The sequence below is a fragment of the Callionymus lyra genome, chromosome 3 (genome assembly GCF_982586985.1).
Source record: "Callionymus lyra chromosome 3, fCalLyr1.hap1.1, whole genome shotgun sequence".
Taxonomy (NCBI): Eukaryota; Metazoa; Chordata; class Actinopteri; order Syngnathiformes; family Callionymidae; genus Callionymus; species Callionymus lyra.
In genome coordinates this window covers 35,946,276-36,003,948 of record NC_141820.1, presented here as the reverse complement: position 1 = coordinate 36,003,948, position 57,673 = coordinate 35,946,276, and the positions used below count along the sequence as shown (strand labels likewise).

The 57,673-nt window shown below is 39.8% G+C and overlaps 4 protein-coding genes, 1 long non-coding RNA gene and 2 other non-coding genes across 13 annotated transcripts; 1 reads left to right on the top strand and 6 right to left on the bottom strand.

The window, feature by feature from the left end:
- Positions 1-6,838: 6,838 nt before the first annotated feature.
- LOC148084632 (small conductance calcium-activated potassium channel protein 2-like) lies at positions 6,839-17,148 on the top strand. Of its 2 annotated transcripts, XM_087785989.1 has the most exons (9): positions 6,839-7,654; positions 10,422-10,517; positions 11,294-11,581; positions 13,546-13,667; positions 13,731-13,872; positions 13,997-14,107; positions 15,693-15,820; positions 16,702-16,771; positions 16,881-17,148. In XM_087785989.1, the coding sequence occupies exons 1-9, from the start codon at positions 6,839-6,841 to the stop codon at positions 17,109-17,111; spliced, it is 2,004 nt and encodes a 667-aa protein (XP_087642115.1). In that variant the 3' UTR covers positions 17,112-17,148. The 2 variants fall into 2 exon arrangements, with proteins under 2 accessions (XP_087642115.1, XP_087642114.1); XM_087785988.1 differs by having other exon boundaries at positions 13,546-13,872.
- LOC148084630 (uncharacterized) lies at positions 16,516-19,204 on the bottom strand. Its single transcript, XR_015710769.1, has 4 exons — positions 19,159-19,204; positions 18,136-18,191; positions 16,837-16,955; positions 16,516-16,764 (listed from the first exon to the last, which is right to left on the bottom strand). It is a non-coding gene; the product is annotated as an uncharacterized LOC148084630 (long non-coding RNA).
- On the bottom strand, positions 18,238-18,365 carry LOC148084631 (small nucleolar RNA SNORA35). The gene has a single exon (XR_015710817.1). It is a non-coding gene; the product is annotated as a small nucleolar RNA SNORA35 (small nucleolar RNA).
- A 1,383-nt stretch (positions 19,205-20,587) lies between the features above and the next one.
- rps27.1 (ribosomal protein S27, isoform 1) lies at positions 20,588-23,143 on the bottom strand. Its single transcript, XM_087787750.1, has 4 exons — positions 23,076-23,143; positions 22,503-22,611; positions 22,324-22,434; positions 20,588-20,801 (listed from the first exon to the last, which is right to left on the bottom strand). The coding sequence occupies exons 1-4, from the start codon at positions 23,079-23,081 to the stop codon at positions 20,773-20,775; spliced, it is 255 nt and encodes an 84-aa protein (XP_087643876.1). The 5' UTR covers positions 23,082-23,143; the 3' UTR covers positions 20,588-20,772.
- On the bottom strand, positions 20,848-20,976 carry LOC148084629 (small nucleolar RNA SNORA35). Its single transcript, XR_015710818.1, has one exon. It is a non-coding gene; the product is annotated as a small nucleolar RNA SNORA35 (small nucleolar RNA).
- Positions 23,144-24,024: 881 nt separating the features above from the next.
- lrrc71 (leucine rich repeat containing 71) lies at positions 24,025-29,506 on the bottom strand. Of its 6 annotated transcripts, none has more exons than XM_087787744.1 (17): positions 29,400-29,506; positions 28,199-28,237; positions 28,055-28,117; positions 27,881-27,985; positions 27,675-27,750; positions 27,532-27,606; positions 27,407-27,475; positions 27,189-27,348; positions 26,244-26,327; positions 26,080-26,154; positions 25,917-26,027; positions 25,792-25,855; positions 25,652-25,710; positions 24,629-24,655; positions 24,426-24,543; positions 24,267-24,355; positions 24,025-24,204 (listed from the first exon to the last, which is right to left on the bottom strand). In XM_087787744.1, the coding sequence occupies exons 1-17, from the start codon at positions 29,467-29,469 to the stop codon at positions 24,100-24,102; spliced, it is 1,389 nt and encodes a 462-aa protein (XP_087643870.1). In that variant the 5' UTR covers positions 29,470-29,506; the 3' UTR covers positions 24,025-24,099. The 6 variants fall into 6 exon arrangements, with proteins under 6 accessions (XP_087643870.1, XP_087643875.1, XP_087643872.1 ...); XM_087787749.1 differs by having other exon boundaries at positions 24,267-24,305; XM_087787746.1 differs by having other exon boundaries at positions 24,426-24,540.
- Positions 29,507-29,780: 274 nt separating this feature from the next.
- ash1l (ASH1 like histone lysine methyltransferase) lies at positions 29,781-57,456 on the bottom strand. The gene is made up of 27 exons (XM_087787743.1): positions 57,211-57,456; positions 56,520-56,609; positions 51,083-51,821; positions 45,200-49,523; positions 43,324-43,981; positions 42,711-42,887; positions 42,460-42,554; positions 42,279-42,352; positions 42,161-42,206; positions 41,951-42,059; positions 41,419-41,625; positions 41,203-41,349; positions 38,254-38,362; positions 38,012-38,161; positions 37,752-37,819; positions 37,515-37,681; positions 37,162-37,314; positions 37,034-37,088; positions 36,598-36,730; positions 35,588-35,848; positions 34,806-34,892; positions 34,630-34,720; positions 34,009-34,147; positions 33,763-33,935; positions 32,762-32,928; positions 32,273-32,693; positions 29,781-31,909 (listed from the first exon to the last, which is right to left on the bottom strand). The coding sequence occupies exons 3-27, from the start codon at positions 51,650-51,652 to the stop codon at positions 31,818-31,820; spliced, it is 8,673 nt and encodes a 2,890-aa protein (XP_087643869.1). The 5' UTR covers positions 51,653-51,821; positions 56,520-56,609; positions 57,211-57,456; the 3' UTR covers positions 29,781-31,817.
- Between the last annotated feature and the right edge of the window lie 217 nt (positions 57,457-57,673).

Genomic DNA, 57,673 nt, shown 5'->3' with positions numbered 1-57,673 from the left:
TATTTTATCTGCTTGTATCCGCAACCTTGTCTGTGTCACCCGCCAGAGCTCATGGCACAAATTTGAGGGTAAAAAACTGAGGCGCGACACTTCTTGTTTGGTCTGTTTTACTGTTTGTCCACTCTTGCCGCTGAGACACATCATAAATGTTACACATGAGTAACTCGCCGGAGGTGGTTGTGTGATGCACTGCTGGCCTGGAAACAAGTGTGCATGTGCGTGTGTGTGTGTGTGTGTGTGTGTGTGTGTGTGTGTGTGTGTGTGTGTGTGTGTGTGTGTGTGTGTGTGTGTGTGTGTGTGTGTGTGTGTGTGTGTGTGTGTCAGCAGGAGGGGTGGGCCCTGAATCTGCTGGTAGAGTCCAGTTTAATTGTGAAAGTGCTGGGCTCTGCAGGAGGGCAGCAGCACTGTGCATAGTTAAACTCTACTCCTCATTTGTCCTCGCAAAATGCTGATGCAAGGGCAGATGCAGCGAGAACCCAGGATTCAGAGAGAGAGGAGCTGGAAGTTGGACTGTATAATAGATTACCCCATTACTTCCACTGCCCTTCGGAATTACCTCTCTCCCAAGCATCCTGTCAGACACCAGAGCATTCCCTGGGCTCAGATTCATGCTCGGCTGAGCACAGGGGATGGGAAGTGGCCCTTGGAGGCGGAGAGAAGGATGGCTAAGTCACCCCTAAAGGGAGAGGAATCTGCAGCTGGAATTGAGGAGACGTTCATGCATCATCTCACAAGGAGCTTCCCATTGCTGCTGCCTCCTCTTTACGGCTTAAATCTGTGCAAATGTTGCCTCAAATTAATCTTCAAGCTCCCAGAGCTTAAATTAAAAGGCTTCTCGAGCAGTGAAGTGACACACACCGCAACTGGAGACAGACTCCAGCCTCCCGTGATGTCATAAAAACACAGATTGGACGCACTGAGGCGTGGCTGACATCTGGCGGTGTGTTCTCAAACTACACACTGGAGCTTATGTTGGGGAGACTGAAGGAGACTTGAGAGATAATGAGGAAGACATGGAGCTCGATGCAGGAAATAAGATGAAGCCTAAGGACGATATTAAGTCAAGTCAAATACTTTTATATTACTAATGAAGTGACGTTTATTTGTAGAAAATAAAACCAGTGCATGATGGGAATATCAATAAAAATACATAGAGATGATTTACAAAAATAACTCAGATATAAACAAACACAAACGTATTTGTAGTTATTATTGCTGGTTAATTATTCCTTACGGGAATCGGCAGAAGAAAATAAAGCTAAATATATGGAGGTAAAAAAAAAGCTAATATTTCTCCATGCCAAGAGGTAAAACAAATGTGCCCAAAAATATTGACACCAAGATTGGTCAGTGTCATCTTGAGTTTATGTGTTGCTATTGCAGGACCTTTACCAAGGCCACAACTGTTACAATTGTTGCTTTGGACCGAGTCAATCAAGTCCATGTTAATGTACGATTATATTGATATAGTGACCTATGAAGAAATGTTGTCAACAGAAAAACCTAATCAATATCATTCATTCATTCAGTCATTCAACCGCTTTGTCCTGGGAGCCTATCCCAGAATCATAGGGTGAGAGGCAGGGGACACCCTGGACAGGATGCCGGTCTGTCGCAGGGCACACAAAGACAGACAACCATTCACACATGCTCTCCTACCAACAGGCAATTTCCCAAAATTCTCAATCAACCTCTGTATGTTTTTGGACTGTGGGAGGAGTGCCCAGAGTGCCCGGAGTAAACCAAACAGAAAAGTTGCCTTGGTCTGGAATTGAACCAGCAACCTTCTTGCTGTGATGCGCTAACCACTGCGCCACCGTGAACCCCCTAATCAATATCTTTTTTTTTCAAAACATTTTATTACCCTGGAAAATGGTGCTAAACTTATTCTGCTTTAACTTAAATGTGTGGCAAAAACATAAAAAAGTATCTTTAACAAGAGGGTGTCTGAAATATTATACCCTAAGTGCTGATAATAACACCTCAAGTGAAGTTAAACAAAGACTTTAAGTGGATTTACAGGGGCGTAAGAAAATATGGATATCATAACATGGATAACAATATGTCGCAACGTTTTTTTTTCATGATACTGCATTGATATTTAATAGCGCTGTATCGATATTTGAAAGAAAATAATGTATTTGCGGTGACGTCACGCACCGGTGCCAGTAAAGCAGCAGCTCTGCTGCATTGAAGATGTGAGAGGAGGTGTGGAGGAGGAGAAATCACTCTACAAGAGTCAACACCAGTAACTTTATTAAACATCTAGAGAAGCAACAAGTCAAAGAAAATGAGGGATCAAAGAAACAAGAAAGACGAAACAAAACGAAACAATGAACTTCCAGTCGACAGCATGAAAGTCAACAATAACAAAGGTTGTTGTTAGTGTGTGAATGTTGACTTCATCATTGGTATCTTCCTAAATTCCAAATTGAAAAAGAAAGGATACTCCAGGCTCCATGAGCTTTTAAAGCTCATGTTTGGACTCATTTTGGATTTAAAACAAAGTTTAAAGTTAACATTTTTTGTTAATATTTTGAGAAGCACTTTCCTACAAGCACTTTCACATTTGATTAGAGAAAATTGATTTTCTGTAAAAGCCAGAAAAAAAAGTGTTTATTTAAAAGAAGCAATATATCGTTGTTCATACAGTAGCACAATGGATTGTAATCGCAGTATATCAAATCGTCACAGATGTATCGTGATACATATCGTCTCGCCAGACTCTTACGAATACACAGACCTACATATTTATATTGGATTTAATCCCAACAATTAAAACACAATAACATAATGAGACTCCTGTTATGAGAAACACTTGGAGACGTTTTTTTGTTCACAACTTCCATAACCTTTTGGGACATAACTTCAACTGTGTTTAAGATGTTAGCCCTTGTGTAGTTAAGTTGGTCACTTGTCCTCCAGATCCTTTCCTTAGATCCTAGATTGTATGTAGAGAATCCAGTCTAGTCTGGATCCTCAAGCCTCTGGTGAGGTGTTTCAGGCCAGAGGTCAAAGAGCCTTTTTTCCCGTATGTTCCACTATAAGATACTGTAAAGGGATTTATTTTCTTTGCTTGGACTGGTGTCTTCTCTTTGAGCAACACTTTGAAAAGTGACTGATGTTGCTGTAGCAGCAGCTACAAACTCAGCGCTGAGAAGAATGGATGACCTCACAGTGTTTGAAGGCCACGTTTCTCTGCGACGGTAGAACTTATTGAATGTCAGCGGATTCAAGTTGCAGACGGAACCTTCTTTTCATCTGATGTGATTGAGCCCTCAATACAGTCCCGGTCACAGCTCGACGGCCTCTGCTAAAGACTCAATATCAGGTCTGACACTGCAGCCATTAGCCCGGCGAGCTGCTCCACTGTGTGTTTTTAATTACTCTGCTGATTGGATTACGAGCTCCGTCACGCTGACACGTCACCTCCACTTAACGCAGCCATTGACATATTGGGCAAGAGCATCTACTTGTGCGTGACATCTGATTCGTCAGAGAGTCTCTTTTCCTAAGGTGAGCAGACAAAGTTCCTCCCGAAGAGCTGGAGCCTTCATCAACAGCTCGGTACTGAAGCCAATAAAAATGTTTGGTGTGAAATATTTACCGAAGAGGCTGGGAAGGACATTGATTATTTATTTTTTGCTGAGCGAGCAGATTGTGGAGTGTGTAATTTTGCTTTCTAAATAAAGTTTTTGATGGAGCTTTAAAGTTTGTTCAGGAACTCAGTGATACTTCCATGTTTCAGTGTCAGTACTAAGAATCCTTGTGTACTCTTGGACCAGACCATCAAACTAAACCACACAAGGGGCCGACTTATACACAGTCATGAAAAATACAATATAGAACCTACTAAACCTGACTGATATTGCTCTCTAATCAACTTCCATTTTCTTTTACGTTCTTATCGTAAGGCTGACATTAATAACCTCTGTTCCTTAGTTTATCCGTAACATTTGCATCTTCATAGATCACTATATAAACTAGACCTATATAGACTAAACCTGACTCCCTCACATGTTTCAAATGTTGAAGTCTTCCTCTACAAGATTTGATGTTTTAAAGGTCATTTAGACCAGAGAATATCGTCTATGCAGGAAGTCAGTGGGGAATAGATAAAGTCCGTCATTTACAAAATAAAAGACTCTTTGAAGTTGATTTAAGAGGCTGTAAGAACATAGACATAAAAAACTTCATAACTGGCATGAGTTCCGTCCAGATTCTTTCCTTAGTTTCACTGCCAGCAAAAGATGGACTGACGCACAAAAGAAAGTATCTGTTCCACAAAAACATTCTCCACATAATGCAGGAATAAATTAAAATCCTGTCGCACTTGTCAAAGACTCAAAAGAGTTAGCGTTTACCAGCCACAGCAATTAGTGGACATGATATCTCAGAGTTTAATTCGGCTGTCTAAGCTGCCAGCATATGACGCGTGGTTGAAGTGACTAATTGAAGCAGTCTGGCTGCCCGCCACACGGCAGAGATGAGCCACGGGCAACCACCTGGATTTATAAGCATCTGGCCCGGAGCTGCGATTAATTTGAAGCCTTGCAGATTCTGCTGGCTATTAATGACAACATAATTTAGGGACAGCACTCCCGCACTGCAGAGTCAGTTTGTCACTCGTGTCACTGTTGTGCTGTTTTAAAACTCAGATCTGTATCAACATCCACTTAGGACTGCAAGGGATCCCAAAAATAAACTCCAGACAAAAGCATCTGGCCTGGAGGATGAACATATTTCATCTGTTATCATGATGTTAAAATCAACCAGATATGTTTCTCTGCAGCAGCACCGCCTCCGTCTTTCTCTCCATCTTTAAAAACATGTCTTCAGATTAGATTATGCTCATCTTAATCCTGCTACTATCCGTAGGCAGCCCGCCCTCTCTTTGCTCCTCAGGCCTTTCCATTTGGTGGCCGCTCTATTATCTGTAAACCCATCTGTCACAGGGATTGGAATAAATAAATGATGCCAAATGTCATTGTTATGACTTTAGTGCTTAATACGTCTCCAGCCGTGATGCATATTGTTTGGTAATATATTTCATATTTCATAATCTCTTGAGTATTAGGCCTCTGATGATTAATCCGTATTCAGCGGCCACGCTTTTGAAGATTACACTCTCCTTTTCCATATTAAAGAAGTTGTTCAACAAACAAAGAGTGATTTGGCAAAACCGTAATTAACTGCTTGATTGTCATAGAAGAAGAAAATATTTTCTCCATCCAACATCAACAACTTCTGTGCCTTCATTAAGCCTTCAGCAGCTTAAAGATGTCCTGATGTTGGACGACCGTTAAGCAGGAAGCGCTGCCAAATAAGGGAATAAACGTCTGTAACGGATAGTCGTGATTATTCACCTCCGATGTTGTCACACCGGTTCGCAACCTCTTGCGGTGCCACCGGGTGGGGCAGGGAGATGCTTAGGCAGCTAATGGATCTGAGGAAAGTTCAAGCAGACACAAGAGAGCATTATTATGACCACATGATCCATGACAGCAGGGCGGCTTAGGTGGTCCGGCTGGGTTTCTGATCGTGAGGACACATTTGTTTGATAAAGAAGAAGTTGACGGAGGAAAGTTGATCGTACAGAAGGTAAGATCTTTGATATCGACTTGCATGGACATTCAACTGATGTAAACCTTTTACCTACCAAAAGTGAAAAGTTAGTCGGGATAGTTGTTTTTATTCAAAGTTTAAAGGTATTCACAATGACCCAAACACCATGGGCGACCAGAAATGTATGTAAAGCAAGGATGTTGATCACTAAATTACTTACTTACTTACTTACTAACTTCGTAATGAGTTATCATGACTTTGACCTTCATCACTGCCATCAATGTGGATTTAAAACAAATACAGACTGTGTCTATTGTGTACTCCAGTTATCAAAAGAAACTTAATTTTAAAAAATGATGTGTGTCTGATGTCAAAATTGACCTTTCACTGATGGTGAATTCAAGTCAAGATGATTTGGTGATACGTGATGTTTGACTTTTGCTGTTACTTCATGGTCTGATTCTAAAGAGTTTGTGTATTAGTCATTTCACTTAATTACAAGTTTTGACTTAAACCAACGGTGTTGACATGTCAAGAGTGACAGGCAGTAATAATCAATCAAGAAGATTTTAGAGTATACAAAAAGCTATATTCAACAATATTTTCCTTTTTGTACTGCCCGGTAACAAATCCCTCGGGGATTGAGGACCACACAACTATCAAAGATGCAACTAAAAAATGTTTTTGACAACAACAAAAATAAAACAGTACAAACATAAATGCCTTCGTAAGGGACGTAGAGAAAACATTTCTATCTATTTTGAACATGTAGTGATTTAATGTCATTATTCAAAGTTTTTCAATGTTAAAGAAAATTTTACGATTTTTACGATAAAATATAGACTTTAAAATAAAGAAATAAAAACTTAATTAAAAATTAATTTTCAAACAGTAGGTTAAGCAGCAAGTAGAGTGTAGTTTGTGTTAATATATAAAATCCATGATATGAGTTTCACAATGTGAAGTATTAATGACCAGCAGCAAAATAAAAGTCCCGTAATGCTTTGAGCTCTTTGATGATTAGCATTTTAATATAAGTTTAAATCAGGATTCTACTGATTGAACATTTTTACATCACCTCTTAGTTCCTCTCCAATCAGATCCCGATACTATGATAGGATTTGGTCTTTATCTTCACGAGTGGAAATGTTCAGGAGCCACTTGATGATGAATGTCGTGGAAAATAAACGTAACTGCAGGTCTTTGGATGAGTTGTTTGGCAGAGTAATCAGAACTTTTACTCACATTTATCTGCCCCTCTGACCCTTCAGACATGGATCACTCTGCCTCTATGAACTTCTCAGTGGTGGATGAAGGTGAAGTTGAAGACATGCGTTCGCTCCTCCCACAAAGGATGGCGCGCCCAGGACCGGCCTGCTCTCCTCAACGCGGCAGGCTTCACACAATGCAGACATCCACCGACCACACCGTATGGCTGGAGAGAACCCAGGCCATGGCCACAACACCCCTGTACAATGGCCACCTTTACATCGCACCCTCCTCCAACCGCAGAGCAGACAAAGCTCGAGCCAAAGAAAAGAAGTGCGACAGGAAGCAAGGTGCTTGTAAACAAAGCTCTGCACGCCACCGTCAGTGTAAAACCAAGCACCCTGACAGAGTCACGGAGAGAGTCAGCTCCTTCACAGACGTCCAAAGGTCTCCCTGTACGTCCCCGACCAAGTGCAGGTGTCACTCAGAGCTGGAGAAGATGGGTCGGCAGAAGCCGGTCAACATGGAGATGCATGACAGACACAGCCTCCCTGAGATTATCATCACCAACAAGGACGACGAGGACGAGTCCCACATTGACGCACATCGCGACCACAGTCTCTCCAAGACCAGGGGCCACCTGCCAGGGTTGGAGTGCTCGGTGTCGGTGGGCAGCAGTCACGAGCCAGTGGAGAGTCCAGAGGAGGACGAGAAAGACAAGGAGTACCGGAAGACCCACAACATCGGGGCCAGGCTGGTCCAAAGGAGAGCTCTGTTCATCAGGAGGCAGCAGCTCAACGACTGCGCCGTGTCTGTGGGACTCTTTGGAGTGTTGATGATGGTGATGGAGACGGAGCTTTCTTGGAGCGTCTACAGCAAGGTCAGATCTACCCGAGCTAAGCTGACATTTTTAACTTGATCCAAGTTTAATAATGAATCAGAAACATCGATTTAATTTTACCCTCACACCCTCACACTCATGTTTAGCTACTGTTGCACCTCATAGTTAGCAACAACAATTAATCCCAACCAACCAGACACTTGCTCACTTATTTACCTTAGTAAACAAACAAACTCCTACAGAAGCACCAGTGAATCTGAATATACTATTAAATAACTCACAAACATATAACTCACAAACAACAAACTAGTTCGATTTATATTCCTGCTTGAGTATACTTTTTTAAAATTTTGCTTTGTAATTCTGAAACATTATGTAAGATATATACCACTATATAAGAGAAAAACTATGAAAATTACAATGAGTGAACATACTGATTAAAAATTGTTTTGAGCAGAACCAGTCTCGCTGGTGTTTGTAGCAGTTCAGCTGGTATCTCACGTTTTCGTCCACAGCCACGCCTTACTTCTTCTGGTGCCCAGGTGAGGGCTTTGATAGTTAGGCACACGGTTTGGCCATAACATCCCAAGTAGACGGATGGTTGACTTGCCCACAAAACCCCTGTAGCCGACTTCCACTGGGCACGCCTAGGCTTTCCCTCCGCGTTGCTCAGCATCAGCTATCAGCTCGGTGTAGTTAAGGCTCTAGTGCTCGAAAGTCTCCTCAAGTGCTGAATCCAAAGGGACAATAAGCCTAATGATGTACACATTGTGGAGTGATTAGGACCAGAACATGGAAGACAGGATGGAAAGCAGAGGTTAGGTTAAGATCTGCCGCCAGCGTCCAGTCACAAGCTCCTTCGTCATGGCTAATGTCTGAGGTACATTGGATCTTGGCTCCCTTTGCGCCATCTCTCATGAAGTCTATGGCAGTTGGACGCTTGAACGATGGAGAAGGCAGGGCATTGATCTGTACCTGTCTGGTCTCAAAGGTAGCTGCTAGGCACTTAAGGACATGGTTATGCCTTCCGGCCTTTTGAAAGGGTTGTCTTGCAGCCAACCAAGATGTGCTTGAGGTTTGTTAGAGATGGACAGGAGGGGTACGTGGGATTTATTGCGTACCTCTGGTTGAGTATAGAGGGAGAAGACAGGACGCCATTTGTGGCACGTAAAATGAAGCTTCTTTCATGTCCTAGGTCCTTCCATGAACATTTACTTCTCTCAACGCCCTCCTACACCATTCATTTGTACTTGTTTAGCCTGTGAGACAGCGTTTGCACACCTTGTTGCATGCTTGTGACGAAGCACCTCTGCCCTCAGCCCAACCTTACTTTGAAGCACTTGAACTTCTGGAAACATAAGGTTAAGGATGTTTCTGCCATATTGTTGCTGACTCATCTTGTGAGTCCCAGAAACTTTTTTTGGCAAATTAGCTCACCAACCTCTCCAGTTCCCCTACTTTTGAGATCGAGAACTCAACTAGGAGCCTAAACTGAAGGCACCACAGCTTCAGCCTGCCAGGGAGCATGGTCTTGTAAATTCTCCCAAGGCCATCGACAGTTAATCCAGGATCTTAATCCCTGGAGAAATTGTCATTTCAGGTATCCTCCTAGTCATCTCATTGTCTGTGTCGTTCCATTGTCAGTAGCTGTGTAGCCTGTCTGTCAATCGTCATCCTCTGCTGCTCTCGCTGACTCTAACAGGGTTTTCTGAGCGTTTTGTAGCCAGGAATAGGTGAGACCTTAAAGCTAGTCTTGCAATTCCTCCTGCCACAGGGAGATAGCCTCGGGCAGGCCCGGTGGCGTCTTTCCAGGCGGTCAGCAGGTCTTTCCCTAGTTGTCAGCTGCTCTCCTCACAGCACTCAGTCTGTGAATCCAGATCATCAGTTATGTTTAGGACTAGATCAAGCATGAGATGAACATTCAAATATAGCGACGATGACAGGCAATGATTGAGTGGGATGGGGACGGTGGTTTCAAAGATACATCTGCATTCATTCTTTGGTTCTAGACGATAAGCATAATCTCTGCTTGTTGATGTGTGTTAATAGCAGACACGACTACAAACAGTGTCAAATATAGAGGATCTTCTAAAACCTAGTCGCACTTTCCATGTGTTTCATACGTTGCATAGTAGACAGTTTTGTGTTCTCACGTACAATAGATTTTAGTGTTGTGTTAACAGTTCAGATCTTTCTGTTGACTTGGTCTGGTGAGACCTGACATGTTGAGCTTGTGTTTCTGTCTGAGAAAGAAAGACAGTTTTGTTAAGGGTGAAGCTGTGAAGGTCTGAACAAGATCATGTTTGTATATAAGATGGATGGTTTTATCAAAATCAAGTAGATTTATGTTAATGTTGATATGTTGACACAAGATGTCAGTGTTTAGGACCAGATTATGTACAGATATTATGGATTTAAACAATTCACTTACAGTAAAACTGACGTTGAAGGAATTTGAGTGTTTGTTGACGGAGGACAAGCGCAGAGATTATTAAGATTAATTGTGATACACGTGTGTGTTACAATCCTGGTCTTCATCTAATCTGTGCTGCCTTCAAATATGTTTGATATGAAAACTAAACAACCAAGAATCTCATCATAGGTTTTACGTGAAACATTTGATTTTGAAAACAACAGACGTCCATCAACATCCTTGTCAGTCATTAAATCCAGCAAATGGCTTCTTTAAATGTATGTGGGATTAGATAATGACAGATTTACACCAGGAGCCTTGTGTGGACACATGACCTTCAACTGACATTGTTGTGTGTGTGTGTCTGTTTGCATGTGTGTGTTTCTTCTACAGAGTTCGCTCTACTCTCTGGCACTCAAAAGCATCATCAGTTTGTCCACTGCCATCCTCCTGGGCTTCATCATTGCGTACCACTGCTGTGAAGTTAAGGTACACATCTTGTCGTCAGTCGTGGTTTACTTTTATTTTGGCAGCTGCAGTCACTTCAACTCAATCCAACAGTTAATAACCACCAGTCACTCCTTTTTACTTTGAACGCAATTATAATTACCAACAAAACTTTTTTCTAATCAGTCCTTAAATAAAGCTATTTTCACACAGTCAACACTATCTGGTGCCCAAGACTGGAACTGCAGAGCTTAAAGGGAAACTAATGTGTTGATTTGAGTGTCTCTTAAATAGTCGAGTCAAGTCAAGGTTTATTTATAGAGCACATTTAAAAACAACCAAGGTTGACCAAAGTGCTGTCCAGAGCTATGTCAAATACTAACACTAATAAACAATACAAGTAGAAATAGATCTTGGACCTCTATTGTTCTCATCAGTATGTGTCTGTTTGTACAAAACTCTCTTTTCATTGAAATATTTATATTAGAAAATGTACTTAAGCCCCGCCCACTGAAACGCATTTTTCTGAAGATCAACTCTTGTGTATTATAACCATACCCACTCTCCTGTGATTGGTCAAACATTGAGGTCTGTCACCACACGTCATTAATCCTGTGAGTCTCCAACTCCATGGACTTGTTGTATAAACAAAGTGGCTGGAGGAGGAGTGAAGACTATTTTTACGTCATTATGGTCTCCGCTCTCATAACCTCTCATTCGTCGAGATTTCAGACTAATACATTTCACACTTATTAAGTACATTTAAAAAATATTACTCAAATGTGAACCACATGTTCTCATCCATCTATCTGTTGTAGTTGTATGTACATGACATTGGCGCCGAGGACTGGCGAATCGCGATGACATCAGAGCGTCTGGCGTTGATATTGTTGGAGCTGGCTGTGTCGGCAATACATCCGTATCCCGTGGGTCTGTTGGAGTACTTCAAGAAGTCCGACTCTAAGCAACTTATCACGGAGACGGAGCTGGAGATCGTCCTGGCGCTGCCCATGTTCCTCAGGCTGTACCTGCTGGGCCGAGCCATGATGCTGCACAGCCGCCTCTTCACCGACACAGCCTCCCGCAGCATCGGGGCGCTGAACAAGGTCAGATCAGGAGGTTGGGTCTTTAGATCACTCATCAATTTATGATCATGTTAAAGGCAGAAATTGGGGGATTATCTGATCAATAAAAAAACACCCGTAAGACTCCAAGAACCAGTATATTCAGGGTTTTTTTCTGTTTGTGCAGCCCAGTGAAAAATGTTTCACAAACCAGTTCAAGGCCTTGTATTTGGGGACAACTATAATTAAATTCAATTATATTTCAATTGGGAAAATATATATATATATATATATATATTTTATTTTTTTTTATTGAAATCCAAAAGATTAAGAAAAAGATTATTAAAAAGATTACTAAAGAAAAAATATAAAAGAAATAGTAGGTAGAAAATTTGCAAACATTTTACATTTAAGATGCCTGAGGCATTAGCAGAGGCAGACAATCTCTATTCTAATTTCATGCACAAGCGTGTGTTGTTCTCTGGCTCAGGCCACACGAATATATGAACCCTTCATGTCAGCCGGTTACACATTTCTGCACATCACACTGTTTGTCAGTGACCTTCTCCATGGCAACGATCCAACGGGACTCAGATAATTCCTTGAATCATCTTTTTTCCATGGCAACGTTTTCATTAGCAAAGTGAGTTTTTCCAAATGGCAGGTTGACAGAAGGAAGTGAATGTAGCCCACCTGCGTCATGCTGTCACGTCCCCTCTCTTCCTCCATCTCTTGTCCACAGCTGACCACGTCCCTCCCGATAATCCCTTCCCTTATTACTGCTATTTAGAAGTGGACAGATTGACCTTTGCCTCGCTGCAGCGGTGCCAAAACGCTGGTCCATGTTTCAGTCAGATTGAAAACAAGTCTTATCTCAGCTTTATATAACCTGGTAGGTGCTAAAACAAAACTAAACTAAAACAGTCTGGCTGACCGGAGCTGCCCACAATAAGGCTTGAGCTACCTGAGCAACATCAGGTCTGAGTTCAGATTTCAAAAATGGAATTAGATATGTCGAAAGAACATTAGAACCACATTTAGAATTGGATTTCCTGTATATTAGTGATTCATTTTTTCTTTCTTCTACAACTGGACTGAGCTGGCTGATGGGCAGCAGCAGAGAGAAGCCATTCAAGCCATGAACAAATCTTTTAAAATCATCCTCTATCAACACTCAGTCATCTAGATCAATTCTTAAACCTTAATCTACTCCTACTCTTAATGCACTTTTCTCCAAAAGTACAAAGACAGAGGTTGATCATTGAAATTATAATAAAATATAAAAAACTATGGAAAATAGAACAATGTGAATATATCATAATATCAACATTTGTTACATTTTCATTATGTGAACTCGATTTTATTTTATATGAATCAATAAATGTGTGCTGGAGGTGCATCATTCTAAATAAATAATTAAAAAGGCTCTTTTATTTTAGGGAAAAGAAAAAAATTGTCAAAATTATGTAAAAATGATGTTTGTGAATATCTGCTTTAGGAAACAAGATTTAAATGAATCAATGTCAGCGACAAGATATGTTTAAATAAAAATACTATTATACGAGTAAAAACATTGCAATTGCAAAAAAAAACAAAAAAAAACACAAAACTCTAAAGTAAATTCAGAATAAATGAGTGAAAAGAAATCTTTTAATTGTTGATTGATTGATTGAACAAATGAGAGAAATGTTTACAGTGAACAATAGTTCCAGGATAGGGTGAAAACACATCTATTGCAAAACAAATTTAAAACCGTGAAAGACAAAATGTGAGACATTTGTTTAAAGAAAATTATTTTGTTGATTTACTGAACAAATAAGAGTAAAGTGTAGAGCGAAGTATAGTTTAGCTTGCAAAGTCATGCAAAACTGTGAGGCACAGCAATGGAATCTGGAGGTTGCCAGGTTTGGACTTAAATTCAAACTATATTAAGACTAGACTTTATGAACATGTGTACTGTGGCCAGTGACTGTGAGCATAGACCTGACCTGTCCTTGGCCCCTCAGATCCACTTCAACACCAGGTTCGTGGGTAAGACTCTGATGACCACGTACCCAGGCACGGTGCTGATGATGTTCAGTGTCTCCCTGTGGATCGTAGCGGCCTGGGGTTTACATGTGTGTGAGAGGTACGTCCAGATACCTCGGAGCACAATCGAGTTCACTGATACTCTTCTGGTCTGGTCCTGCAGACACCACAACTACAGAGACCTGAGCAGCAACTACATGGAGGCTCTGTGGATGGTCTCAGTCACCTTTCTGTCCATTGGCTATGGAGACGTGGTCCCTCACACCTACTGTGGCCGCAGCATCTGCCTGCTCACTGGGATCATGGTACCCAGTATCAGTCATTCTTCAAGACCATAGACCATCATCTAGACCTGTACAGCCCACTTAGAAGAGCAGAACCTAAAACTGAACTTGTGTTGTGTTTTTTTGTGTGTCGTGGCTCGTGCAGGGAGCTGGCTGCACTGTTCTGGTCGTGGCAGTCGTGGCCAGGAAGTTGGAGTTGACTCGAGCAGAGAAGCATGTACACAACTTCATGATGGACTCACACATCTCCAAGAGGGTAAAGTATCCAAACATTGTCATGTTTTTTGAAAAGATTTAAAGTATTTTTTGGACTATAATGTGAACCGGATTATAAAGCATGGTGTGGCTTTGTAGTTTACCAATGTTTTGACAGATTTTTGAGCGCTGTGTTGTATATACAATTAGTTCAAGGCCAGTAAGTAGAACTAGAATGAATACAAAAGGTGTACCAAATTATAAAGGGCACAGTTTTTGATGTTATATATATATATATGAATATATATTGAATTAGAAGTGTGCCTTACTGTATTTTCCGGAAAACATGTTGATTTTGTTGTTTCTTCATCATACCTGCAACAGTACTGTAAAACTAGGAGACAATTTTCAATCTATGACTCAATGTATTGTGAGAGGTGTCAGAGTGAGCCATGGTGTTTGCTGATGATATAGTGAATTGTAGCAAGAGTAAAGTTTAATTGGAGAAGGAGTAGGGTGGAGGTTCAGGACCAGAGGAGAGAAATCCTTTCAGGCTGTTACTCCTAAGCTTTGGAATGATCTTCCTCTCTCTCTGTGTTTGATGGATCTACTGACTCCTTCAAGAAACATCTTAAGACATTTTTGTTTGTACAGGGTTTTTTCCTAATTATCTTGGGGCTGCTATGTTTGTCTCTATTTTGTCTTGACCTTTGTTTGTACTTTTAACTGTGTATTGTTTTGTTGTTTAAAAGCTTTGTGACCCTGTGAAAGTCTGTGAAAGGTGCTTTACAAATAATGATACTTACTTACTTACTTACTTACTTACTATATTAGCATCCATGCTAGTGATAAAAAGTATTGGTACTTATGCTAGCAATAAAATATGTGGACAACTATGGTAGCAATCAAAATGATACCCTCCATGCTAGAAAGTAAACATGTTAGCATCCATGTTGGCATAAGAAATTAACAACCGTGCTACTAATGAAACTGTGTTTTTCAGTGACTATATAACATTTCATAGTTTGATGTTTTATACTGTTTCACTATAGATGACACAGGAGTGCAGTTTTAGTTACAAGGTCAAACTCCAGGATAACAGACAGATACAGGGGTGACAAATGTGAACAAAAAAAACTAAAGGTTATATCATTCAAAAATGAGAATACATCTCTTCAAGCAGTTCAACACTTTTTCAGTATTAAGAAATGAGTGATGATGATAAAAATGGTTTTCCATTAACTATTGTTAGTGTTATTCAAAATGTTTTATTTTGAGTAGTCGACATTTATTTTACATTTGTGGTTGAATACAATTTTTTAGAATGGAGCCAATGAGCCGCAATAATCCTTCTCAAGGGCCGCAAATTGCCCCTGGGCCGGCCTTTAGAAATGGAATACTATTTGTCTGTTGTTGTTTTTTTAAACAGTGTAGAAGAAAGTTCTGAAATGAATCCTCATTCTGACTTACAGTCTGTATCATAAACACTGTTGATACAAAGGCTCAACTGAGCGTCCTTGGCAGCTCATGGAGACTCAGAGTAGAGCAGCTGTTTAATGTTTAATTTCCAAGATCTTTGCTCGCTGTGTCAACGTTTCAAAGCTGATGATGCAGCAGATTCATGACGTGATTCTGTGTCCTATTAGATTAAAATCGCAGCAGCGAATGTACTGAGAGAGACCTGGCTCATCTACAAACACACCAAACTGTCCCGGGAGAGGGATCACACCCGAGTCCGGATGCACCAGAGGAAGCTGCTGCTGGCCATCCACCAGTAAGAATCCCCCGTGCTCTGGTCCTCAATCCTGTTCCTATTGACTGTCTGCTCTAGTCAGCAGTCTTTGCCCAAAATGTGTTTAGAATTTTCAGTGAGTGGTGGAAGGATGTAACCTGTTTTCATCAATTCGTCCGGGCTGGATGGTCTCAGTTAGTTTCTTATATTAAGATTTTGTCGTCAAAAGGGACCAAAATACTCAACAAGACTGAGGCCATATTTTGGGACACTTCAATTTCGTTTTTTTTATCGTAATAATTGTTCACAACAGTAGGAGCAGCAACAACTACTCAGTTGCAGTGCACATTGTCAAGTGAACCAACGTCATTACGACAAATGCGTGCGCACTGTCACCACCAGGCATGTCCCCTAAAAGAGTAATACATTAGGTGCGACACAAGATTCATCTGGAGCAAAAGGACTAGTTACCAGACTACCCTACACAGATCTACCCAAACTGCTTGGTGGAAACAAGACAGAATCTGAGCTGATCAAGTACTGTTTTTGTGTCTGCTGTGGTAACTCTGATTTCCTCCCACAGTCCAGAAAATATACAGGTTTACTCATCCTGAAACCTGAACACAAGTTCCATTGATCCTAAAGTGAAGTGGTCACATAATAATAATTACATTTTAATAAATAAATAAGATAAACAAACAAGAATCATGACTTTACAAAGTGTTCTAGTAGTGAATCTACATCAGTGTTTATTGGGGATGTACCAAGGCCTCAAACTGACACGTTGAAAAAATGTATTGTACACATTTGAATGAATGGTGTCAAAGGTCACTATCATGGAACAAGTCAATCACAGCCGACAACAGCTATGAAAACCTTGAGTCCGGAACCATCAGCAGGTCAGTGACGGTGTGTGTGTTCAGACTGCGGCGGGTGAAGATGGAGAAGAGGATTCTGGCCGATCAGGGAAACACACTCGTGGATCTCTGCAAGGTGAGAGAGGCAAGTGTATGCAGCATTTCATACCTGACCTGCAAACATGGGAGTGGAAATCTTACATTCTTTGTGTGTCTCCGTCACGCACGCACTTGACTGCGGACAGATGCAGAGCCTGATGTACGACGTGCTGTCAGAGGTGCAGGGCTGCAGGGGGGAGCTGGACTGTCACATCCATGTCCTGGAGAAACATGTGGAGGAACTGAGGGAGGGTTTCAGGAGTCTTATGCCTCTGCTGTCTAACACACTGTCCACACAGAACTCTTCCATCAGACACCTGCTCAGGGAGAGGGAGGTGAAGGCCGAGACAGCAGGGGGCGGTAGTGGGAACGGCTAGAGAAAATACTTGTACTGTTTTTACATGTCAGGTGAGACCGAAGACAAAATTAAAATATTAGTGTTTGGATAGAAACATTGCTTGTCATTTATACATCAATTGCTATGAAGATATAGATTTGACTTAAATTGTAGGACGTGAGTAAAGCTCTACAATTGGACTGCAAAATATTGTGGTTCCGTAAAATGAAGTCAATGAAGCCAAAGTTGTCTTTGGTTAAAAAAAATTTAGAAAAAAATAAAGTCAGACGTTGATGCGAGTTGATTTTTTTTAATAGAAAAACGCACTTATTAAAAATTGTAAAAAGTTTACTTATATTTAACCGACATTTCGGTCACGGCGCGTCCTCTAGTGGTGAAATGTGTTAATGCGGTTTCAGCGTTATATAAAAGATGCGCATCAATCTGAACACTTCATAACTTGACGGTGAGAAGTTTGTAATTGAACTGTGAAGATTGAATTTGGATTAGAACATTAAACAAATGCAGTTAAAATACAAGTTTGTTGCACTTTGTGAAATATGGAAAGCAACACATGTTCGAAAGAATCACAAATTACCCCCTGTATGGATGAACCAAAATTAACGTTTAAAAAAAGCTCGTCAAGATCTTTATTCACGAAAAGAGTTAGGAGCGTCAGGTCTGTCAAATGCATGGGCAAGCTCACTGGTCAAAGATTCTAGGTAGGATAAACGCATGGCACGAGCGAGCTTAGCAAAGCAACATTATGCATTTCAATTATCAAGGTTGCCTTTTCCAACTGCCCAGAAATCAGAGACAGGTTTCAGAGCAAGTTTGATTTGCCGAGTTAGAAATGTCATGGATGGGCTTTTCAAAAAGCTCACCAAGAGACCAGATAAGAATGAAACAAGATTATAATCAGAAGATATCAAAAAAGTTTATTGCTGTGAATAATTAAACATACAAAAAACAGTTTATTTACAAACAAAAACAAAGAAATTGTAAAAACGCAGCAAAGTTAGCAGCAGGGTGGCACCCCAGCATCTAGAGCAGAAGCCGCTTACATCTACCAGTCCATCCCGTCCTCTTCAGCTCCGAGGAAAACTAGTGCCGCCCCCTCCTGAAAGACAGAACAGTTTTAGATGTACGTCCACATGAGGGTGAAAACTTGTTCTCAGCTTTCGAAAGGGTGGCGTCATTGTTTAACGCAACCCTTCTGCAAGCTGAGGTTGTTCTGGCACTGGCTTGAAGCTGGAGACCACAGTACAGGAAATCCAGCCACTTTGCAGTGCGACATCTTCACATGATCAGAGGGATACTTGCTAGAGGAACGGTTCAACTTTTAAGAATAATTTCATTATTTACACATAATTGAACAACTCATATTTAAACATTTTCCATGTCTTCTTAATACCCACTTAAGCTCTTGTGGGACAGACCCCTGATCCCTAAAATCCATGGATTCTTGACACAAATAAGATGAAATATCTGAATTAAAACTTCTTCTTTTTTTTTAAAACACTAAAATATTTACAAATGCCATTATATTAGTCTTGTTCATGCCGCCTTTCATGAAAGTGAATAGCATCCAAACTACGGTTTAATCATTTTGCGGATTTTATCCCGTCTAACAAGACTGATGTGTCTCAACCTCCACCTTTCAAATCTTACGACTTGTGTGGCGTGAGAATGACTCTTGAATTAAATAATTCATTTGAAAATTAAAGTAAAATACAGTTTCAGCTTGAAAAGCTTCTAGATAAAAACATAGGATCACACATTTTTAGAAAGCAAAATCAAGTTGCAGTGAGCAGCGTACGGAAGTTTTGAAAGCGTGTACATTATCAGTTATTTTTGTATGCATTTCATCCAGGCGTTCTGAGATACGTTGTGAAATCTTTATCAGCCATGACATGCTGGCAGTGTGCGCGCCATGTTGAGCCACAAGGCGCTCTAGTGTGCGAGTTTGATCATTTACCACATAAATGTTGGTCAGCAAGTAAAAAGCACTACATATACGTTTATTTACAATACTACATCAACACTACACATATATAAAACAGTGGAAAGCGACAGAGAATACTTACAGGCACATTGGCTTGGAAACAGACTCATGGAACAAGAGGTCTTGACTTAGAGGAGGTCTTAACGGAAGCGAGGGCTTTATATCCAGGCTGTCTGCCGGACGTGACGACACTTTAGCAACCGGTCACTGGTCAGTCGTATTTGTGTTTAAAAAGTCTAAGATCTGTACAAGTAAAGACTCAGATTTTCTACTACTACTATATTTCAGCAACCCATGATTTATTTTGTTCCAAAATATTATAACTCATTTATTCTAACACATATTTTCCTTTGAATACTGAAATACGTCACGTTTTCAGTAAAAATGTCTTAATAAATATTTATATTTTATTATATCTTATGAACATTGTATTAATCACCCCGCATCTAGTTGTCAGGGCTAAATAACGTATATTTATATAAAATACTAATATTAAGATTGGATTATGATATTCATGTACATTTCATTCATCTTTCTACATTGTTTCTACTAATAATAAGAAACCTTTATTGCCAGTGCTGTACAACATGTTTTTTGTGGTGACAGTAGAGAATACAATTATTAAATAAGATAACACACAAAATAAGCAATAGCAAAATCACTAACAAGGCAGCCATTCAATACAGCAATGGGCCACATGACTGATTTATGGGGGCCTGAATCCAATGTTTTGGACACGTAGAGTGACATTCACTTTTGGATCAGAAAAATGAAAATGACCAAAACATGTGAAAGACGTAGTTTCCTGCGGAGACCTCGGATTTGAAACATGGGAAGGTGACATTTGAGGATCTAACAGCTCTCAAGCCTCACATTCATTCAAGATTTTAAATATATGAAGTCAGTGACTCAGTTCCTCTCTGTTCTGTGCCTTATTTTTTAGTGCCCCCTCCACCCTGCTGGGCATGAGAGCAGAATTTCCGTTTGTTGGAAGAAACTATTCTCCACCTGCAAACTAGGAGGGAAAAGTTAATTTATACAATAGTAAGAAGTTGAACTGCTGTTGAAGCTTGATTTGACTAAAATTGTAGGACACTAGTAAACATCTGCACTTAGGACTTCAAAAACATGTGGGTCCATAAAAATAAAAAATCAAGACAACGTTGCCTTTGGTTCAAAATTTAAACTGTCAGTTTGTATGGCTTGATTAAGAAAAATGTTTAGTTTTTCACCACAGGTCCTGGAGTGGTGAAATGTGTTAGCTTCAGTTTAAGGTCAACCGAGGAAAGATGCTTAATCCAAATAACGAATCATTCATGTTCATAAAGTTCAAATACAAATCCTGCCTGACAGTGAGATCAGATTGTAAATAGTCAAGAGTTAGAACTCGGGTCAGCAAAATTAGACAAATGGATACATTTTCCATTTTTAATCATAAATTTGAATAAAGTTGTCATTAAAAAAAATTCTCAAGATCTTTTATTATTCACGAATATTCACGAAAACAATCCTTTATTTAAAAGAAAATTTTATTAAGAGGACAAGGGTAGGAGGGTGGAGCTACAGCAACATCTGGTCATTGATTGTGGACGTCCGGTCCATCTTCAGGTCTTTGACCACTGAGCTGCCCACGCTTTGCAGACAGAAGACGCTGACATCTACCAGTCCATCCCGTCCTCTTCAGCTCCGAGGAAAACTAGTGCTGCTTCCTCCTGAAGGAGCATCCTGAAAGAAAGAACCATTTTAGATGTACGTCCATGAGGGTGAAAAAACTTGTTCTCAGCTTTCGAAAGGAGGGAGTCATTGTTCTAACTCAACCCTTCTGCAAACCGAGGTTGATCTGGCACTGGAATGAGACTGAAGACCACCATACAGGAAATCCAGCCACTTGACAGTGCAACCGCCATCATTAACGAGATAATAGGGAATCAATTGCTAGTTAAACCTCTACAGTCATAAAATAAATTTATTGCATCTCATTGTCTTCAACGTCTTGTTGAATTGTGATAAAAATTTTGGACAAATATAATTACAAAAAACTGCATCAAGGGTCTTTTTATATTTTATTGAAGAAAACAAGGCTGCCCTAGTTTTACATCACTGTAGATCAAAATATGAAAACGTTTTAACATAACAAATGTACTTTAACCAAATAGTGACTTTAAGGCTACTGCAACGAAACACATTTAATTTATTTTATTGGCAGACAAAATACTGAATACCATGTTGAGGGTACGAGAATCAGCTCTTTAATGTAAATGCTTAAGAATTTTAGTGGTGGAAAAACAAAACGCGTCTAGCTTCATCCACTTTTAGTCACGCATTGCAGTGAGACAAGTTGTGTTAAATACATGTCACTGAAGTAGGACACTTTCTACGGGAGGCCTTTGTAAAGGTGCACAATCAACCAAAACCAAATTCCAACATGCAGGACAACCAAAGTTGGTACAAACTAGAGACATCGGCAGCAACTAGAGAAATTATCAAAAGACAGGGGTTTTTCCATTAGATTCCTGGAACGCAACAGCTTGCAGCAAAGAGTGTAAAATGTCAAAAATGTGTAGTTTATAAATATTTTGGCTTACATTTAGATCAGTTCTTTTAAGATTTGTATTTCAGTTAAACATATAATATAGATATTTAAATTAACATGCAAATATTCACAGCATTTAATAATTTGTTACAAATAATCTTTTGGCCACTAGTTAGACGCTTTATCAAGTTCTTTGCAGGCAAAGGAACAGTAAAGTGCGAGATCCCAGAATTGACTGAGGGCAAGAGGATGCAGTCGACTCCGGAAGCTAATAAAGCTGACGTTTGAAAACTTTTCATGTTAAAACAAAAGCAGTTACCACTGTCTAGAGTAATGCAGTCTGTAAATTCTGCAATACCATGAGTCCACTCTGACAATACTACAAACATTGTTGCACACAGTATTGTAATCTCCAGAGGGATCAATAAAGTTGTTATCCATCTATGTTGGCCCTGCATCGGGATTTACATCTTCAGGTTCTTGCCAATCCAGTTATTGTAGCAGCTTTTGACTTAAGACAAAAATCCATCAAATTCCTATATACAGTACATAGAGTCATTATGTAAAAGAGTTGGATTGTAAAACTAACCAAAACCACCATCTATCTTAATTCTTTGGGTTCTGACATTTTTGGATGGCATCAATAGTGCTTTAATGATATACTTGTACAACTGAGCAACAAAGCAGGTACTGGTGCACCAGATATATACTGACCCTCTGTGAGACGAGCCTTGCCTCCAGTGGGCTGACACAGGACCGTGGAGCAGCCGACACACAGAACCACCGTCTGAGCATGGCTGAACACTGTCGTGATCTTATAACATCCTGGAAATAGCCACAAAAGCGTTAACGTCATAAAAATCCATCAATACCACTAAAGAATCGGAGCTCACCTGGACACTTGACATCCATGAAGTAAGAGTTAGGACTCTGTACTAGACGCTTCTTCTTGTGCCTCCTCTTCTCCTCCTCGGGGGATGGGTGCAACAAGTCTTTTGCGAGCTAAAAGAAAACGCAGAGTTAATACCGACAACGAAACGTCTGCTGCGCCTCATGCGAGTTAGCTAGCTGTGCTAATGTGCCACTACCCTAGCCAGGCTTCTGTCCTGGCCTACTTCATGTAACGAAAAAAATACCATATTACTAAATACGCAGGAGCAGCCTTTAAACATTCGAGGTGGTCAACATAACGAGTCAAGAAATCCCAGGGTTCTGAGATGCGTTGTCAAATTCGTTCGTATCAGCCATGACATGTTTGCGGTGTGCGCGCCGCCATGTTGAGCCACAAGGCGCTCCAAGTGTGTGAGTTTGCGGGCTAATTTCCCACATAAATATTGGTCACTAAGAGTTGAAAGTGTCCCAGATGTGATTGTGGAGATTTTACGTTTAATAATAATGGTAAATCAAAGGACCACACCTATATAAAACAGTGGAAATAGAGGTAAACGGCGGCCGAATATACTCACTGGCATGTTGGCGTGGTAACAGCCGCTGCCGAAAAGGAGGTCTTACCGGAAGCAAGGCCTTCATATCGAGGCTGTCTGCCGGACGTGACGAAACTTTAGAACTCGGTCAGCCATATTTGTGGAATCTTAAAAGTCTAAAATCATTTTAAACAATGAAATTAAGTGGGAGGTTTTATACTCCTTATATCAGCGATACTTTATATTTATATTGTTTATTCCAAATCCTTGGAATAAGTTATCATACCTTTATAATTGCATTTATGTATGTACCAAAAGTATTTTCATTAGAATAAAAAAAAAATAAAAAAATAAAACATATAACATAATAAAATATGTCAATTTAATTAATGACATTTCTTTAAAAACAAATATTAAATTTGATTGAGATATATATGTACATTTCATGCACCTACTTATTACATTGATATACAACATTGTTATTGTTCTTACAATAGTGTTTCTTAAGCCTGAAACGAATGATCAGAATCAGAAACATTTATTTCCAGTGTTGTAAACACAACATAGGTTTTTTAGCAAACCCCCCACACCCCTAAACACAAAACTGATGTAAGATGTTCCAATATTTTATATATATTTTACTTTCTCTGCTGCTGCTAACGAAGACACCCCTTTGCTACGGGACCAAATGCACCTCTCCACAGAGACAAAGTCTGATTCATTTGTGGCCACATCTTGTATTTTTGATTAGGGTTTAACCCAGACCTGAGTCCGTAGTGTGAAATCCTCCTGACACGGAACGTTAGCACCAAATGGGTTGAGCACAAAATTCTGTTTTAAGTAAAAAATCATAATTCCCACATTTTATTTTCTCAAGATGCACAATTTCATCATGCAAATAAAATGAGAATATTGTGTAAGAGACACTAGTATGACAGAAAAGTGACTTCATAAAATCTTGTTATTATGTTGAAAAATCAGCAGCGACACATAAAAGACGACAGTTTATTTATCTTTAGACACCAAGCAGCTTCACATGTGTTAGCAGAGACGATGAACTCTCCATCTACTCATCTTCATCTAAAAAGTGTCCGTTGAGAATGGGGTCTCTGCTGCTCATGAGCTCCTCAATCTTTTCAAACGTGGGAGAGTGCAGAGGGAAGTCGTTCCTCTAAAAACACACATGTTCATAACGTTAGAGATCCATCTGTGTCTTCTGACAACAGGCCTCACCTGCACACACAGACGCAGCAGCCCGACAGGATACTGGTGCTGCAGAGAAGTCAGGAAGTGAGGCAGAGACTTCTCTGTGAGACGGTTACCTTCACAAACATGACATTGAGCTTCAGAACACTGCCTTCAAACGTGGACGTTGAAATAGTAAGAACTAACCTGAGAGGTTAAGTGAGGCCAGGCACGTGTTACCGGCCAGGAAGATTTCTCCACCTCTGCGCTTGCTGGTTCTGTCCAGCAGTGGGTTCACTACGACCTGAAGCACCTCCTCGCTCTGCTGGAGAAACATCACAAGTCAACATTAACTTGAAAAACTTCTTCTTCTACACAAATGATAATATTAGAGTAGGGGCCAAACCAACCTCATCTGGGGGCGGGCTGGACTTTTCCTAAAGGAGAGAATGGATGAAAAGTGAACAACAACAAAACAGCTGAGACTTTGTTTATACCGTTGTGTATTTGTTATGAAGTCACTTGCCTAAGTTTTATTCACAATCTGCTTTCTTTACCTCCTTCCTTTGCTTCCTATTCTTCATTCATTCAGTTTTGGTCTGTAAATGCAGCCTTTTTTTCATTTCCTCCTGCTAAAGCTTCTCCTCATATTTTCTCCATTAATTCGCTATTTCATTTTTTCTCTATATTCCTATATTTCACCTCAACCATTTGAACACCCCTTCTTCTCCCTTCTTTCTCCTTTCAATTCCTTATTGTTTGATTTACTTATTATTAGTGGTAGAAATGATATTCATAGTATAGTAGTTATGTCGGTAGTGGTAGCCATTGCGGTAATAGCAATGGTATTAATAGTAATAGTAGTAGTAGTAGTACTAATATGAGTGGTCATGCTAGAATTAGTAGTAATAGTTGTAGAAGTACTGAGGTAATAGTAATGGTAGAGGTTGGAGTAGAATTAATAGCAGTATAATAAATGATATTTAACAAGGGTTATTGTCGTAATAGTATTGGTAATAATAGCAATGGACAGTATTAAAAGTAGTTGCAGTAGAAAAGAGTGGTAATAGTATTAGTAGTTGTAGTAATAGAAGTAGTAATGGTACTTATAGTAGTAAAAAGTAGTAAGTAAGTAAGTCATTATTATTTATAGAGCGCTTTTCAAGACCAGCAATTTTACTAATAGTATTGGTAGTAGTAGTAATAATTTTGTTAAAAGTAGTTGCAGTAGTAATAGTGTTAGTAGTATTGGTAGTAGTTATAGAAGAAGTAATGGTATTAACGTTAGAATCAGTAGTAATGGCAGTAATAGAATTGATAGAAGTAGTAATGGTATTGATATTAGTAGCAGTAGTAACTGCTGTAATAGTATTGTGAGTGTTAGCAGCAGCAGAGGAAGTACAACATGTATATAAATTATTGAAAAATCTTACATCGGTTTTGGGTTTAGGAGGGGGTTTGCTGACCTTCGGAGGAGGTGGTTTTGCCTCAGCTGGAAGAGATAAATTATTTTTATTATAATCATTAATCAAAATTGTGTGTTTCTTGGGGAAGATTGAGGAACAGAATGTACGTTTCTTGACAGGTTTTGGAGTTTTTTTGTTGGCACTGAGCTTCTCATCAGGTTTGGATGTGTCCTGTGAACACAAGCTTGTCATAACTTTAATTTAGTTTCAAGCAGGTCTGACTCTTACTCACGGTTTTCTTGGATTTGTTAACAGGAGATGTGGATTCAGGAGCAGGTGGGGACTGGTCTGTGGGCGACTGCTCCTCATTGGACAGGACGGCCACTTCCACATCAACTGGTGGCTGATACACAACACTTATATGAGGAAGTCACGGTTTGAAAACTTAAACTTACAGTTTGCAATTTGTCAAAGTTGAGCCGCCTCCTTTCCATAATCTCATCATGAGTCAGCGCAAACTCACAAAAAACCTAACAAGAGTAAAGACATACACTCAACATTTGTTAAATAAATATTTATTGATAAAATATACTTTAAGATATTATTTTAGGAAAAATACCCCCGCCAGGTGAATCGCTCCAGCATCTCCGATCCAATTGTTGGCCAGTGACAGAAACAGTAGAGTACGATTCAGGCGAAGACCCTGAAAAACACATCAAGAAGTAGAAATAGTAGTTTAGACAACACATGGACATATTGTATCTTAAAAATGTTTAACAAAGCCAAACATTTCACTTTGAGATGTTTTTTTTAACCAGTTATGACTCAGTAGAGCACAATCAATAATATTTTAACAATTCTCTCACACTACATAACCCTGTCTGGACCACCCGACCCGCAAGGCTTGTTCATGAAAACCAATCTCTCAATTAAACAAAAATGTTGACCTTGGCACCTGCCGACTTCAGTTTTCACGACTATTTACACTCTTGTAGAAGTGTAGAAAACATTTTAATTTCTATTATTATATTAACTCGAAATATAACTTTCTACAGTTCTTTGTTTAAGAATTGTATAATGTAATGTTATAATTCAATTGAATATCATATTTTAAAAAAAAACATTTTTTAACAAAAGGGTTATTAAGATGTTATTGGCAAATGTAGTTGAAATATTTTTATTATTATTCTTTCCTTTTATTTTTTCGTTTGTGCTGTTTATTTAATGTTTTTCCATAACTTCCAAAATGTGGGAAAAATAAAGATATTACCATCGTCATATTTTGCCTACTGTCTTTATGCTGGACGGCCCCTCACAACAATCACAGTATATAATGTGGCCCCTGAGGAAACTCAACAACAATGTTAAAGAGCAGCAGACTCTAAAAGCCCGGTGACCTTAGAGAATGGAATGAAAGGGAAAAACTGTATTTTTGTGGAAAAAAGGGAAGCCAAAAGATCTGTCATTTATGTTTCTACTATAGTCACATACTTTGAGACTCAAAGAACAAGATGGTGGATACAAAAGGCTCAAATGATGTTTCTCCCTCAGGTCCAGGTGTTACCTTAGCGATGTGTTCGGCACCAACATCCCCGATTTGGTTGAAGGCCAGACTGAGTGAGAGCAGAGTCTTGTTGGTAGACTTGGGGGTCGAGAGAGCGCAGCCAATCAGAGCGGCGCCCTCGTCTGAAATCTGGTTGTTCCGCAGCAGGAGGTGAGTCAGTCTGAGGCAGAGTTGCGATGAGAACACGTCAACACAGACTGAAGAGCCAAGAAACTCACGAGCATTCGTCAGACAAAAGCAGATGGTAGCACTGGTTGGGAAGAGGGTTGCCGTCCAGCGTCACTTCCCTGAGTCGAGAGTGTCTGTTAGTGACAACAACGTAGACGCTTCACCAAGAGCTCACCTCAGACTGGCACAAAGAGGAATAGTGTTGATGATGGAAGTGAACATGCCATTGCTCATCCTGGTGTTACAAAAGCTGCCACAATTGAAAACGAAGTCACATGACAAGATAAGAGGTATTCACTTCAGCAGCTGGACTCTTACAAAAGCTTTTCCATTCTCTTCAGTGTCGGGAGGAGCCTTTTGAGCATGTGGATCATTTTCTCACTCACTTTCCACCCTGTGGGGATCAAACATGTGCACTCGGTAACCGGAAAAAATATCTTAAGAAACCTATTCTGACCAATGCTGAATCAGGCCCGAGTGGAGGATCCATTTCTTCATCTTGTCTTGGTAATGTTTTTACTCACCTAACACCTTCAAGCTCTGGCTGAAGAGGAACTCTCTATCGTCATGCTCCAGTTTAATGCAGAGCTTGGACCAGCCTTGTGCAGAGTCAATCACAGTTTCACCTCCTAGAACGTTAACAAAACTACAGTTAACAAACTACAACTTCACAAGGTCACGCCGACACCCCTTGTTACCTGTAATCCGTCCCTCAGGGACGGCGAACAAGGAAAAGGACGGTTGCCTGACTTTGGCATCTTCTTTGAGGTTTGACAGAGGAAAACTGAATTAGTCCGTTTATTTTTTAGCACCTATGAAGTTTAAGAGAACCAAAAAGGCACCTTCAAACTGCTCAGGTATTTCTTTTTTCTGGATTGATTCTGGACAAACAGAATACGTCATATTTGTAGAAAAAATAGTTCTTAATATCAGTTGGTATAATGTTGGAATAAAAAGAAAATAATTGCGGGTTAGCTGTTATTTATGAACAAAAGAAGGATATCTAATTGTTAAATGGTAGCCAGAACATTATGTCTAGCTGCACACATACTATTTTAAGCTGTTGATATGTCAATGTTTAATGGGAATACCAGAAATGATTTTTAAATCCTACGACTTAACTACTATTTTTAAGTGTGTAATGAATACTATTTTGTGTTCTGATAATTCACAGTCTTGATGAGGGAAAATTGTGTAACTAAAACAATAAGAAGAATATGTCCTAATTTGCTGAATGCACACACGAATACAACTCCGTACTCTGAAACGGAGTCAAACATTTCTCAGCTTCTTTTGTGATTATTTTTCTCTATAGACCAATACTTTGTCCGGACACGGGCCCCACCCTTTGAAGGTTCCTTTTTCTTGCTCATTGATACAGATACAAATTATTACACAATAACTTAAGAAATGGATCGTTTGGGTTCGTTTTAATAATTGTCCTATTTATTGCCAATTGCCAAACCTTTGAAAAGTTCTGGAGCGTATCAAAGGCTCCATAGGGTTTAAAGCCATATATCCAATAAAGTTGGACCAGTAACTGATGATGCTTCTAAGGCAGTAGTGTACGATCCTTTTTTCAAAGAGGGCCACATGTTATGATGTGAAAACAAGCAGGACCCAATGTTAAAAGTGGCATTATTTATTTCAGAATCAGAAATCTTTATTGCTATTGTTCGAAACACAGAATAGGAATTATTTTGTGGTAGCAGCACATAATAAGTATTAAGTGCATCTTCATCCAGTTGAGCACAGCATTGATAACTGTTTCAAGGACATACTGGGAAATCGTTTTTAGTATTTAGTAGTTGGCATCAAAACTAAGCAACCATAAAAAGCCGTCATAAAAAGCTTTTGTGACATTTAAAAAGTTGTATTCTTAACCAACACATCACCTGCATTTTGAGGAAACTACGCAAGTAATGCGACACGTTGTATTCAACTGTTGAGCAAGTTGTATAACCAGCTCCAACAATAATTTATGACAAATTAAACTTTAATTCGCTAAAGCTAAGCTCGCTCAGTAGCACCGTCGACACTTGCCTTTACTTTTACTGTCTTCATCTTGACTCCCTGTGTGCGACTTCTCTCTGCTTTGCTTTTTTCTGGACATTTTTATCGTTTTAGGGAAAAATGACTGCCATCTGTCACAACGCTGTGCATCCGATTGCTATGGAAACGAGGAGATGCTACGTTCTTAATAGAACTCCCGTGATATATCGCGAGAGTTGACAGTGGAGCTAATAATCATACGATTTGTCTTCTCAAATCTACAGTATTACGATATATTATTCAACATAGATATTTACCCGTCACATAGTTTTATAAAGAAGTTAAAAACAAAATGGAAAGTAGACTCAGTAAATTATCTTATTTCAGCTAAACTTCTGTGTTAAAAGAAAAACATACAACAAGGAAGTATACTCACAATAATGTAGTGCTTTTATTAAAAAAACAAAACAAACAAAACAAATATAAAACAAAAAGTAAAAACCAACAGCATTTTTCATGAATTAAGAATTATAATTACAAACTCTTAAACGAGAGGGAGAAGTGTTTTTTGTTGACAAACTGTACACATCACAAAATGGCCGCTTGTTTGCCATATACAATGCTTGCATCTTATTTTGTGATTGTCTAAAAATAACTAAACAAATCACACAGAGAGATAGCACAAATACAAGAACAAGCATCATACAATGAGCGCTATCACAAAACGGAACCATTTATTATTTAAAAGATAAAAACAATAATAATAATAGCATGATACTGGACTGACAGTTTTTACTTTATACTCAAAAATATCATAACATTTTTCATCTTGGGTTGTTTTTTTAGTGTTCAACACTTTGCAGCAAAAAAACAAGGAGCACATGTCTCCTTTAAAAAAATATTATTAACAATATTTAGTGACAAAAGGTGTTGCCGGGTCACAGCCATGTCCCCAATGCCCCGATGTTGATGTGACATTCTTCCCGTTCACGTAGATGAATTTCATTTATAGGCAACAAACATCAGCATTCATTTTTATGTCGTGGGGACATTTAGAAAATCATTTAACTCCAAGTGTCTTCATTATAGTAAAACAAAATTATAATATTAGAATAATACATTTAGGGCTGAGTCCTGTACAGTACAATATTAGACAAAAAATTTAAGATATTGCTTTTGGAGACACTCTGATGTAAAGTGTATATCTATGTATAAATATATACATATACGTAACGCTCTTCCTCCCTCTTAGTGTCTCGTTGTAACTGTCAGTTTTACACAGGAACATTGCAGGTTGTCCCTTTTCACCAGAGGCATTTTAGGAGGACAAGAAATGTCATCAAACGTTACAATTGAAAAACTTTTGCCATGGCATCAAGGAGTATAAGTTCAAAGACAGGAAGAATAAATGTTGAACTCCATGCCTGCTTAAATATACAATTTACAACCCATCGTAGCTAAGAAAATAACGACCATCACGATACATTTCATGTTAACTGTTGTTTTCCTTAGTTTTCTTAAAACCGTTAATTGCCAACAAGCCCTTATTTTTTGTTGTTTTTCTTTTTTAAAAAAAGGTACATTTTCAAGAAATCTAAAAGAATACAGACACAATTGAGAATCGCACACACTCGCACAAAGGCGGCCCAAGAGTGCGACTGTGTAAGGCGTTACAGTTAAAGCCGGTGTCCCTCCCGCCGGAATTTAGCTGGTGAATCACGTTACTTCAAAACGAGGGCTGAAGCTGACTGAGAAGAATTTAGATCTCAAGGAAAAATGCACACACTATATCCTCACCTTACTCTCCACCCAAAAAAAGACCCAAATGATCTTAAACAAGTCTCTACTATTTTACATGAAAAAGGTAATTGATTTTGATGTAACCGTTTTGTTTTTTTCTTCGACTGCATCATCCAATACTGTATTGTGTTTTCATTATAGATACATAAGCTTCACGAGATCCACAGTACCAAAAGTGCAGTTTATATTCACCTCCTTTCTTTTTGCTGAGTAGCATTTAGGCAACCACTTCATCTTGTTTCCTCAAGCAGTCATTCTAAGTTGCAGCCAGGTCCCACAGGGGAGTAACTCTCCTTCTCTACAAACTAAAAAGAGTGGTGCTACCTGTGGCCACGTCTTCCCACATCTGTACAGTTCAGAGAGTCAGCGATTTATCCTATTTATCCACGATTCCTATGTTTTTGCATGATGAATAAACAAGATGTGGTTTCTGACAACTCTCAGGAACACCTGAAAAAGCAGAAATAGTAATCAAGTCAGCGTTTTTTCCAACCTGGCTCAGGCCTCTTAAGTGTCGGGATGACACAGTTTTGGAAGAGGTAAACTGGAAGCAGCCTCCTGGGAGGCATTGTAGTCTGTGAGGGTCGGCCAGCCAACAAAGCTTCTGTCATCTTCCTGCTGCATTCTCTAAAGGTATAAGGCTTTTAGCTTTTCAGGCAAATGGAAACCTCATTTGCTGAAAATAAAATCAGCAAATCCGAGTGTCCGTCGCCGCAGCCTCCGCCCTGCACCCTCTTCCAGGAGGTAAGTGACATCTATGGCTGTAGAGAACAGAAAAAAGTGGGCAATTAGCTGAGAAAGAAAGAGCTGAACAGACACTAATCCAAGCTACAGGGCTCCTCCGCACTCAGGTTTAATCCTTTAAAGTTGGAGGCCTTTCCTAAAAGTTCAGGCTGGTTTTCTTGCGGTATCAAAGTAGCAAAAGAAAACAACACTGTAGGAGAGGACAGACAGCTATTGACAAATAAAGTCACATTACAAAGCCTCTCAGGCAAAGTCTAATTGTTCTGGAGAAGAAGATCCACGCCCCTCTTAGGCTCACAAAATCCAGAGGGATAGAAAGATCCACAAGGGAGCTGTAATTTAAGACTTTGAAAAATCGTTTTTTGTTGCCTCTCCCTCACCGTTCTTGCTTGGTGTTCTGTGCAGCAGATTTAACAGAATCTTGTTGAGTCGTTCCCGTTGTCCCTCCCTCTTTCCTATTACTGGGTGGTGCAGGGGTGAGGGGGCAAGGGAGGATGGGAGGTCAGGCTTCTCTACCATCCTCTCAGTAGGAATAACATTCAGCTCCTTGCGCTTCTCCTGTTCCAGAGTCTCCTCTACTTCTTCTTCCTCCACCACAGGAGTCTTTTCTGGCAGGTGTTCGGGCAGTTTAGGAGTGGCATCCGGGGCCTCCTCTGCCCCTCTGCTTTCATCTGCTGCAGGTGGAAACTCCTCCCCACGCTCACAGTCGTCCTCCTCGCCACCCTCAGGGCCTTTAGGTAGTTCACTCTTCCAAGCAGATCGACCTCCATTCCTCTTGTAGTTGTCAGGAACGTAGTGAGGCTGCGAAACATGTTGGCATCAAGGTTTTAATTCTGTTGCTTTGTATTGAAAAACTCTTCCACACTTACCGAGAAGTCCCTCTTGGGTGTCAGTCGCTTGGGGAAGTGATTGAAGGCATATGGCTTGGTGCACACTGGGAAACGGTTTCGATGTATCTTGTAGAACAGGTGTGCAGACTTGTCCAAGCGGTAGTCACAGATGTAGACGTCCTGTTCTTTTACCCCTTTTGGTCGTCCTGCAGGTATGTATAGAGGAGGAATGTTTCAGTGTTGGCAAAATGATAATCATAATAATTATTGTTATAATACATAGATACGATTCATCATGGATCGCATTGCACGGACACATCTGAGATCAAGCCTATCAGAAATCTTTGGCTCCTGCATGTAGGATGCCAACACTTAAAGTGATAGTTCCCCTTTTCTTCAATACAAGATAAACATTAATGACAAGCATCAAAGAGGTATTTGGATGCTTTTAAGTGCATCATTTTGGACGAAGGCGAACACATGGACATTTCTGCCTATAACTCTAAAAGGAACAAATAACTCGGAAAAGAATCCCAACCTTTAGTTGACATTAGGCTTAGTAGAAAATGAGTAAAATTTTCAGAACAAAACGTTGCAGTGTTTGAGCTTATCACAGCTACAAAGATCAGGGGACAGACAACTAAAATATTTTTTTCTCAACATTTTGGAATGCCGTTATACAAAAGAAAGCAGTAAGTGAAGTGTTTTCTGGTGTGAGACTCTCTGACACAATGGCAGGTTACAAACAACAGCTCACACATAGTCACATCTACAGAAATATACAGAAATGTAAAGCACTTATCAACCTCTGTATGCTTTAGGACTGTGGGGGTCAACCCAAGCAAGCATGGGAAGAACATACAAACCACACAAAGAAATACTCAGGTAGTCTCAAGCTTGATGTGAGCAAATATATACAATAAAATATACATATTATTGAACAGATGATTGCACTCTTCCACTGCTTTTCTAGTTTCATTGTTTGAAAAACACAATACTTAAAAGTGTTACTATTTAAGGAGTCGAGCAAGTTTTCTCACCTTTGCAGAAGGTGTACAAGTCCAGGACACAGCAAGGCCCCACCACTGCCTCCAGGGGGATGATTTCATACAGTGGCATGCGAAACAACTCGTTTTGGTAGAAGCGTCGTGATGGCGAATGGTGTGTCTCATGAGGACGGAAGTAATGATGGCCAAAAGCAAAACGCTCCCCCCTATCACAGCAAAGCAATCATAGGATTAACAAACAAATTGAAAATAAAATCCTTAAACAACTCAAAACCTTACTTCTCATTCCTCCACAGTTTCTCAATGCGGAAGATGTCGAGCTTCTCCCGGTTGACATGAGAGAGCAGACGGTAGGACTGTCGGACAGGTTGACCCTCGGGTGAGCGCCTGCTGTCTCTCATCAGGTAAACACAGTCTCCTACACAGTTGAATCCATGACTTTAGATTTGCAGCTTACAATAAGTCATCCACAGAAATAGGAAATTTGATTTTACAAGCAGGACTAAAAGATAATTTAAATTTTAAAGGGTTCAACTCCTCATTAAAAAAACATATTTATTTTATGACTTCATGAAGAAGTGACTATTATTTAACAACCTATGTTGTTGTTGTGGGAGCTTTTTTAGATAGTAGAAATTATTAAGTAAAAGAATCCTGAAATATCATTTAAAAATAGGGCAGATCTCCCAAGCAATGTGTCCCTCAGCTACAGTCTGAATCAGCCTGTACTCTAATCCTTACATCTTCCCTCTCTTCCCTATGACTGACTTCCTGCTCACTCCTTTCCCCTGCCAATCTTGCCCTTCAACCTCAACACCAACCACAATATATGCAGTGGATAATATACCGAAGAGTTTGTTTGGATTCATCGCAACATGAACATGACTTGAATTTGATTACCTTGGTGAAGCAGCAGTTCATCTCTCAGGAGGCAGATGTAGTAGATAGATCCAGCCTGAGCATAACTTGGTTGAGGTACCATGGGAACCTCCTGTAGCAGCACAACATATGTGTAGTCAGTATATAAAGTTGCAAAAGGAATCTTTTAAATATTGTTAATAATATAATTTGTGTACATTGTCCACAGGCCGAGGGTCGCACAGCTCACAAAGGTAGTGTTCCACTTCATTTTCTAGACGCATGCAGTCAAAGTGCTGCCAAACCTGAAGAAACAGAAGGATTGAGTAAGCAAAACCAAAGAAAAAAAAATGGTTGAAAAATGACCAGGGACTGTAATCCATGACATTTTGTTAAATGTATAAGAAAAGTTATTTATAAAAAAGGGAAAATGTTAACGTATAAAATAGCTTAAATAACTTTAGTCTGCTCATATAATCAAGTGTTTTGGGATAACGCTTATGAAATGGCACTTTAAATACAATTAAATTGAATAATAATATAAGTAAATGATTCAGGGTCAGGGATCAGGGTTCCTACAGCTTGAGGCAAGTCCAATCAAGACTTTTTTTTTTAATACCATTTGAAATTAAATGAAAGACCAACTTGAAAATTGTTTAAAATAGAAAAGAAAAAAACACCACATCAATGATTGATTTTGAAGAATTATTGATTGATTTAGAAAAAAGAATCCCTGCACATTTCACACATGATTAAGGTTCAATCTGTAAATAACTTCACAAAAACATTATTAAAACTCAAAACTAACATAACAGCTTACTTATCAAGCATTCACTTTAAGACTTGAAAATGTAATTTAAGACATTTTAATGCCAATTACAGTTTAGAATCATTAACTTTTTAAGAATCTGCAGGAACCCTGAAAATATTTCCCCCGAACATAAAAATAATTGTCCAAACAACACAGTATTTCTGTTTATCACAACACTCTTGAACTCACCATGCACTTTTCACACTGGATCATCAGACCTTCATCCTTGTACATTCCACAAATGCAGCGTATGACATCATCGTCCTTGTCGTGGGACCCTCCATGTGTGTTATTAGGGTCTCGTTCCAGTGACTCAGAGCTGTCAGCTTCGCTAACAGTCTCACCAACGATCTCGTCGATCTGTACAGCGGCTTCGTTCCGTGCGCTGTAGTAAGCTTTCCGCAGCCGGCAGACATCTCTGCCAACAGTGGACTTTCTGCCGTAATATTTCTGAGGGGTAAAGAAGAAAGTAGCATGAGAAGAATTAAAAAATAGATTACAGATAAAGACCAGAAAAGCTGTTCAAAATGAGTCTCTTCAATAAAAAAAATGAAGAGGTTGGTCTGTGATGACTCAATTGATGGTTTAATTGTTCTAATGTTTCCATAAAAGCACAATTAATGTTCTCAGAGGACCAATGTTAACATATGCGGCACACTGGTGAAGCCTTCATGCTTACAAGCACTCAAAAGGGAGCCATGGAGGCTTGTGAAGTGGATCTAATTTAGCCATCCACTTCAAACCTGAAGGATGTGTAATCTCTGAGAACTCACAAGTGGCCCTTATCCTGAATTGTGAGGGTACATGAAGGTAAATCTTTTAGGATCATTAGTTATCAAGTAGCGTCACATTTTGAGGCCACGTGTAGTAGAGAGAGGAACACTGGAAGGCATTGTGAGGGAAGAGTGTTAGTCTTGCTGTGAGGGGGTTGACCAAGGGGGTGAACAGTTGAGGTTTTTGTGTGAACAGGCTAATCTCAACAGTAGTAGTTTCAATTACCTGGTGCTTTCTAGTCTTATTCAAATACAACAGCCTCATAAAACAATTAAACATCTGGGAAAACATTTATTTTGGACTTTGATTGTATTCATTTGTATCGAGAATTGCTCTGTTTACAAAGAAATATCGGTTTTGAAAAGAAAGGGTTCCTGTGCGATTCAAAACAAGAAAACAAAACAATCTTGGAGAACTCTGCTTACCTCAGCATTGCGGAAAACTTTGAGCATATCTGTGTCAAACGATTCAACAGTCTTGTAGTGTCCGGTGAGGATCTGCTTCTCAATGGTGCTCAGGTCCAGAGGGTCAGACACTTTCTCATAATACTGACTGTTCCTGTGACAAGAGATTTGTGATGAGACAATGAATTATCATGTGTGGCTTGAAACAGACGCAATTGCTACAGTGATCATCTTATTTCACTCAGAATTTGGACATTTATTGTAGTCAAAACAGCAGAGGCCCGGGCCCTGATAACATCACTCTCGGCTGCTTGAGATTCACAATGATCTGTGACGGTTTTGACACGAATGTATTGTGCGATGTGGGCTGTGAACACCGATGAAGCAGATTACACGGCAACATGGAAAGAGTTACAAAATAAATGAACCATTTATTATGCTGGTTTTGAGCCCTTACCTCTTGCGCGACGGGAGGTTGACAAGAGGAGCTGCAAGTGTCTGACCTGCTGAATCTGAGAAAATAAATTTAAGAAAAAGTTGAATTACCTCTGTAAATACAAAGTCTTGCAACAAGGAAACACTGACCTTTGTAGCTGGTTATCATATCACAAATCTCTTTGAAGATGTGTGCGAGGCGAGCAGTGCGAGTGACTTCTGTGTTTTCCTCTGCTGCTGCCAGTCTCCGCGTGCGCACAGAGCGGGACGTCTGAATGGCTGAGAACTGGGTCATGAATACATCTAAAAAAGGAAAAAGTATAGTGTTATTGTTAGTAAATGGTTGCCATTGTGATATATGGGAAATGGCCGAAACCACTATTTTAGGCAACATTTATTAGTATGATAAAATATACAAAAAGAATGTAAAAAAATACAATGATTAAAAGTTATTTGATAAATAATAATTAATTTTTAAGAATAAATGGGCTTTTTAAACACACCTGACTTGATGTTGCCGTCATCACGAATGACTCCTCCCCAGCGAGTGTACAAGGAGATGCTGCTTGATTCTCTTTCTCTCTCACCCTCTCTCTTGAGCATCTCCTGTTTCTCCCTCATCTTCTCCCAATTCCTCAGAAGGAACACTCGATGCCTCAGTACAAAGTTCCTGATAAGGAAAAGGAGGACAACATTACCTCTGAGGCTGCGTGCGTGCATGCGAGCGTGTGTGTTTATACCTCTCTCTGTTGGACATGGGCTTCATTAGATGAGGGTAGAACTTATTGGTGTCACTTGATTCTTCCTCCTGAAAACAGCAGCATAACTGTTAAAGGCTTGTACTGAGGAATCATTTTGACATAATTTTAATGAGAAAGATGAATAAAAACACAGTCTGGCAGTGACTCAAGGGCTGGATAACATCAGATTGTCCTCTGTACAAGGTTATATTTATCTGTTTTCATGGTTGTCAGCAATGCACAAAAGATTCATTACTCACTCGTTTTTTAAGCTGGTGTTTGGATTTTCGCTTCTCCTTGAGTCGACCCAGTCGACGAGTGCCTCCTGTTTTGGGTGGCAGGCCATTAATACGTTGGCTTTTCCCTCCAATGATGCCCCTGCAGCTCTCTGAGCCACACTGGCATACTTGCTGTAAGAGGAAAAAAGGATCACATTAAGTCTCAACTCTCAAATGACTTCTCCAAGAATCTTTTTTCTACATATGCTTTGAAGTTGTTGTACCTGTTCTTCTGTGTTGAACGAATGAAAATTGTAGTCGTAGGTGAGCTCGGTGCCACTGCTAATTTCCTTCAGAGCAAAGAGGCCAATTCTGTAGACGCCATTTACCGACCTACACAAGGGAAATAATAATGGTCAAGTAGATGATTTGAATTCAAATGTGAAAATAATCAACAGACAGGAAGTGATTACCAGATTTAGGGTGCATCAGAGCATTGAACATGACAACAGCAAGTTAAGAATTCAATATCATTTTTTTAATATTAGGGGTTTATCAATTGATGATTATTATGAGACTCCAACAAACCTGTAAAGATTTTTTTTAAGATTCATTCCTAAGCTACTCAAATACGTACTGTAACGATGCATTTGGTTAGGTGGAAGTAAAATAAACAAAGACGATATGAACAAGCGTCAAAATCCCAAAGGGTCGACGTTTATTATTAACAATCTCTATCGAGAGAACACAACTTCCAAAAGGACAGTCACTTCAGCTGAGGGCCCTGAACAAAAAAACACGTCTGGATCCCCAAGACTATGCCTCTCAACTGCATTAAAGTAACATGCCACCTAGTGGTCATATGTTATAGTAAATTAAAATAAGTCCCGGCCTAGCGATTGTTAAAGCACTTTACTTTGTTACTTTTTTAACAAAATCCTTTTAATAACAAATATCATGACACTTAACAACAGTGTATAAAAACAAAGTATTTTTCCTATGGCAATTTCTCTACAGTGAATAACAAATTAAGCCTAAACCTAACCACATAATACGATTTAAAACTCCAGTGAGACAACAGCAACACTTGTGAAGACATATTTCCCCATATACAGCAAGGTAAATCTCAAGAGCAATATAATAATATTATGAATTAATTAATTAATTAATAAAAAAAATATATAAAAGCCTTCAATCTTACTGCTTGATATACATTAACAGTTAAATTTCTAACATGCGTGTGGCTACAGCAGAGAATGAGAACAATTTGTAGGAACAATATGATTTTTCATTTTAAAGGCTCCAGTATCGAAACTTGATCAAGTCAGATGAGCTCTGCGCACTTTTGATCGTAATCATTACCATAACCATTGGCTTTTTTTTACTGATTGTAAACCAACAGATGGTATTTCAAGATTAAAGTGGTCTGGATTTGGACCAAATCTTGTGTCACTTTTCCGCAAATTTTGTGCAAATGCGGATTTATCTCAGTGATAGTATTAGAACCAATTACAAAATGTAGATACAATCAGATCAAATTGAGCGATCATCCAACTCTTGCAACCACTCCCGTCGCATTATCTGAATATCTCTTCTTTCACTAATAGAAGTGTTTTGGCTTTCTTCTTAGAATACAGCAAACTGTTGTATTTGTCAGCCGTTTGCTAATTTGTTCCTTCTGTTCAGGAAAAAAACTCAGGCTCAGCATATAGTCTTCCGGCACCACAGCTGTATCTAAGACCAGGGCATGTGTAATCTCTCTTCCCTGACATGATAGATGAGTCGTCAGGCTTTGTGCTGAGAATTCTCCACCCTTGAGATGGGGTTTTATTTCAGACTAACCATTTTTCCAGAAGACACAAACCTATTGTAATGTCCGCTGCCTGATTCATTGAGCAACCTAGATTTTAGTTCATTTAAGATAGATGAACATGAAGAGAAATATTAGTATACTAGCTGGTATATAATGTAGATAGATCGATGAACTTTATTGATATAGCTGTGAAAAATGGCCTACAAACAGGCGAATCAACTGATCAATATAATGCGTTTTTGGTCCTAATACAAATATTTGCATAGCAAAACTACCTAAATAAATCAACTCAGAAACTCAAATATTATTTAATATATATTTGAGAGCAAAAGATGTGCTTGATATCAAGTTTTGTTCTATTTTAATCAATTTTCCCTCTAAGCAAAAATTTGTTTTCGTTAAAGTTAAACTTGAGGTCAACCACGCAATGCGACTATAATCTACAGGAATAACAGAGACTCTGTGGACGGTGACCACCCATTTTGTTTGAAACGAGAAAATATCTTCATTTTGCCACTGCCAACATTCTTTTGTTGATAATTACAGAGCAGATAAAACATTCCCAATCTCGCCAAAATCACAAGAAAAACAATCAGCAGTTAACTAAAGCCTTTTGGAAACCACTTGTCTATTTTCCAGTTCGTTACACTGAAGTGAGAGGAGCAATTAGAACCCTTTTATTATGATTGCATGCTACTTTTGTTCCCAAGTATCCAGTTGAAAAACATTCTCTTTGAGTGATGAATTGCCTTCAAGTTTCTCAATCCTTCAAAAACTAAATTTCCAACATTTCTATATGCATATATTCCAATTATTAATCCTAAAATAAGAGTTTCAACATCATGGTTAAGAATATATTGAAGACATTCTTTTTTAAAGCAACAGTTTTCTGACATTTCTTTTTTTTTTGTGGGAGTTTGTTCTCATTAGCATGCACCTATTCTAGTGTCATTGTAATAATCTGTTGACCCAAAATCAGTCTTGTGCATAATATCGTTTCTACATTTTCTTCATGAATATTATTAGCAAGCTATACTTTCAAATACAATGTAGACTAAAAATACAATGACCGCTTAATCATTTCAGCATCACTTAAGCTACTTCATCATCATCTTCACCTGCTTTTTAAACAATCGATTAACCGGCTATAGGAAGCCCCTTTTATTTTTGAGTTGCAACTGTGAATCCAATTTACTTTTAAAAGGAATTAATGACTACCTGCACATCATCAACTCCATGAAGATCCAACTGGTACGAAAACAACCCACATCCAGAATAATAAAAACCTTTTTTATCTTACCCATCCTGAACTAATTGCAACCATAATAACAAAGCGTTTAGAAGGTTTGCCAAATTTAGGCCTACTGAAAATGCCTCCCAAAACAGAATGGTATTGAAGGTCAATAAAACAAACACCTACCACTTCTGCATCTCACAGTTGGGTTCACAGCTGTGGTTTATAAAGCGCGCCTCATTGCCCATCCTGTAGCTATCGATCACCATGCCACTGTCTAGGTTCAGGCAGTATTGGCCGCTGTGTGCGAAGTACTGCTCCATCATCCGACTCCTAAAAACAGAGTTAAGAAATAAGAATTAGAGCGAACACTTTTCAGAAACCATTTGAATGAACCCTAACCTGAACTCGTGCTCGCTGACAACTTCTCCCAGGTACTCGATGATGAACTGTCCGGATCGCAGAGGCTCTTTGGTGCGGATGCCCCATCCTTTTCCCTCAGCACGGAATCTCTCAAGACATTGTACCCAATCATGTCTCTGGATGTGCTGGTTGTCACAAATGTCACGAGACGGGCAAGTACTAGGAGAGCACTCAGCAAAGCTCATCCTTTGGACAAAGAAAAAGAAAATCATCTTGACTTGTTACCAAGTTCACATCTCTTTTTTTAATAATTGCTTGAGTATGAACTCAACGAATTCATGACCCTTTGAGCTCATTAGAGTAACAGGTGATTTGTAACATGGACCAGTTCTAGTCACAGCACTATTCTCAAAGGTTCAACGACTTTTTGAATCCTAGCTACACTAAAAATGAGCCAAAAATATGTGATTGAAAACCAACAAATAAAATATTAGAATAATTATTTTTTGACAAGGTAAAAGCTGTACTTTGACAAAAAGAGTATCACCAAAATCAATTTGTTTCTGTTTACCGATTCAAACAGTCATCCAGACAGCCTTTCTCAGTCGTGTCCTGTGGTGGTCTACAGTTGCATGTAGTTGTTTCGTAACCAGAGAGAGGTTTAACATCAACATAGACATCTGAGAGACACAAAGGTTAGATTGTGACAGACTAAAACACCATCAAAAACAATTATGTTTGTTGTATTATAATGAAGAAGTTGTCAAACTTTGACACTTACTTGACCTAATCTTTTTATACAAGGGGACATCAGGCCTCTTATGAAGCTGAAACACAGAAAGAGCAGGCTTAGATAAACATGCTTGTATTCACTAAAATAATTAGGTTTATTAACAAACCTGGTCATGTTTCCAGAGCCAGAGGATGTCATAAGGCAATTGGAAATCAATGCGCTTCTGCCTGAGGTACTTCCCTAATGATGAAAAACATTGTACAAGTTTGAGAAAAAAACCACAACATGGATACAACTGTCACAAAGTTTAATGATTTTGAATGATCTTGTGTATTTGAAACACTCACCAACATGTATAGGAGATGGAAACAATCCATAATCATGTTCTCCGGGAACATACTCCAGCTTCTCTTTCTTCAGTTGCACCAGCTGGCTCCGAGGACTATGAGGTGTGAGAGTGGAATATTATGTAGTTTCTGGACCCTTTCTTCTGACATCCCACATATAAATTACATAATGATCATGGATTTATGATGAATGAAGATTGTTGCCGATGATATTGTGATTTGTTGTGAGAGTTTGAATGGAAGGCACTCACTCTTCACTCTTGTACACGTCAGAATAAAGGCCTGCCTTCTGAAACTTTTTTTTGGGCGCCCTGGCTCCTCTCTTCTCTCGCTGGCCAGTTACTGGGAGGACTTGGGGACCTTTTTCGGTGGAGATGGTAGATAGGTGTTCTGTAGAGCAGCGGCTATCTGGCTTGCCAACCACAGAACTAAAAACAAGATATAGACTGTTAACTGATTTTTACATTATAATCGACAAGAATTGTAATACAAACATGATCAATTTTATGTCATTATTACTTCATTACAGTAGAGTGAGGTAGCTCTTAATTGCGCTACAGTACAAAAGTTGTCTTCAAGGAGTAAATAGAATAACAGAATATTTTCATAGAAGGCAAATAGGAAATAAACCAGGTTGTTTAGATATATGTTCAATCAGTTTAGAAAAGTAGTGAAAGTTGATTTCAGTTTGTTTTATTTCTGTTTTTTGCTTTTACCAGAACACATTTTAGAGCCCATGCAGAAAACTTTAAAGTTATAAAGTGACATATAATTTTTACCACATTAAGGTTTTGAGTTCAAGCTTCTTTAAATTAAAAAAAAATTAGGCATTTATCTAAAATTAAAAGTGGCATTAGAACTTACCCATGGTAGTGACCAAGCTTATCCTGGGTGAGCCAGCTTCTGCCTGATCCAGATTTTGATCTTGCCTCCAGAATTCCTGAATTCCCATCTCCATCTAAAAAAGTCACGACAGGCCCCACTACCTCCCCCTCTTCTAACTCATATTCCTCGTCCTCTTGATTTTCACCTCTCTCCCAATGTTTCCTCTTATGGCCTTTTCTTCGCATGCCTTTAACAACTGACTCTATAGCATCTTTGACGGTATCTCCTTCCCAAACACTTCCCACTGGTTGTTCTTCTACCCCTTTGTCCTTAAGTCTGGCTTGATTCAACTGAAGTTCATGGGGTGGGGATGATGGCGGGGATGGTAATGGGTTTTTTCGTGGACGTCCTGGGCCCCTCTTTTTCACCATGTTGTTTCCTGTTCGTGCTTGTCTTTGGAGCTTTTTGGCACGCAAGATTTTGTTGACATGGTAAAGGCTATGCTTGGATGGCTGCATTCGATGGGAGATGTGGTTTCCATTTCTTTCCAGACGAAGGTCTTGGGCGGGGGATTGGTGGGCAGCCAAGGGTGAACCATGGGTGTGAAAGAGAGAGGACTTGTGGAGAAGCATTCTGGGGTTGACTGGTCCTTCATGTCCCTCAGTTGCTGTGCCTTTTGCTTGAATACCTGGTGACCCTTTCATATAAAAAAAAAAAAGAAAATATATAGTTTGATTATTGTCTCAGAATGATGTAGCCTTTATAATCTTTATTTACAGTTGTGATCTGTAAAGTTGTGTTATAATCTTTTTATTCACAAGATTATTATAATCTGACTCCCCTGTCCTGGCCGGTCAGATGAAGATTTGCTATCTGCTTATTGGACAACATATAACTAGCTTCATGTCACCAGCAACACCCACAAATTTTGGCCAAATTAAAACACGTATATTGGTATACACACCAAAATAGGAATTAAGCAATAACAAACAACTATCTTTGCAGTATACTTCACTTAAGAATAATTGTAGGCACTTAATTCTTCTTGGTTTATGTTTCTGAAGCACTTTAACAACATATGCTTCAAGTCAAGGTTCAGTTGAAATGTGTTTAATAACAAACTGAGACTTGAAAACTACCAGCTCTGATCTTAGCAGGTACATGTATCTCAGTTCACATGTTGAAGAACACTATGAGTTTTGATCAATAATGCTTGACCCAGATACTTTTGCAGATTGACATGTATAGGTTTTCCCTTTTCTTTCCGATGTATTTCACTTTTAAAGAGTATAATCCCTATTATTGGCCCTTGCTGCCTCCATAGTCCAGCCTGTGGCCGCTGATTAATCCAACTCCCGAGCTCTAATCCAGGATTGCCCTTCCTTGAACTCTAACCTGTTAGCCATAGAGGGAACTCTGTGGTTCCCTGTTAACTATTTAGGAATTCTCACATAGAAGAAACATGCCACTTACATCAAGATGTAAATAGACAGAATGAATCAACCAAACAAAAGGACACACTGGAAAAATAAAGTAACTGCCAAAGGGGTGTAATTCTTAGGACAGAGAATCAAGTTTAAGTGTTCGGTGGACCTAACAATCAGACGGACATTCCGCCACACAATACACGACATGTGATATCACAATAATGTATTTTTTTAAAGAACACACAAGCTCTAACACAATGATATACTAGTTAACAATTAGATAATATATGTTAAAGATGTGTCAAAACAAACTAACTATCTGACCAAGAACAAATTGAAACGTATTTTATCTTAAACATTAATAAATGTTCGGGATCACAATATAGAGACAAGTCTTAAAGCCAGGGTGTACAGGCATAATCAGATAGCAACAGATCATTTCAGAAATCAACTCTCGCTATAGCTGTGTGTTATGAAATTGCACTTACCAAATTCACTTCTTTCAGCAGAACCCGAGCGGTCTTTCCTTAAGGGACGATCCATGTGAGAGAAGTTGGAGTTCTCTTTGACATCGTTTTTTCTGCCTTTAATCCCTCGTAGGTTAGAATGGGTTAAAGCTGAGGCAAACAAGTTTGTAAGGTTTGGAGATTCATTTGGCCCAGGTTCAATTTCGTCAGTTATTGTTGTTGGGGCCTCATCTTCACTGTCAGAACAACCATCAGGGTCTTCCCCTAATCCATCTGAAAAATGACCTTGAGCAGATGCCACATGATTCCTCAAAGGTTTAGAATATTCTGCATCTGAGCAGCCCATTCGAAACCAGGACTCTGGATGTTGAGTTTTTGAACTGCTACTAAGCGTAAGCCTTGATGGACCAAGACATGAGTTTTCTTTGCGCTTGTACCTCTCAGCAGATGAGGAGGACGAAGATGATGGTGAGTTGGCAGAAGTGGGGGCTCCTTGCTTGCTGGTGCTTTTACTGGATGGATCTCGTCCGAAGCGACATCGCTGTAAAGACTCTGTCATTCCTAAACTGCCAACTCTTTCTCCTTTTCCAGCTTCTCCAACATCAGATAGTCCTGAGCTGGATGCACGTATTCCTGATCCTCCTCTCACTGTCTCCTCTCGGTCTTCCTCAGCACAACGCTCCCTGTGCTTATGTCTATGTTTGTGTTTGTGATGCCAATTAAAAGACAACTCAGAGGACATGGCAGGAAACAGAACAGGAGACCTCCCTCCTCCAAGGTACTCCTGTCTAAGTAGCTTATGTTTCTTCTTGTGGAATTTAGTTGGGTTCAGCAGGAGATGTGATGGGTGTGGATGATGCATGTAAGAAGAGTGAGGTGTTGGGGGAAATGATGGAGAATGGTGCGAATGGTGTGTTGCAGCAGAGTGAGGCGACTGGTGGTGCGGATGAGGAAAGAGTGCACTGGCAGGAGGATAACCTCTGTAATAGCTCAAACCAAGAGGTCCAGAGGAATAAGGAACACTGTAGGTAGGATGATAGAAGCCCCCACTAGACAGTGGAAATCCAAGGCCAGGTACAAAGGGTAACTCAGACATAGACTCTCTCAGTTTCGGGGGTCTTCCTCGCTTCTTTTTCAAGTCAGGTTTACGAACATAGTGCAAAGGATCGCAGGAGTAAGCAGGATGAGAATAATAGCTGCCAAAGTTCACCCTGAATATTGTTGGCAAAATATCTCTGTGGATATAATGGTGCGGTGGAGGACCACTTAATCCGCCTACACCACTGCTGATATGGCTGCCCACTCCTTGCACTCTGCTCGTTCCCAGTCCCATGCCTATTCCACTGCCATGGTGGTGTCCCATATTTCGATGAGCAATCCTTATTTCACTCAATCTCAGGACGATCTCATCCAGTTCAGCAAGAAAATCAGGGTCATGCCGCCGTGCCCGTAACTGTAGATACTTCTTCTTGCGTTTCCTTTTTTGTCTCTTGAGCTTGTCATAGCCAGGGCAGCCATGGTTGCGTCGTTTACATTTATGTTTATGCTTCTCTTTGTGTCCCAATAAAGAGGAGGGAGGAACAGCTGGGTGAGGTCTACGGGGATCAGGGGAAGATCTTGCCCCATGTGGGGATGGAGAGGGTGAAGGATGCTCCAATAGCACAGCAGAGTGCCGCCGTCTGCCTCTTGAATTAACACTCATCCCTGGACCCATAGATGAACCGATGACACCAGGCATTAATAAGCCACTGCCTATCCCCATTGGCATCCCAATTCCAAGACCACCTGCCCCACTAGCTTTTTCACCACGGTCAGAGGTGCTGTTGTTGTCTGTTCCTATACCACTGTCACTTGGCACAGTCTCTTCACTATGTGACTCACTGACAGGTGATGGGGTCGCTTCTTTAAGCTCACTGAGAGGAGCTGGTGAGGTGGGGTGAAGAGGTCTTGGCGGGGAGAGTTTGTGTTGAAATTGCTGTCTATAATGGTGATGGTGGCTATAATAGCCACGGTAAGATGCCTTTTTTTGGATAGAGGCTTTAGAGGACAAGGAGGAGAGAATGCCAGAATTACGGGGATTGGGTGCTGAGAAGGTTGGAGGAGGGAAGGAGAATGTGTTGTGTCTATGATGAGAATTTGAATAGTGAGGGTGTCCTGCAAAGTGAACAGAACCTGGCTCCAGGAAGCTAGCATCACTTGACGGACTGTGTCCTCCACTAGATTGGGACAAAGAAGGTGAGGGAAAGACTTCAGAAGAAGACAGACGATGCTGGTGCTGATGGTGGTGTAAAGGGGAAGTGTCGTTTGGAGACAAAAAAGGGGATGAGGGTGAAGTTGATGAGGATTTAGGTTTTCTTCCCCGCCTCTTGCCTATATAAATAGTGCCTTTTTTGCTGACATTAATTTGGGGTCCCAGTTTTCCACTAAATGCTGCAAGTGGGGACAAAGATTTGGTTGCATGTCCAGCAGAGCCACTCACCCCGGTTGTTGTGGTTTTGGGGGTTTCCTCTGATCCTGGGCCAATAAGGAACTGGCTCAAAATTCGCTTCCGCTTTACACTTTTCATTTTGTTGATCTTTCCTATAATAGTCTTCATTATAAGCTGCCCGTTTCCTTTGCTGTGAAACATTTTGTCCCTTGTTTCCCCTGCTTCTGGAGCCAACGTTGGAGGCTGACTTTCCTGTGGTAAATTTGGTGGTAGACGCTTTGGTCTCCCTCGTTTTCTAGGTATAGACTTTGCTAGATTAAGATCTACCTCTGGATGGAGTACAGGTGGGTCCTGTTCTTCTTTTGATTTTAGTAAAGATGAAAAGACCCTAGATGGAGCAAACTTTGAACTGATGCGCCCATGGGAAGGGGCATCAAGTCTTGGCATTTTGGATTTTGGCCTTCCTCTTTTCCTGGGTAGGGATGTGAACAGCTGGGACACTGAATTGTGAGCCAATGGATTTTGCTTCACCTTATTTGGATTGGGCGGCCTGCCCACAGGTCTTTTAATTGGTGAGGGAGATTCCATGTTTGATGATAAATGCATGCTTCGTTCAAATGGATTTTCTTGACTAACTCTGGAATTTACAATCCAGCTGTGTCTTCTTTCCTTGCGTTTTTTAAGAGGTTTGCTTTCCTGTTCTGCATCAGAATCAAATGATGAGTCCGCAGATTCACCTCTAAGAGGTGATAGTGGATCATTATCACAATCTGGTTCTGGCGAAGACGATGCTCTTCTTCTGCCTGGAGCAGGAGGACTTATTGTCCGACCAGGTCTACTTTCCCTGTTGGGACTGCGCTTGGATGGACTGGAACTCTTCCCTCTCTCAACTCGCTGTAACTGAGTACCAGGTATCTTATTATTCCCTTCTGGCTTTCCCAGCGCTAAAGAGGAAGTGCAACTGGTACTATTTTCAGAACTGTCTACATCTTGTTCCCTGTCACTAGCACTGCTTTCATCAACAAGAGCATGGGACTCCTGTGAAGGATCAGGGGACCTATGGTGACTGACAAAACTGACTGTCCTCTGCTCAGCTGAAGGAGTTGAGGTTGATGATGCTAAACAAGAGGATGAAGACATGGTGTGGGACAAACTGTGAATGGGGCGTGAATGAGGTTTATGATTATTATTATTACTATTATTACTCTTGTCACTGTTGTCTGTAGTTAATATTGGCATACGGCTACTACCACAGTTTTGTGCCGGACTGCTGCTGCGACTGCTGCTGTTACTACTGTTAAGGTTGGCGTTACAGCTGCTGGCTTGCCCACTTCCATCTGTGTCCTCCTTTCCCCGAGCAGTCATATTAGGTAGAATTTCCGAACCATCTCTGTTCCTGGATCCATATGGCCTACCAGGCGGTCTTGATACAGGAGGCGGAGGAGAAAGGTGCAGCATTCTTGAATATGTATTCCTATTGGCCAAAGCTCTGTCTCGTTGTTTAGCTGTCGGAGCCATGAACCCAGAATTTAGAAGTGAAGTTGCGGCATCGGTCTTCACCATTTTAACTGGTTTAGGAGTCTTTGGAGGGCAAGTTGCAATAAGTTGAGCCAATTTCTCAGTGACGGTTGGAGTGCCACATGCTTGTACTGTCTTGTCTTTATCCCTCTGATTATCAGTGTTGTAGGTGTATTGAGGTGGTTTAAGACATTCAAATGTGGGATCCTTTGGAGCAGGTATTGCTTGGGAAGGAGATGATGTCCGAGGGTTAGGCAATTGGGCAGATGTTTTCTTTCCTTGAGGCTGACTTTTGCCATCTGATGGAATGCGTTGAAGGTTAAGGGGTCTTTCAGAAGGGGTAGTTGGAGTTTTTGTCTCCACCTTCGTGCTAGACTTACAATCCATCTTTGGTGAACCCTGCAAAAAGCCAAATAGAGGTAGAATGCTTATTTATGACTACAAATTTACCTGACACTTGTATTCAAAGCAATTAACAACCAATCAACAGAACACCATCACCACCTAAGTGAAAACAAGCCCAGATCACTACACCAAATAAAGCCTTGTGTTTATTGCTTAATTTTAAAAAAAATGTGAAAGCTACAGCCATTTTCCACTGAGTGTTTATCATGTCTTCTAGAAGTCAGCTTTACCTTCCAAAAACAGCAAATTATCATCAGGCACTAGCACAATGAGAAACCCTCAGATCCAAGTCCAGGTTTATTGTATATTGTAATTCTCCTTCTGGTGACTCAAAATATGTATCCCTGTGATCCAAATATACAGTATATTATTAACATTATTATATAAATTTCAAGTAAACTGGATATAAGATTCATGAAATTGGTGATTAGCTTGTGGAGTATATGACCACTTTATTTGATTATTTAATTTAAAATTAACTTTCCTTCAAAATGAACATCCTCCAGATGTATTTGAAAATGACTTTTTATACACTTTCAGACCCATTTCATATATATGCACACTTAAAGTTAGAGCAAAGCTGGAACCACAAGTCCAGAATATGATTAAAGCTGATCAGATGAAGACATTTGATCCTCATGATAAGCCTGTGTTTCACCGATAGGAAGCGCAGACCCCATGTTCTAGGCGATTTATAGTCAATATTCCATCTTTTTTTATTTTCAGCACCCGGAAGTCCCTTGGTGCACAACTGCACCAGTACACCAGAAAATCTATTTCATGCCCCAATTTGAATATAATCTTTATAATGCCCAGGAGAGAATGTATGTTTTAAAGAAAACTAAACGTCAATTTTATTGGTTATTGTATTGATTCAAAATAATATATTTGTGCTCATTTTTTCTTTTCAATTTATACTTGTTTTATTTTTAATTTGCTTCATGATTTTAAGATGCATCAAAAGAATATTGCCTCCCATTGAATTCACTGGCTTCAAATCACTGGGAGAGAATAATTATGGTACTTATCAAATAAAACTGATTCAGAAAATCTCAGTCAAACTACTACTTGGGCAAGTAAGTTTGTAGTATGTGGTATGTATAGTAGAAAAGTAGTGGCCAAAGAAGTGTTTCTGGGAATTTCTGGGGGTGGAGCTTTACATTCAACTCAATGACACTTATAAGGGTCAGATTGAGGACATACAGGGAGAGCCGGAGTGAGGGGTCAAGCAGGGGAGGGGTTTATGGAACAAGGCCACAAAGTGAGAGGATAAACTAGACAGAGGGAATGGCGTGGAATACAAAGACCACTAAAGAACTATTTATGTTCAACTCTTTAGCTATGCAATTATGCAGTTATTACGTGGGCATTCTTGGTGGGAATTATACTTGAACACTGTTGTGAGGGAATTCCAACAACATTCACTTCGTATTGTCAAACTAATTGTTTATGATCCCAGCTTTAATTGAAGGTATAATGCAAATAGATAACATGATAAAAAATGGAATTTCAAACAAATCATTCAATTAAAACACTTGAAACATGATTGTTACCCTTTTAGCAGGTGCAGTTCCATTCACTTGGGAAGAAGAAGGTGTGGTACTGTTCCCAGGTGGTGTTGGTGTGGTAGCTTTGGAGGATGAAACTGCCAGAGCAGTTTTGGAGACATTGGGGCTTTGTTCCTTTTCTTTCCCTTTCTGTGCAGGAATCTGTGTTTTGTTGCTTAGCTTGTCAGCTGTCGCTGTACGGTTTCCTCGAGCCCCACCCCCCCCACGACTGGTGTGCCTAGCAGTTGCCTTGAAAGCTGGTCTACATACATAGTTCTCCAGGATTTTAGGAGGTTTCTTCGTCCGCTTTGCTGATTGGAGGCCAATCTTAAGTTTGACATTGCCCTCTGACAGGCTACTTTCCTTTATAGAGAAGTGAGACTGGTCACCATCAGCACCACCTTCCACACTAGTTCCTGTAGCACATGCTGCGACAGATCCATCCTTCTCCCGATCCCTCTTTGTCTCCTCTTCATCTTCTTTTTTCCCACATTCGCCCTCTTTATCCTGCTCTCCTGCTGGAGCGTTTGAGAGTGGGGGTGGAGTTGCCGTTCTCCCCTGGCTCCTCTGATCCATTAGAAGTGGTGAATGGTTGATTTTTAAACTATAATAGGTATTGAAGATAGCAGGTAGTATTTGACAGGAAACCAGAGATGGCTGATGGGTGTAACATTGAGAAAGAGTGCCTCCTGATAGTGGAGTGGCTTCTTGTACTTTCTATGTTTGCCCTTTCACTGTCCTCTTGCTGTAAAAGAAAAAGAAAGCAGAAGGGAAATTTCCCATTACTCACTACAGTCTGAAACCATTATAAGCATAGAATATCTGGAGAAATTTTTTTTTTAATGTTTTACATTGTAAACCGCTGTTTAAATTGTAGGAAAATGTTGTCGGAACATGATCTGGAGCTTGTAATCCATGCGTTTGTTTCTTCTCGTCTGGACTATTGTAACAGTTTGTTTTCATGTCTTAACAAGAAGGAGCTGTCTCGCCTGCAGTTAATTCAGAACTCTGCAGCGAGAATTCTGACCCACTCAAGTAGGAGAACTCACATTTCTCCGATCCTTAAAACTCTTCACTGGCTTCCAGTTTCTTTCAGGATCAACTTTAAAATTCTGGTTCTTACTTTCAGAGCTATTCATGGTCAGGCTCCTCCTTACATCACTGATCTGATCCAGCCTTACACCCCAGCTCGGGCTCTGAGGTCTGTGGATCAGAATCTACTTATGGTTCCACGCACACGGCTCAGGACCAGAGGAGAGAAATCTTTTCAGGCTGTTGCTCCTAAGCTTTGGAACGATCTTCCTCTCTCTTTGCGCTTGATGGAGTCTACTGACTCCTTTAAGAAACACCTTAAGACGTTTCTATTTGTTTAGGCTTTTCCTTGAATTTCTCGAACTCCTGTGTTGTTCTCAGTATTATCTTGACCTTTAAAGTATGTACTTTTTTGAGTATTGTTTTGATTGTCTAAGCGCTTTGTGACCCTGGTCTCGAAAAGCGCTATATAAATAAATATTACTTACTTACTTACTTACTTATGCAATTAATACGTGACCATAACAGGTAGGTAATGCCAAATTTAACTACATGTGAATCTTCTGGTCATACACACAACAAAATTGGGCATGGAACATTTACCCCAAACTTTGTAAAAGAAAAACAAGACGTTAATATTTTAGAAAGTGATAGCTCGATGTGTTGGTCTAAATTCTGTTTATGACAAGTAAGACTTCCTATTTTTATATGCATGCCTAACAGAGGGTTCCTGCATGATACCATGTTGACAACACAAATATAACTGTACCGCAATTTATTACCGGGCAAGTGTGGTGTGTTTCAAAGAGTAAGAACAGCTATGATGCATTCCATATCAGGGGACAAAAAATGTACAGACTTTTTACTTTAGTATTGTTCAGTAATCAATTAAGTTATTGAAGGTATTCGTACTGATTGAAACCCAGCCCTTATCATAACACCCACTAGATTGTCTGCCAAATTTTCAGATATTTTTACAGTCACTATAGATATAATTCACTTTTTTTTACACTCAAATCTGGACTTCTATTTTGAGGGCAATTCCAACACAAGCCAACGCAGAACCCTGGACACAAATCAATTATCAAATAGATAAAGACAACAATACTATAATATATAGTCAATTATTCAAACAACATTTCTCTATACAATGTAGTAATCACAGCCTCAGCATCAGAGGTCATCAGGTATACAAACATGTGATCTTGTGGTAATTTCACTTGCCCTTTTTCCAACTTCCAGATATTCCCTATCAATAGTGAATGATTCAAGCTGATTCAGCAAACATTTTAGGTGCCCCAGAAGGATAAAGTTACTGTGACCTCACCAATATTGACTCTTTGGGATTAGACAGAGGATCTGATCATCTTTTACAGACTTTGACAGGAGTAACCTAAGTAACTGACAGTCAATGCACACGCAGCTTCTGTGTACGCTACAAAGATCTGATAATCCAACAATTAAATCTGGTTAAAGTAAAGTCTTCCTAATCAACAGACTATATTAGACAGGTAAATAAAACCACCTGTTATGAAAAGCCAAAGAATCTAACAATACTAACTTCCATGGTCTACTGCCCAGTTACTTTCAAAGACATGGGTCTTATCATGATGTTTTTCTGTCTTAATGGTGAATCTGCAAATTGCAATACATGTCCTTCATCATACTAAAGTTGTTGTTGACTATCAAGCCACCCTCATACAGTTTTTTGCCCTTTTAAAGTATTCATTTTAACTGTTTTGATTGATAAGAACTTTCTGACCCTGTTCTGAGAAAGGCGCTTTACAAATAATACTTTCTTTCTTAGTTCACAAATGTATTACCTGGCGAATGCATGCTGCAAAAAAACAATTTAAAAAGTAGTCATCTTATGTTTTGAGGGTTTGGCTATAAGCAATGAGATTTGCAAATCACAATTATGAGCCAGTTTAGCACCATTATTGACTGTATACTTACTACGTAATAGTAATTTATCTTGTTCGGCTGACAAGTATCAGTCTCTGATTTGGCCCATCATTCATCTCCTGGTGGGCTGAGCAAAACCAATTTTCATAAATAATATCAGAAAAATTGTAAACTAAGCAAAACCTTTTCTTACTTTTATATATTATTTAAAAAACGTCTTCACAACAGAACAATCTGGTTAGTATCAAGTATTTTTTTTATTTTTTTTACTTTCTCTAAGGTTATTTTATTGATTTTCTTATTACAAACTCATTGTTTATTTAAAAGCTTACAAATAAATAGAAATACACTTCAAAGATGATTATTAAAACCAGTTTAAATGGTTTCAAGAGGTAGCTTATTGCAGGTATAAATAAATCTTATAAGGGCTGAAGAGTAAATACTTGTTGACAGTAAAAAAAAAAATGTTTTCCCAACATCTCCTTGTATTTTGCAAACAGTCAAAAGGCCCACAACCCAAGTCACTGGGGTCTGACCTTAATCAAAAACATGTTAAGTCCACCATTTGCCCCAACTCAGCTCTCACTCGTCATTGAAAAGGAGTAAATGCAGTAATCAGTTCTGTTTTCATAGTTTTAACAATTACTCTGCCAAAACACATACCCTCTGGCCGAGACTAGTGACATAAATCCAAAAGAAAGCCTCAAAGGGAACCAAAACATTCCTCACACCTCTAACAGGCAAAACTCCAGACTACAGTGACATTCCAGAGCAAAATGTTTTTGTTGTTTTTTTTCCTTGGATCATTCGGTTTGCTTAAAACAAATCTGATAATGATAATAAAGCTATGTTTATCTTTTTTACATGCTACAAGAGACAAACTTGAAAAAAGAAAACTGACCATAAAGGCTCTAACTTATAATATTAAGGATCATATATTTAGACAGGGAACCATTTACAAACAGCTAGAAAACAATTGTTTCTCTGGCTCTTTCCAACTATGGATGGAACCAGCCCATCCTACCTTTACACCAGCATTAGTCTAAAACATGTTATTTTTCTCTTCAAAAAGTTGTGAGACCAGTATCCACACAACAATGGATATGCGATGGATGGTAAAACAGGTTGTCATACCTGGCCTCTAGCAGTGATATTTATCACACCATTTCCTCAAAAGCTGACCTTTGATGCTTTAGGCAGTGCAGTACCATAGTTTGTGGCAGAAAAATGAATTTAGAGCGATCTGATTTTAGCCAATGATGATAACTACTGTATATGACCTGGTGGTCAATCTTCACACAAAAGAAAAAAACATGGAATAAAACCCTGATGTTAAATAACAGGTAACGTTATCTCTCTACTTCATTTCACAAAAATGCAACAGAATGATATCAAAAACCTTGATTTAACCGATCTAGATTCCATGCCTGAGAACTTAATGTCATTTTAAACAAAAGGCTTACTACTGATTGCCAACAGTTGTCTCGGAAGCATTTTGTAATGTTATCTTTCAGAAACATTGAAGCAAAATTATTCATCGTTTTTATTTTTTAAAAATCTGATTGGTGGTTCAGAAATCACCTACTTCCGCAGCATGTGCTTAGTAACAAACTACATGAACAAGTAAAGTGCTACATTAAGTTTTAAATTACGTGCAATTTTATACAAAACTAATATTAAACGTGAGAAATTAACATTACAATAGAAATCATCAGAATCAAATCTGATCCCTTTCTTATATTTCAGAAAAACATAATTGACATAGCAAAGTCCAGATCATAGTAAACAACTTTCTTTTACTCCCCCCCTCTTTCTTCCTTTCCTCCCCTTGAAACCCTCCCTTCTTACTTTTGCACACGTTCATAACTGCTGATTTCCCTTCGGCTACAGCAATAGTATCCACACCACCCACCCCCACATCATTCATAGGAGGGCTGGCGTCTGCCTTTGGAACTCTGTGTCACTTCCATAGCTCTCACTCCTTTGGTATTAGCACAGAGCTGAGGTGAAAAGAGGGGATTGTTGCCAAATTCCTTTGCTGGTCACCTTCTAAGCAAAGCATGCCGCGTCTTGAACTGTTGCAGAAGGACTAGAAACACCTATGCTCCATAGTTTTAGATCCTTATCAAAGCAACAGAAATAGCGCCATATGCAAGAAAACAGTCAGACCCCCGACCACAAAGGGGGCGCTGCGGGAGACAGGCTTCTAGCTCGAGGAAACCGGACTGGAGCAGAGACCCCAGACCGGAATGACAGGTGTCAGTTGGAAACAGGACCAGGCTCAAATCCTTGCCCTCCTCGGAGAAGGTGAACACGTGTCTTAAACAAAACTAGCGAGACAATAACTCAACGTACAACGCATTAGAATGAAGTGTAAAAATGATCTAAAATCAGTCAAAAAAGAATCCCTATATAACTTTAACGCCTTAGAGATGAAATAACATGCATTAAGAAGAACGAGCCTGAAAAGGCTTCCAGAAAAAAAAACATCAAATCTGTAACTCACCTCAGGTAATATTCCAGATATATCTTCCCATTATTTGGCTTTGTATCCTCTCGTGCATCAACGCTGGAGCCACATTTTTACTTCCAAGTGCTGAGGTACCAAAACACACAGAAAAAAACGTAATTATTGCGCAGCAGATTGAAAGTGAACACATCCATTCTTACGGGACAGGGATCTGCTTCTAGGTCAACGCTTATTAAAACCCACCAGCAGCAAAGAAACCTACTGTTCACCGCACATTTTTGAGAAACACTCCCGGGATTCTCCGTGTTTATACCTCGCTATGTTAGCTGGCTCTGGTCCAGTCCCGGTGAAAACATGTAGTAAGAGGCTCGTAGCTATACAGCCTCGGACCCAATAATAACAGAAAGTCACCGAAGCTGCCCAGCACCAGGCGTGTTGAGCTCTCGTTTCAACCGTAAAACACACGCTAGTCCAGGGTGAGGACCGGGATAAACGCGGTGTGACAGCGCCGGACTGATGCACAGATTCTCCGTCACATTCTCGTGTAACTACATCTCAGCTACACAAGCTAACGATGCACTAGCACGTTGGCCAAACGAGTATTAACCCTTTTAAATATATCCAGAAGAAAACAGCCCGAATACGGATGATAATACACGGGTGTGTATTCGGAATGGTAGAAAAAACAAATGCCGCGCCGTGTAGGTTATTAAAAAAAAACACTAACTGTCAACAAAATGGCGCCTGCGTTGAATCAACAGAGCTGGAACGAGCCTTCTTCGATTTCTTCCTCGCTGGGGTGTAATTCCACGATCCTGACAGCCGAGCGTGTCCGTGACCCGTCCAGAGATGCTCCCGAACGCACAGGGGCCTCGGCGTTAGCTGGGCCTGGATGTGTCAGCGCGGGCCTGGCTCGTTACTCGGGCCTCCATGTCTACTCAGCCCGCTACTGTGTCAGTACAACACGGGTCTCTCCCCGGGAGGAGGGAGGGAGGGAGGCGGACCAGGCGAGCGGGGCGCCCGGGAAAGAGAGAGGAGGAGGAGGAGGGAGAGATCGCTGCGGCCCCTGGTCAATGAAAATATGTATCAGTTTCTATTTTTGGTTTATGCTCTCGTGCAAACGTTTGCAGGGAAACAAAGCTCAAGTTTTTGAACAAGCACACTTGCAACAACTATTCTAAGACATATTT

Bases quoted from the DNA above. Each gene is read 5' to 3' on its own strand.
- LOC148084632 (XM_087785988.1), top strand. From the start codon at position 6,839: ATGGATCACTCTGCCTCTATGAACTTCTCAGTGGTGGATGAAGGTGAA. The intron at 13,873-13,996 runs GTACCCAGTATC...TGGCTCGTGCAG, and splicing joins GCCTGCTCACTGGGATCATG to GGAGCTGGCTGCACTGTTCT. The intron at 15,821-16,701 runs GTAAGAATCCCC...GTGTGTGTTCAG, and splicing joins CTGCTGCTGGCCATCCACCA to ACTGCGGCGGGTGAAGATGG.
- rps27.1 (XM_087787750.1), bottom strand. The intron at 22,435-22,502 runs GTGAGCTCCGAT...GGCTATTTCCAG, and splicing joins CATGGATGTCAAGTGTCCAG to GATGTTATAAGATCACGACA. The intron at 20,802-22,323 runs GTCAGTATATAT...TCTTTCTTTCAG, and splicing joins CAAGGCTCGTCTCACAGAGG to GATGCTCCTTCAGGAGGAAG.
- lrrc71 (XM_087787744.1), bottom strand. From the start codon at position 29,469: ATGTCCAGAAAAAAGCAAAGCAGAGAGAAGTCGCACACAGGGAGTCAA. The intron at 27,986-28,054 runs GTAACAAGGGGT...TTAACGTTCTAG, and splicing joins CCCTGAGGGACGGATTACAG to GAGGTGAAACTGTGATTGAC. The intron at 27,751-27,880 runs GTGAGTAAAAAC...TGATCCCCACAG, and splicing joins CCAGAGCTTGAAGGTGTTAG to GGTGGAAAGTGAGTGAGAAA.
- ash1l (XM_087787743.1), bottom strand. From the start codon at position 51,652: ATGGATCAGAGGAGCCAGGGGAGAACGGCAACTCCACCCCCACTCTCA. The intron at 37,820-38,011 runs GTGAGTAATGAA...TGCTGTTTTCAG, and splicing joins AACACCAGCTTAAAAAACGA to GAGGAAGAATCAAGTGACAC. The intron at 37,682-37,751 runs GTATAAACACAC...TTTCCTTATCAG, and splicing joins CCCATGTCCAACAGAGAGAG to GAACTTTGTACTGAGGCATC.